The 72089-nt window shown below is 41.8% G+C and overlaps 1 protein-coding gene across 2 annotated transcripts; it reads right to left on the bottom strand.

Annotated features, from left to right (window-relative positions):
• Positions 1 to 18863: 18863 nt before the first annotated feature.
• Positions 18864 to 70097, bottom strand: PDCD6IP (programmed cell death 6 interacting protein). Of its 2 annotated transcripts, none has more exons than XM_034761077.1 (18): positions 69796 to 70097; positions 62388 to 62442; positions 59912 to 59981; positions 57112 to 57239; positions 53724 to 53877; positions 51620 to 51720; positions 50525 to 50656; positions 46437 to 46659; positions 42102 to 42225; positions 40327 to 40504; positions 34333 to 34444; positions 33202 to 33371; positions 32186 to 32434; positions 30310 to 30444; positions 29035 to 29129; positions 22694 to 22829; positions 21560 to 21741; positions 18864 to 19510 (listed from the first exon to the last, which is right to left on the bottom strand). In XM_034761077.1, the coding sequence occupies exons 1-18, from the start codon at positions 69999 to 70001 to the stop codon at positions 19345 to 19347; spliced, it is 2616 nt and encodes an 871-aa protein (XP_034616968.1). In that variant the 5' UTR covers positions 70002 to 70097; the 3' UTR covers positions 18864 to 19344. The 2 variants fall into 2 exon arrangements, with proteins under 2 accessions (XP_034616968.1, XP_034616969.1); XM_034761078.1 differs by having other exon boundaries at positions 50525 to 50641.
• Positions 70098 to 72089: the final 1992 nt, after the last annotated feature.

The following is a 72089-nucleotide window of genomic DNA, read 5'->3' as shown; positions in this document are numbered from 1 at the left end:
GTAGCTGCTAACAATCCTGTGGTGTGGTACCACGTATTTAAAATAGCCAGAGGCAAAAAGTAAAGCAATTGCCAAAACCCAAATATCTCATTCTGCAAAACTAGCTTCTATAGATTTACAGGTGCTGTCCAGGTTTTGCTAATATGTTCCCAACAATCTTCTTTTATAGCCTTTATTTTTCTTCCTTAAGCCTATATCATTTCATCTTGACCCTTAACAACACTGTTCAAATTTTTCCACACAACTGATGATGCTACCGAAATAGAGGTTTAACAGCAGTGCAGTATGTGCTGGACAACTCAGCATAATAATCAGCCCATTTCTGTCCATATAATGCCACCTAGTGTTAGCAAATTACCAATTGCTCATAGGAATGAAAAGGCTCTTCCCTATGTATATAAAAACAGGGGCTCGGGCACTGAAAAAAGTTGTTTTTATTTTACTGTACTGAAAAAAATTGGTTAAAGTTGCCGATATGCACACACTGGAAATCAGCACAGCAGTCTGGCAGCTCAGTCACCGTGTTCTCATCTGCTAAAGAAAACCTTGAATAGATCCATTTCCCTTTCTGCTTAGGGAACTAAACAATTGCAGGCATCTGCAGACTAATGGAGAATTAATTGACAGATGATGCTGAAGCAGCATTCTGTGCATTATCAAAAATACAATTAGTAACAATTGCTACTGTGCATAAAGAAAAAAAATGTGAAGAAAAATCTCCATCAGACTCTTCTTCATGTTGTTGTCATCTACCACCAGCCCCTACTCTCCCCCATTATCACCTGGCTTTCAGATTTTGATATCTGGACACATACACCTCTTTCCCTCTCCTCACAGAATTAAAATTTCATATTGCTCCTAGTCCCTAGCCTCCTTGCCCCCAACTTTACTTACTGTTGACGTTCAAGACTGGGTCAGTTTCCCCACTCACCGTGGTGGCTTACTCTTTGGACATTCCCATTCCTTATTTTCAAACTCTGATTCCCTCCTAAAACCCACCTCCATGCCATTTGTTTCAAATAGAAACTGATGTGATCTGTTGTGATCATCTTTCCTTCCAAGACCATTCCTCCTTTGCCTGTCACTAGCTCCAAGGTTTCTTACCTACCCATTTGATCCTACCCCTTCAGCTACTAACTTCTTTTAAACTTCCTCAATTTCACCCCCCCTCCCTCCCCAGTAGCCTCACTCTCTTCTGACTCTTTCACATAAAAATAAAACCATGTACCCATTTTCCCTCACCCTCAATGAGCTACCTGTGAGCGCCTACCTCTCCAGCTACCGCCCCATTTCCCTGCTTCCCTGCACCCCTAATTTCACTGAAAGAGCCATTTACAACCATTGCCTCAAATTTCTCTCCTCCAAGTCCATCCTTAAACTGTTTGAACCTCAATTCTACCCTCCTCACACCACTGGAAACTTTCCCAACATGGTTTCTTATTATGTATTACTATTAGAGAATAGGTTTGAAATCAGCAAAATGAAATTCAATGAAGAAAGACAGGTGCAATGTATTTCACTTAGGAAGGAAAAATCAAATGCACAACTACAAAAAGGGGAATAACAGGCTGGGGATAGACTGCTGAAAAGGATCTGGGGGATTATACTGGATCACAAATTAAATGAGAGTCAAAAATGTGATGCAGTTGCAAAAAGGTTGATATCATTCTGGGGTTATCAACTGAAGTGTCATATGTAAGACATGGGAAATAATTGTCCTGCTTTACTTGGCACTGGTGAGACCTCAGCTGGAGTACTGTGTCCAATTCTAGAAGGTGCCACACTTCTAGAAAGATGTGGACAAACTGGAGAGAGTCCTAGAGGAGAGCTACATACATGATAAAATGTTTAGAAAACCTGACCTCGGAGGAAAGGTTAAAAAAAACTTGTCATGTTTAGTCTTGAGAAAAGAAGACGGGGGAGAGAGGGGGGCGGACTTGATAACAGTCTTCAAATATGTTAATAAGGGCTGCTATAAAGAGGACTGTAATCAATTGTTCTCCATGTTCACTGCAGGTTGGACAAGAAGTAATGGGCTTCATCTGCAGCAAGGAAGATTTAGGTTAAATATTAGGGGGGAAAACATTATAAGGATAGCTAAGCTCTGGAATAGGCTTCCAAGGAGATCGTGGAATCCCCATCATTGTAGGTTTTTAAAAACAGGTTGGACAAACACCTCTCAGGGATGGTCTAGGTTTACCTCTGTGCCTCATCACAGGAAGCTGAACTTCATGACCTCTCAAAGTCCCTTCTAACCCTATATTTCTCTGATTCTCCTTGGCCAAATCTCAGGATCCCTACTCCATCCTACTCCACCTCTTTGCTACTTCCACACTGTTGATCACACCCTTAACATCCTGTCCTCCCTCAGCTTTCATGCCATCGACCTCTCCTGGTTCTCCTCCTATCTCTCTAACCATTCATTCCTTCATTGGGTCTTCCTCTCCCCGGTCTCTGTCCTTAGTCCCCTCCTTCTCTCTCTCTCTTCACCCTTTCCCTGTATTGTATCATCTGCTCAAATGGTTTGAACTGCCATTTCTACTCTGATACACTCTTTACTTCTGACAGTCCCATATCTCTGCCGGTCTGCCATCTCCTCCTGGATGGCTCACTAGCAACCCAAACATGGCCAAAACTGACCTCCATATCTTTCCTCTGACACACTCTCCTTTCCCCTCCCTGCTACTGTCAACATTACCACTACTGCATTTCCCATTTTAGCAGTCTCCAGCTTTTCGAGCACTTCAGATCCATCAAGTGTTTTGCAAAAGCCTCTTGGTAATGGGATACAGAGCTTGTCAAAAGGTTAAAGGTGAGCACGAAGACAGATCATTCCTCTTGTCTACACAGGATGATGCTCCAAGTCAGGCTTCCAGTGCACTGGCACAGTGGAGCTGGGAAGTTTACACTGTTTCCTGTGCTGTACCTGTTCTGTGGCTAAATAGGCAATTCTCCAGGGCCATCAATCTGGCAGCTTCCCTGAGCACGACACATTCATTTAAAGAAAACTTGGCATTGCTTAATTGAAGGTGATAGTCCCTCCTTTAAATTCCACCTCTTTAAATTATACATAGCTGCCCCTTTTATGTATACATCAAGCCAAAAAGACCAGTTGATAATGTGCAGCAGTTTTCATTGTTCAATGATACCAGACTGCCCTCTACTGTAGATACAGCACTTAGCATCTTTCCAAGTGAAAAAGTTCTGTCGTCGTTCATTATCTGTTAACACCAAGCAATTGAACATGTTTTGTAGCTATCAAGACTAGCTCTCATCTAACATGTATAAATATGACCCTTCTTCACAGATTTCCAGGCAGAAACATTTGTGGTCAGTATAATTGGAAGATATAATACAGAAATACATTTCTGTTAGTGAGATGGTCTGGTTGCAGACTAAGAAAAACTCCAAAATAGGTTAATTTACACAGATAAAAAAGGTCCTGCATGGCCTGACAACACTGAGACTTAGAAATCTTTTGGGAACACATAACAGAACAACAAATGGAAGCTGTAATGACCCGTAGCCACATCCATAGACTGATAACGCAGTCATTAGCTGCCAGGTTATAATAGCATCTTCCTTTTATATAGTACTTTCCATCCAAACAGCTTGTATTAGCTTTCAAGGCCCTTTACAATCTATCCCCACCCTATCATCTCTCGTTCACTACTGATGCTCACCTCCAATCAGGCCACCATGCCAACCTCCACTGCCCACTTTTAAAATTTTCAAATAAGCACCATCATTCTTTCTCCTATGCTGCCTCACACACTTGAAGGCTCTCCCTGTAAAAATCCACAAAGCTAACTCATTACCTACTTTCAAATCCCTCCTCAAAACTCTTCTTTGCTGTGATGCGTACAAAACACTTGTCTTGTAGGCTGCTGATGTGCAGATACCACTGTGTATCACAGATACACAGCATGATTGATTGTTTTCTTGTACTTTTCTGTTTGTATCTGTCTGTGCCCCTTGTTTTATAGTTAGACTGTAAGCTCCTTGGGGCAGGGACTGTCTTTTTGTTCTGTATTTGTACAGCACCTAGCACAATGGCGTCCTGCTCCATAACTAGGGCTCCCAGGTGCTATTGTAATACAAATAAACTGTGGCTTTTTTAATTTAAATTGAATTTAGTAATTTTGTATTAAACTACTATGGGCTCAGCTCCTGTTGCTACAGTTTTAAGCTTAACAGAGTGAAAATCACCTCTGGTGCTTTTTTCAAATTTGGAGACTCCAGGAACATATGAAGAGCAAAGTTAGCCACCCCAGACACAATCACAAGTGCAAAGTCTTATTTGTACTACAAGTTTTATTAAAGCAATAAGTTACAATTACCCATGCATATATAAATCCTACAAAAATCCATGCTATGACTAAGACTGTAGTCATACTCACATCCTCAAAGATATTCTAGGGTCTGATGGATCTCTCAACATATGATCAATAGAGGGATGGTTCCTGCTGGGGTTTCCAGTGGGGTTATTTCTTGGGGTCTTTCCACATTTACCCAATCAGGGAACCTCTTTTATATAGTTGTTCTAACCACACCTAACACCTTATGCATATGCATGAGGTTTTCAACCCTCTTTTCCTTATCTGTACTTCCACACCCCATGAATATTGGGATACCCCATTTTTATAGCTTGTTTCTTAGTTCCTCTTATTCTCATTAGCATCTACGCACAACATGTAACCTGCGGTCAGGACAGGACAACATTCCATGATGTTACAAATAGGTGTCTTGTGATCTTGGACAATATATTACCATCTATTGCAATCTAGTGTCTCTTAACATCACCTAAGATGTGACTTTACTGGCATAGGGTTATTCCTAGGTCACCCACTCAGATCAAGTGTTCTTAAGCCTATGGCTTAATATGGCTAAGCTAAAATCTTATAGGCCACAGCCTGTAGACTGCATTCCAGCCATGCTTTACTTATATACCTAAAACACACTCATCACTCCTAAATACTTCTCAATCTTATACTGCTATAATCCTACAATTTAAATCTATTGAGCTTACATTAAATATATATAAAATAGCATATGAATTGACCATAACACCAAATAACACAATGATAAATGGATGATAAAATGAACTAATTGACTACAAATCAAAAAAACAACTAAGAACATCAGATCACTTTATTATTGGAATGCAGGCACTTAGCAGAAAATAGCATTTTATTAAAACAAAATAAAAAATATTTAGCACTTTTTTCCCTTCATTTCAAAGTACTTTTCAAAGGTGCGTATGCCTTATCCCCATTTTACAGGTGGGGAAACTGAGGCAGATAGAGAGGTTGATTGATCTTCCCAAGGTCACATCAAAACTCAAATTTACTTACATATTTTCCTGCCATTAAATTAACCAAGAGAGTATAGTGATCACATTAGTATGTAGATTCAGCACATTCATTTCAAAAGGCGCTGTGAATAAGAATTGGGTGTGCTATATAAGAGATCTGGTTTCGAGTACCAGTTCCACTAGGGATGATCTTGTGCAACCTCTGTTAAAATTATTTTTTTAAATAAGTGAATGGTGCTTGCTTCCTAGGATAGCAGTGTGACACCTTGCTAAGTAAGGGCTATGAAGTCCATAGTCAGTAGAAGAGCTGAGATTAGACTTCATTGTTACCAATCCAACACACATTTTTTCTAAATCAAAGGGGGTAGAGATGACTACTGCTATGTACTTCCAGTCTAGAGTTCTAGTTTTGGGCCGGTCAAGCATGAGATTCAGTGGGGGTTGAAAGACCATGCACCGCTGTTGACTCATAAGAAGCACTTGGAGGCTGGAGAATACTCAGTGCAGATGGAATGTTCAGATATTTTAACAGAAAGCCTTTAACCAACTACTGAGCATGTACAAATGACAATTTTCAGAGGCTTATGAATCAACAAAATCTGAGCAGATTTTCACTGGGACAAGCAAATGTACCCTCCTGTTCACCCCGCCCTATCCCTCTACCAAATTTCATGTTCTTGCTTCGAAGTATGGAGGTGCTAGAGCTCTCCAATGAAACGAGTAGGAAAAAAATGTTAACATTGGGAAAAAATCTATTTTTCCTTAACCTCATTCTTGGAATCGGCTTAACGATTTTGCTGATGAAGAGGCATGGAAAACAGCTAAAGTCTGGCAAAGTTATTAGCCATTGAAAACAGGGGCTTATAATGAAAATTGTTAAGCAACTTTTACAATGGGTATAACTATCTTGCTCTGCCCATAATGCTGATTTAAATAGTTTTTAAGAAAGTTTCCCAAATCAGTTATTTCATATCCACAGGAACAGAAGTCTGTAAGCAGTCAATGTGTGATCTCACAGCACCAGAATTCCATAAGAACTTTACTTGGGGAAAAGGCCTTAACATTCAAATCTAATGTAATGATTATTGTAAGACTGTTTATTTGTAAAAATATATGTGTGTATGTCACACTATAGTAACAGCAGTATCAAATCTTTGTATTTTATGTTCAGAGAAATTCTTTACTAACAGAAATACTAGTTTCCCTTAATTTAGCAATAATACTTCACTCAATAAACAGCAGTGACTAAATGGAAATACTACACAGAAACATTAGCAATAAATGAACAACATGACTTACTCGTGGAGTTCTTGTTAAGACTATGAAAAAAATCAATTGCAGTCATACTAGACAGCGGTGACCAATATATAATAGCTTTGTTTCAGAAGCCTTTTCTAGTTGTACTCTTGTTTGATTCAATGCCATTTTGGGAGGTGAGGGAGAATTCTATGGAAAATAAGTGTGTAAAGAAGTATTTTAAGTGACAGTAAGGCAAAACAACCAATGTTAATTATATGGAAAGTAACTTACATTTGCATATACAGTGTTTGTAGACATACCTTTTTCCTGGTTTTATGAGTGACAGACTGTAAGGTGTTAGGACAAGGACCATGTTATCCTATATATTTGTACAAAAGGCTCCATAGCTGACTGGGGCCCCTGGACACTACCACTATAACAAACTGAACAGTTTATAACCCAGAATTAAGTTAATTTCACTGAGTTTATGGATTAAGACAATTATATGATGCTGCCTTTCAAAATATTTACCATTAACAAATGTTAAGTATGTAAGTATAAAGTTAATATCATAACGTAAGAATTGAGATAGATGCTGAATTTGAGCATCTATTACTCTTGGTAAAAAAATAATTTCTTTCTCGTGACAAACTGTGCTGTCAGGCTTCTCAGCAGGAAAACTGAAATGAATGAGACCAAGATATTAATCGTTTCCCCCATGATAGCTTGAGATAACTGTAAATGATAGCTGTGTTGATTAAATTTGTACCCGCAGAATGAACTAAAAGATCACAGAATAAATACTGCAAGTGTTTAGTCTCAGCCAACCTTGTATTGACTCTGCTACCGGCAGTAAAGTCTCATCTCTTTCCTTTTACCTTTGAAACTGCCAATAAAAGTAACTAACTATTGCAGACATTTTTCTGACCTCCTAGTGACTACTGAACCGTGGAGCAACTTCACTCCCATGAGATTGTTAGGAAATGTTCTCCCTCTAATCTTCTTACAAGGACTTAAAAACACAATTCCCTTTTTAATCACTTTTCTCCACTGTCATAGCACTGGCTAACAATGAAAAACTATTAGGTGTAGCAATGGGGTCATAATCAGTTTGTTCCAATTCTACTGTAATAGTATAGTATTATATCCACTGATTGTAAGAACAAGGTAAACATTTGTGGTGTTTAGATGCTGCATGTGATTATTAGACCTGGGAGCACTGGCTGTTGGGAGTCTGAAAGGACAGGAAACAGGAAGTGGGGGGGAGTTGAGGAGGCTGAGTGAGAGTTACAGAGGGTGCAGCAGCAGTTTGGTAAAGAGGTTTCCACTGTAAAAATAAAGTCCTGTTGAAGTTTGTTAGTACCTTGCCTGGTCGATACAACATTTTGGCGACGAGGATGGATCTTCTGCCTCTGAACCCACCTGCACCCTTTCTGCAAAACCCAGGTGAGCCTCCAATTGCTTTTACTGTCTGGATCCATATGTTTGAGACTTATCTGCTTGCAATCAGTGCTACAGAGATTTCTGAAGTAAGAAAGCGTGCTCTGCTAATCCACTGCCTTGGAGCAGAAGGGAAGTGTATATTTTACACTTTTCCCCTTGCAGATGATAAATATGAGACTGCATTCACTGTATTAAAGAACTTTTTTGTGCCAAAAGTGAATGTACTAGCTAATCGCTACAGATTTCGCCAGCGTGAGCAGAAACCAGGGGAGACTCTAATGCAGTATATGGCTTCCCTGAGGAGTCTGATTGTAACTTGTGACTTTGAGAATATGGCAGATGAGATGATTAGAGACCAGCTCATTGAGAAAACAACCATGCTTCGCGTAAGAGAACGCTTACTTCTAGAACCACAACTTACACTAGAAAAAGCAATAACCATTGCTACTCAGATTGAGTCAGCTACAGCTGAAGCCAAAATAATGAGCAAGGGTACAGGAGGCCCAGTCCAGGCTGTGACTCCTTTGCAGAAAAGTTCACTATCACTGCAGACAAACAATTGCAAAAGGAAAACTAATGAAAAGCCATTGAATCAGCAAATGCAAAATACAGTAAAAGCATGCTTTCGCTGTGGATCCCCACAACATCTTGCAAGCTACACAGGATGCCCAGCAAAAGTAGCTCAGTGCAATCATTGCAAAAAGATTGGGCATTTTGCTAAAGTATGTCGCAGTAGCCAGTTCAATCAACAGGTGCATGCAGTTACAATACCAGATGTTACTGTGCTGAGTGTGGACAAAATCACTACTGCACATATTCCAGAACAGATAAAGTGCACTGTAAATGTTTCTGCCATACCCTCAGGCAAATCACACTCTATTCAGCTAACGTTGGACGCTGGCTCAACAGTATCTATACTATCTGATTCCATCTATTTGCGTTACTTTAAAGATGTGCCTCTTACTGAACCCAAACTTCACTTGGTGTGCTATTTGAAAAACCATATTCCAGTACATGGCTGCCTGCCAGCAATAGTTACTTTTGGTGATTGCTGTGTAACTGCGGAGTTCTACATTGTCCACAAAGGCACTGCTATCCTTGGCAGAGATTTATTAGCTGCTTTAAATCTCAGGGTAGTTAATGGACGAATTGATCTTCCTCAGCAAAGCACTCTTGCGGTACACACACCAGTTTCAGCTGGGACCCAACTCCAGGTTGAGGAGAAACTCGGCTGTGCTTATGGGTTTCTGCATAAAGTTAAAATGCGGAATAATGTGATGTCTGTACAACAGAAATTACGGCACTTACCATTTTCAGTCAGGGAAGCTGTTTCAGAGGAACTTAGAAAACTTGTTCAAAAGGACATTATTGAAGAGATTAACTCCTCGGAATGGGTTTCACCTATAGTAGTGACGCAGAAGAAGGGTGGAGACATTCGCCTTTGTGTGGACTTAAGGGAGCCAAATAAAGCTATTGTGATTGACAGCCATCCTCTTCCTCACATAGAAGAAGTATTTGCAGAACTCCTTGGAGCAAAGATGTTTTCTACTCTTGATTTGCAGAGCGCATACCACCAGGTTATGTTGCATGAAGATAGCAGAGACCTCCCAGCATTTATTACACATGAGGGACTATTTCGTTTTAAACGTGTTCCATACGGTCTCGCATCAGCCCCAAGTGCCTTCCAAAAAATGATGTCATTGATTCTGAAGAATCAACATGGAGTTCAGTGCTATTTGGATGATATTATCGTGTTTGGAAATACTACTGAGGAGCATGACAATAACATGCAGTCTGTACTAAACTGCATCAGCAAAGCAGGCCTCAAGCTCAATAGGTCCAAATGCAAATTTAGACAAACTGAACTCTCCTTTCTGGAGCATACAATTTCACAGGCTGGACTAAAACCTGATCCAGATCATATCCTGGCAATTTCAAATGCTCCTCCTCCAACAGATTTGCAAACCTTACGTTCCTTCTTGGGTCTTACCTCCTGGTATGCAAAATTCATTCCCAATTATGCTTCTGTCATTGAACCGTTACGAGAATTACTACGGAGAAGTTCAACCGTAGTGTGGACAACGGATGCACAAGCTAGTTTCGAAAGGGTGAAAGACTTGATTATACATAGTCCAGTACTTGCACTATTCAGTCCCGCATTGCCCACAATTGTAACTACTGATGCTTCTGATTATGGACTTGGGGCTGTCCTCACACAACTTCATGAGGACAACACAGAGAGGATTGTTGCATTTGCTTCAAGGACACTAAGTAATGCTGAGAGAAAATATTCTACAGTTGAAAAAGAAGCACTTGCTTGTGTCTGGGCTACTGAAAAATGGAGAACTTACCTGTGGGGCCGCACGTTCAAGTTGCGCACAGACCACAGCCCTTTGACGACATTGCTCACCTCAAAAGGACTGGGAAGAGCCGGATATCGTATTGCTAGATGGTCTGCAAGACTACTCTCTTTCAATTATGAACTGGAATATAAGCCTGGAAACGAAAATGTGATAGCTGATTGCCTTTCTCGCCTGCCTTTGCCTTCACCAGGTGGTCCACCAGAGGATGAGAATGTAGTAGTTGCGCTTATTACAAGCACTCTTATTGCAGTTACAAGAGAACAATTTCAAGCTGCTTGTTCAGCATGTCCAATTCAACAAAAACTATGGGAATTTCTGACAAAGAGATGGCCCAGTAACCCCAAAAACCTTGACCCAGTTTTGCTGCCTTATTTTAGAGTTCGGGATGAACTTTCTTTGCTCGATGGCTGTGTGCTACGAGGTACACACCGGCTACTTGTGCCAGAAGAATTATAGTCAAAACTCATACACCTGGCACATGATACTCATCAAGGAATTGTCAGAACCAAACGACAACTACAGGATCTGTATTGGTGGCCAGGAATGGACTCTCAAACTGAAGCACTCATAAAATCCTGTGTCACTTGCCAAATGCATGATAAGACAGCAGTGACATGTAACCCTCCATTACAGCCTGTTCCTCTTCCTGAATCTGCATGGGAAAAAGTGGCAATTGACATTGTAGGAGCCTTTGACACAGCTCCAATTGACTGTCGTTATGCCATCACTTTAATAGACTATTTCAGCAAATGGCCTGAGGTAGTGTTTACATCGCAAATTTCTTCTGCTACAGTAATTAAGTTTCTCTCTTCAGTTTTTAGCTGGGAAGGTAACCCCAAAGAACTGGTTTCAGATAATGGTAGTCAATCTACTTCCCTGGAGTTTGAAACTTTTCTAGCAGAGAGGAACATTTTACACAGGAGGTCATCCCTATATTACCCTCAAGCCAATGGAGAAATCGAACAGTTTAACAGAAGTTTGAAAGAGAGTTTGCAAACAGCTAAACTGGAAGGGCGATTGTGGATACCCTTCACTACTGATTTCTTGCAAAGCATACCTGGCTACACGACATGCCACAACGCAAAGATCACCCGCAGAGTTACTGCATGGGAAACAGCTGACTACTAAACTGAACATTGCTGGATTGTTAAAGGCACGACCTGATGCCCCAAACGAGGATGATGTGAGAAAGACAGTTGAACAGAACCAAGCAAAGTCTAAGGCTTTCACAGACAAGCGGCGGAGTGCTAAGGAACCAAAGTTTGAGTGTGGTTCCTTCGTTAGAATACGAAAACCTGGAATCTTACACAAAGGGGACCATAAATTCACAGCTCCTCTTAAAATCATAGAGAAGAAGGGACCTTACACCTATCGACTTTTTGATGAGCAGGTATGGAATGCTTCTTATCTTGCACCTGCCTATGCACCAAGAGGAGATTATGCCAACACCCAGTCTGCATTGGAAGACTTCACCGTAGAACCAACACAACAAGACATTGCACTGGAACCGGGGCTTGAGAGACGGCCTGTCGGACTCAGACGACCACCTGCCTGGATTAAAGACTATGTTATGTAGTATCTACAGTGTTTTCAGTGTAATATTCCTGCCAACAGTATAGTGTCTTGTTTCATATTTGTTCCTGTGGTTAGAACAACAATGTTTAGTTTAATTTAGAAAGTTTCTTAAGAGAGGAGGGAATGTGGTGTTTAGATGCTGCATGTGATTATTAGAACTGGGAGCACTGGCTATTGGGAGTCTGAAAGGACAGGAAACAGGAAGGAGGGGGGAGGAGTTGAGGAGGCTGAGTGAGAGCTACAGAGTGTGCAGTTACAGCTTGACAAAGAGATTTCCACTGTAAATAAAGTTCTGTTCAAGTTTGTTAATACCTTGCCTGGGTGATACAACAACTTTAGGAGCCAAGACCTATCCTGGGAAGCCTGCATGCAACCACTGATGCTAATAGTAGGCACAAACTTGTATCAAACAGTATAATTTGGCCTATAAATAAACTACACCAAGGCACAAAATGAACCATTTAACACAAGTCTGCTTAAAAACGTAAGAAACTACTATCACAGTTCAAGGCAACGGCACCTGTATTCCCCATCTATGGTATAACCAGGGGACAGTCAGGTCTCTGGCTCCCCAGTCGTCACCTCTCTTGGGTGGAGACATGTGTCTCTCTCTCCCTTCTGATTGGGCTGCACAGTTCCCTGTCTTCACTGTTATCCCCAGCAGAGACAGGCCTGCTTGCTTTCTCTTCAGAGGGATGGTTAACAGTGTGATTGCCCACCGTTATAATTACCTATTTTATTTGTAAGGCAAAAGCACTACAGAGAAAACATAAAAAAATAATAAAAACCTATGCGCATGCTAATAGGCGTCCTAGACATCACCCCAATCCTAACATGGGCTCTGGCAGGAGCAGTTCTTCAACACCCGACCCCAGGGGTTTCCTTGTAGCTTCAAGTTCATCACAGCTTCAACTCAGAACAAGCACACCAGTTTTATGGGACTCAGTAGGCCCAGTCCTTCAAACCCTTCCCTAAGGATTGGGGCCCTCTGTGGACCACAGGTCCTGTTCGATTGCTGGATGAGGAAAAAGGCCCTGAGCCAGTTTAAAACCAGGCTATTTATTCAAAATCCTTTCTTTGTCTATGGGTACCTGAAGAATCCAGTCTGAACTAGTATATGCAGACCTCACCACGAGTGGCGGCGGGGTGGCTTGAAAGAGACTGATATCCAGAGGAATTACATTAGCATTCCCCTCCTCCATCTCCCTTACCACTGCCACATCAGCCTGGTTCAATGTGTGCTCTGAAGCTTAGTATCTGTTGTGATAAGAAAATTCCAGTCTCCCTGTCAATTCAAGTCTTTGCCCTTTTGCCCAGTTTAACAACATTTCCACTATTTACGTCAACACCTGCCCACCAAGAGCTAATGAAACAACTTCATTTTGATAGGACACTTCTACTGGCAATAGAAGGGCCTTACTGGATTTACAAGGAGGAGTACTTCACAAAACAGCTGAGGGAAGATATTCCAAATCAACTACTTTGAACTGCAGCAAAATAGCTCTAGGCTGAAGCACAAGTACAGATGATAAAAGTATTGTTTTGTTTTGTTTTGTTTTTTAAATAAACTACACCGGAACAAAGTAACATTTAGCCAACAGTTAGAACACACAACTTTGTGCTTAAAAGCAGATACATACATGAAAAGAATGAATGGAGTTTTCTATTTTTTTCCCAGAAAAATGTCAAGAACATTGAAGCGAAAGCTGAATGTAGAACCCAAACTTTCTAATTACATACAAATGCAAGAATAAGCTAGAAAGGGAAATTTCTTAGTATCGGGAATTTAAATTCTAAGGACTATTTATCCAGAAGTTTAATTTTTGTACCACCGTAAAACAAGATTTATAAATTGAGGCACGAAAACCATTTATTTATACATTAGTTTATATATACTTAATTTAATAATTTGAGCACTAGGGCCAGTTGTAACATACAACTTTAGAATTTAATCTGAAAAATATTGCATTAGGCCCATGTACCACTGAAGTCAATGGAAGCTTTCCACTAGTTTCTAGTGGAACCAGAATTAGGCCCTAATTGTTGGTTTAAAAATTCAGTTATCTACTCTACTTTTTTCTGGTCTATAAAGAGTTCATGCTAACCAGATACGAGACATTGCCCTCCCTTGCACCTTACACTGTATATTCATTAGAAAAACGAAATTCAGGAATCATGTTCCTCTCCATTCAGATGTGTTTGTGGGAAAAAAACACAAAGTGCCCATCTTAAACTCAGCTGTGTGGAAAGTGTGATATTAACCCATATTCTACTTTTCCTGTTGCCCATTAGCGTCTGAGCATCTGCAAGCGGTGCTTCCTGTAGTTGGGACCCGATTCACATTTAACTTTTACACTTTGCCTTGATAATAGCTAGGCAAAAAGGACACTGAGATTCAGATTTTCTAAATAGACTCATAGACTTTAAGGCCAGAAGTGACCATCATGATCATCTAGTCTGACCTCCTGCACATCAGAGGCCACAGAACCTCACCCACCCACACTGGAATAGGCTCATAACCTCTGACTAAGTTACTAAAATCCTCAAATCTTGATTTAAAGCCTTCAAGTTACAAAGAATCACCATTTACTCTAGTTCAAACCAGCAAGTTGCCCGTTCCCCATGCTGCAGAGGAAGGCAAAAAACCCCAGGGGGTCCCAGCCAATCTGACCTGTGGGAAAATTCCTTCCCAACTCCAAATATAGCGATCGGTTAGACCCTGAGCCAGGTCAGACCCACCAGCCAGAAACCTGGAAAAATCCTTGAAGTCCTCCCCATCTAGCGTCCCATTTCCAGCAGCTAGAGCAGGGATTGGCAACCTTTCAGAAGTGGTGTGCCGATCTTCATTTATTCACTCTAATTTAAGGTTTTGCGTGCCAGTAATACATTTTAACGTTTTTAGAAGGTCTCTTTCTATAAGTCTATAATATATAACTAAACTATTGTTGTATGTAAAGTAAATAAGATTTTTTAAATGTTTAAGAAGCTTCATTTAAAATTAAATTAAAATGCAGAGCCCCCCCAGATGGGTGGCCAGGACCCGGGCAGTGTGGGTGCCACTGAAAATCAGCTTGTGTGCCGCCGTCGGCACATGTGCCATAGGTTGCCTACCCCTGAGCTAGAGATATTTGCTAATAGCAGTCATGAAACAGACCATATGTCATTGTAGGCAATAGCATCATACCATTCCCTCCATAAACTTATCAAGTTCAGTATTGAAACAAGTTAGGTTTTTTACCCCCACTACACCCCTTGGAAGGCTGTTCCAGAATTTCACTCCTTTGATGGTTAGAAACCTTTGTCTAATTTCTAGCCTAAACTTGTTGATGGCCCTTTTAAATCCATTTGTTCTTGTATCCTCTCTCTAATGGAAATACTTCACAGGATTGTATTAGCCTTTTTCACAGCCGCACCACATTGGCAGCTCATAGTCATCCCATGATCAACCAATACACACAGCTGTTTCTCCTGTCGCTTCCAAATGATATGTCCCCCATTTATAGCAAAAATTCTTGTTGTGAGTCCCTAAATGTATGACCTTAACTATTAAATTTCATCCCATTTCTATTACTATTACTCCAATTTTCAAGGCCATTCAAATATTCTTGTATGATATTCATGTCTTCTTCTGTCCTGGCAAATTTTGTCATCTGCAAATTTTATTAGCACACTTCCACTTTTTGTACCAAGGTAACTAATGAAAATGATAAATACTGGTCCCCAGACCAATGCCTGAAGAACTCCACTAGTAACCTCCCTACAGACTGTGAGCTCACCTTTCAGCATGATCTATTATCCCCCTCTTGTCCAATTTAACTAATAACTTCCCATGTGGAACAGTATCCGATGCCTTACTGAAATCCAGATAGATAAGAGCTGCTGTGTTTAGTTTGTCTAGAAAAATCACTTATTTTCTCAAAGAAAGATCAGGGTGATCTGGCAAGATTATTTTGTAAAACCATGTTGTATTTTATCCCAATTACTGTTTACCTCTATGTCCTTAATTACTTTCTCTTTCAAAATTTGTTCTAAGATCTTGCATATGATTGAGGTGAAACTAATGGGACTGTAGTTTCCCAGATCACTTTCCCCCCACGTTTCTTAAATATAAATAGTGATACTCCATTTGCAATTTTCCTGTTATAAGGTACGACCGCTGAGTTTAGGAATTCGTTAAAAATTCTTGCTATTGGGCTTGCCATTTCATGTGCCATCTCCTAGGATGGAGATTATCCAACGCCTTCCCTGCTAATTTGGTACCATTAAGGTGTTCGAGTTTCCCTTTCACTTCTTATGTGATCGTTTCTACTTTCATATCCTCATTTCTATTGGCTGCTCTGCCATATCCCCAAGCCCCTAATTACTCTTATTAAAAACTGAGTGAGGCAAAGTATTCATTTAGGTGCTAGGCCATGCCTAGATTATCTTATCTCCAAACCATCGTTAGTACTTCGCGCTCCTACTTCTTCTTTCCTCTTTTTCTTTATATGACTAAAGAACCTTTTACTACTGGTTTTAATTTCTTTTGCAAGGTCCAACTGTGGTTGGCTTTTGGCAGTTCTCACTTTTTCCTTACAATTTCTGACCACCAAGAAATAGCTTTCCTTCCTGATCCAACCCTTCTACTTTCTCTTAATAACCTATTTGAGATACTTGTTCATTCAGTTTGATATGTAGCCCTTCCCTATGAATTTTCTCCTCTTGCTTGGGATGCAGGTTTCAGATCTTTCTGGATCTTTGACTTAAAAGTAATTCCAATCCTCCTGCAAATTCAGATCCCTGAGTTCTTTAGTCCAGGCCACTTCCCTAATCGCCTTAGCTTTGTAAAGTTTGACCTTTTAAAATCAAGGACCCTAGTTACAGACTTATATTTTCTATCCTTCCATTTAGTTTAAACTTAATTAACTTATGATCACTCAAACTAAGCTTGTCCTCTACAACTAGTTTCTTTATGAGGTCCTCACTACTTACCAATACTAAATCTAAAATGGCATCCCCTTTTGTTGGTTCAGTGCCTATTTGGTGAGGAAATGTCAGCTATTACATCCAGAAATAGCTGGGCCCTACTATTATTAGTAGCATTTGTTCTCTAATCTATATGTGGAAAATTAAAGTCTCCCATAATCACACAATACCCCATAGACCACTTCAATGAAATAAATACTCTCTGTAAATCAGATCCTGGGGTTCTGTAGGCAACCCCAGTAAAACCAATTCCGTTTTATCCATTCCATCACTTCTAACTTTTTTACACTCTACTACCTAGTCATTAATATACTATACCTATTCCCCAACCTTTACTTCTTTCCTGAACAGCTCGTATCCTTCAGTACCTGTACTCTTGTCATGACTACTATTCCACCAGGTTTCCATTATCCCTGTAATATGTGATTTCACTTCTTGCACCACTAATTTTAATTCACCCTTTTTATTATCCAGGCTCCTTGCATTGGTGTGCAGACATCTTAGTGGTTTCTGATTGGCTTTGCAGATTCCTTGATGCAGCATAATGGGAGTGATTGCATGCAATATGCAAACCTTTTTTTTGGGGGGGGGGGAAGGACGGACACATATGCACATAATAGGGGTGTCCAAACTTAGTTACCATCTGAGCCACATACAACAATCTTCAGAAGTTCAAGAGCCAGGGTGTGCCTGCCAAGGCTTCAGCCCTGTTGCTGCTGAAGTCCCAAGACCACAGGCACTGACTTTTGTTTTTGCCGGTGGGTGCTTTCCACTTCTGGTTTCACTGTGCACCATGTACGTGCTCCTGCGACCTAGCGATGGTTCATTGGTGCTGAGCACCCCCAATTTTTTTCAGTGAGTGCTTGAGCCCCCAAGCACCCACAAAGTCAGCACCTATGCCCAAGACCCCCCCTTCCCATTGGGCAGAAGGCAGAGACGATACGTAGGGGGGCATGTGGTTCATATCCCCCTCCCCCCCAGATTTTTGCCATGGTTTGCTAGTCCTGCTTGGTCATGTGGTGCCGCCAGGCCCCCTCCCTGCATAGGCGCTGCTGGAGCTGGCAAGCTTGGGAGAGGCAACTGCAAACAGTTGAGAGCTAGAGGAAGAGGCACTGCCTCTCCCCATGGAACTAAAGCTATAGCCCCTCCCTGCAGCTTCCAGCTGTTAGCTCTGGGCAGAGAATCAGTGTCAAACACTTGGGAATTGCAGGGAGAGGCTACTGAGAGTAAGAGGGAAACATGATTCAGGCTGTTGCATGGGATGAACATTTAATTTGTGTCCTCCTACTCTCAGCAGGCATCAGTCATCTCTGGCATTGCATTGATGACAAGCTTCCATAGGGAACTGTTTAGCCTTTTTCTTTGCTGAGAGACCTCAAAATGTAAATGGTGGAGTCTTTCTTAAATATGGAAGATGCAGTCTACAGTAGTCATCAGATCCCTATTTTAAGCCTGGAGTAGATGAGCCAGAAAACATTGACTATCTTGTTTTGAGAAGTTGAGTTTGATCAGCCCATCTTTGGTCCTATGCCCATGCCCCTAACCTTGAATAGGTGAATGCAGTGAGCAGCTAGCTCTCCCGACTTTCTGGAGGTTTGGGAGATGGGGAAGGGTGGCAGGAGGGAAGTGAGGAGGCCATGAAGTGGCAAAAACTTTTAGATAGTTGTTCAGTTCAAAGAGTATTTTTAGTGTGTCCTAACTCAAATCCCTTGCCAATTTCACTTCAAATTTGGTAGACAAATTCTACCAGACTTGTTCTAACCAATGCTGAGCTAGTTGTTCCTTGGTTTGCAGATTTGCAGGTGGAATAAATGGAAACTCAGTTGCAATCTTAACTATGGAACAGCTGCTTCTGTTTCCTTAACCAGCAGAAGTCAAAGGACAAATCCACAATAACAGTCACACAAAACATCTTTTTTTATGGTAATGAGAATAGCAAATGTTTAAAAAAATTTAAACTATTCTTACATCATTTATTTTTTATTTACTTATATGATTTACAAGGCCTTGATTAGACAAAATAATAACTAAACTCAAACAAAAAGAGATACAAACCAACAGAATATAGAAGGAAACCCTATGTAGTTCTGTAAAATATATCACACCCAGTGCACGCACTGTTCAAATATCCCCATTACTATTGAAATGGAAGATTTTTGTAAAGAAACATTTTGGTTTAGTTTAAGTGCAGTTACAGTTTTCAAACAGTTGAATTATGCTGTAATTTAATTCTGATCACATCGTGCCTAGTGTTTGGACTGCAGCAGCAGCAAATCTCTCAAGAGGTTTAGTGCAATCAGAAACTGGAATACAGCTTTGAGTATTTAACAGACAGGAGCTATAGACTGCATTCAGTAGAGTATGATACATTAATTGGAGCTAAAGTTTTAGTATGCTTATTGCAAGTTTCTCATTTTTAACAAGCAGAACTTCTTTGCAGACACGTTACTGCTGTGGGTAATAAGGCTGTTGAGGGTAAGGGTATCCAGGTTGTTGAGGTCCTGGGTATGGTGCTTGTCCAGGATTTTGATACATTTGTGGTGCATATGGCAGATTATACTGGCCATAGGTGTAAGGATTGTAGCCCATTGGCATTGGCATCTGGCAATACCTGTGGAAAACAACATCCATTAATTGCAAAAATTACAAGTTAAATACTGAGGCAGCAATAGGATTCAGCGTTAGAGAGAAAGCTAAAAAGGCAAGAAACCCACAGGAGACAGTTTCAACTTGTTTCCCGCTTTATAGCATTTACTACTGCACATAACCTTTATGAAGCAGGTATTAAATGCAACACAATACCTTGAAGTGAAATTCAGCTAAAGGAAAAAAAACAGCAGCTTTTCATAACTAGAAAGACCATGACCCTGCTCTAAACCAATTCTCCTCTCCCCCCCAACCCCTTAAAAACAGTTTTGAATGTAATTGTATTTATTTAGTATTTTCAGACCATTCCAACTCACTGGTTAAGATAAGGTCTGCCTGGACAGCACTGTGTTCAATCAGGGGCCGTACTCACTGCAACAACAAAGTGACTAATAGGAAGAGTGTCTGCCTCAGAAAGGGAGATATCCCATTTGCTCTACCGGCTACAACAAGGTGGAAGAGAGAGGAGTGCGAAAAGTCCACAGGGAGATAAGCAGGCATTAGCAGGAGCTGCAGCTGACAGATGACTCCTAATTCTGGGCATGCTCCTAGGCAACAGGAAAAGAAGTCTCATCTCGTGAGGTCATCCAGATGTTTGTACAGGATTCCCTTACTAGCCTCTTCTTCCCAGTATCGCCTCTAGTTGCTACTTAATTCTCCATTCTTCCTTTCACATTTGTGTCTGAGGCAGTTAGAGGATATACACAGCAGCAGGTACCAGAGGAAAGGGAGACAAGAGGTCATATGTGTACTGCTGGTGGTGACCACAGGAAGAATAAGGGGTTCTCAGGTGATGAAGACTCCTTCCCTTTGCTTTCCTGGCAGCTTTGCAGAGTGCCAGAGCAAGCTATCAAAGGCTCCCTCCTGCCCTTGCTAGAGTCTTCACAGTTCTCCCCAACAAGACTCAGTCCCCACCCTGAGAGATGTCACATGCTGTCTTTAACAAGGATCACAAAGAAAGATTCTTCCTGTCAGTTGACCCAGAACTGCTAGTGCTGCACTCTAAAGGCAGATCCCCGTGTCAACTAAGAAGCCAAGATAGAATCTGAAAAAGCTAAATACAATTGCAAAATTAAAATAGGCTCTTAAAAAAAAAAGGGGGGGGGGGGGATTTTAAGAGTGTAGGGTGTTGCCAATTATATAAGTGTGCTGTCACTAAGAGAGTGGCAATACCAATTCTTTAGTTCTTACACAAAATGCACTACTTGCCAGAGCTAAATGAAGAGCTGATTTCTACTTCACGAATCTTCCCTCAGCACGTAGCAATATAAAACTCACTACAATGGTAGGTACATACATACATAGCTCTTACATCACCAAGACAGAATTGAAGGCTATAAGCTACATTTATCCATCCTGCACTCAAATCAAGTAAGGGTATTTCAGGAGGTTCCCACAGTCTAGCTACTAGTCTCAAAGAGAGAAGGGACATAAGATATAAAAATGAATACCCAATACTAGTTCTAGAACAAGAAGCCAATATTGCAAACAGAAGAGAGGTCCGTAAAATTCTATTTATAATGCTTCTTCACATAAGACAATTAAAGACAAAGCCCTTTTACAAGAGAATCTCAAACTCTTCCCCTCCTGCCTACCCATCCTTCCCCGAAAAAGTGCACTAATCATGTCTAAAGCAGTATCGTGGACCATCATGAGTCCTCACGTTTGCAACTACATTACATTGCTCTAGCAATCATTATATGTTTTAGCTGTCTTTAATATGATGTAAGAACTAGAGACAAGGAGAGCCAGCACTTTGTGACTAGTCAGTTAAGCAAGGACCCCTATAGCAGTCCACAGACCAGTTTAAGAATTGCTGTCCTACACTAACATGTATCTCAACTGTAGACATGACAAATCAAAGAAACATCAGATCTTAACACAGAAGACAAAACCCCAGTATCCACTAAAAACAGCTTATTTAAATTCAATTCACATTTAACAAAATAATCTAATTTACAGCACCAAAAAATGATTATCTATGAACTACTTATGCATTCTTATAAAAGTTTACCCTGGGTATCCTGGATAGGTTGGGTAAGGTGGTCCCTGTGCCTGTGATGGTGCAGTGCTAGCTGCAGATGAACCAGGTAGAGGAGCTGGAGAAGCAGTAGCTCCAGTGGCTGTCGATACAGGAGTATTTGCTGTAGAAATCACTGGTGGTGGAGGGCGTGCTGGTGGTTGTGGTTTACTAGACTAAAAAGAAAAGAAAAGAAAAAAAAAAGTCAATTAGACCAAGTTTTTCAAGGCAAGCACCTGGTTCAATTCTATAAAGGTTTTTTTGGTTTTACACAATGTTATACATTTATAAGCTGTATAATTGCTTAATTCAAACTTTCTAGAAAGTTATGAGACAAATGAAAGATGATAAAATGGAAACTGAAACAAAGTTAACTATAAACCTTATTAATTGCAACCACTGTGACAATTGCAACCACTGAATGCTTTCCCACCCACCCACCCCCCTTGATTTGGCAATAGATGTTAAAATAGAATACAATAGAACCTCAGAGTTACAGACACCTCGAGAATGGAAGTTGTCAGTAACTCTGAAATGTTCATAACTCTGCACAGTTCAGGCTCCAGATCCAGCAGCTGACACACCAGGCCAGGTTTCAACAGCAGCTGAGCTCCCTAGTCAGGTCTGAATGTGTTTGCCAGCTTGCCCCCCTCCCAGCCTGCAGAGGTGTGCTGTGTGTGTAAAAACAGCATGTCTCCCTCCCAGCCGGAGGGTGGTGGGGGGTAAAAATAGTGTGTCCCCCTCCTGACAGGCTGTGTGTGAGAGAAAGCAGTGCAGACCTCAGAGCTGCTCCTGCTCTGGCTGCCTTGGGCTGTCAGCCCCAGCGTCTTGCTGTAAGTGAGTGCCCCATGCACGAGGGGACAGGGAGACCGGATGTGCCTACCTTTAGATGCAATTCAGGTACAGTACAGTATTTGCTATTTTTTTTTCCTGCCTGATTGGTTACTTCCGGTTTCATTTTATGTCCAGTTGACTGGGCAGTCTAACTCTGATGTTTGTATCTTTAAGGTTTTACTGTACCCCAACACATTAAAGAGGCTGATATGCTAAAAGTTATTATAATCAAATACTGTTACAAAGCACGGCCCATCTGTTATCAACTTGTATACAACACAAGCCTTTACTTACCACCATGGTTCTGGGTGCTGGAGTTGGAGTAGTTGATGCAGCAGGTTTACTTCCTCCGGCTGCTGCGGTTTGGTATGCAGGCTGTGAAGGAATAGAGGGAGCACTGGGTTCTCTAGCAATGCTTTGTTGTAAGTCTCTATTAAAAAGAGTAAAAGTATGGTTTAGATTTTAGATGGATTTTATATTTCTGTTCACTAACAACCTGAGGCAAGACAAGTCAGGATCTGGCTGTGCCAATCTTATTTTAAAGTGTAACACTGAATATTGGACCCACTTTTGACTGGAGAATGATCTCACCTTGTTCAGTCCTTCCTCCAGCCAATCCTTTTAACAATTTGCACAGCTATTTCCTATTTGGGCTCCAAATCCACCCAGAATATAGCTTATGAAGTGAGCCAAGCTTTAGGAAAAAAATATACTCCTAGAAAAATCAGGAACATTTCAGCAACTTTGAGTGTCTCTGAAGGTATGTCTACAGCGTATCTCCTAGCCCAGGCAGACAGACTCAAGCTACCTTGGCTCAAGGTAGCACATTAAAAACAGTAGTGTGGATGTTACAGCAGCGGCTAAGGCTCCGGCTAGTCACTCAAGCTCAGACACCACCACTCCCCACCATCCTCCGTCCAAGCTTGGGTAGCTAGCCCACAAAGTCCAAACTGCTATTTTTAAACACACTAGTTCAAGCCAAGCTAGTGAGAATCTCTCTACTAGTGTAGACGTACTCTTAGGTTACAAAAGGTACCGCTAGAGGACATACTAATAAAAAAATCTTAAGCTCTTTACTCTGCAAAGTGATTGTGTTTCACATACAAAGGACAAATAATTTCACATTACATACATTTTTATTTAATTTAGAGCAAGACCGACCATGTTTCAGGGTAGGATGGAAAAGTTAGTCTCCTAATAGTCCAGCGGATATGATCTTCTGGACTAAAATGAACAGTCTAAGGGCTTGTCTACACTGGCAATTTACAGGGCTGCAACTTTCTCACTCAGGGGTGTGAAAAAAACATCCCCCTGACCGCAGCAAGTTTCAGCGCTGTAAAGCGCCAGTGTAGACAGTGGACCAGCGATGGGAGCTACACTCCTTCTGGAGGTGGTTTTTTTAAGAGCACTGGGAGAACTCTCTCCCAGCGCTCTGCCGTGACCACACAAGCCACGTTTGCCAGTATAGACTAGCCCTAAGAAAACTGGGGCAGAGGGGAAAACATTTGAATATGCAAACTGCCAGAAACCTGCAGCTCTCAGAACACTTGTTCTCACGTTCTTCAGCATGCAATCTCTATTTCCTTTAGTTAAACTTTATTAAGCAAGCATCTTATAAGATACATAGAGAGTTCAGATAGTATAAGATACTAAAAGTAACACCAAACAACTATCCTTTTCTTATGATATTACAGTTCCATGGGAATTCCAAGCCAGAAGTTTGGAGATTTAAGTCAGACATTCTGAGAAATGTAGCGTATTCAAAGATGTTGGGATAAAGTTAAATATTTGAGATTTGGCCAATTCTACTGAGACTCTCTGGGAACCATTTAACATTTAAAGGAAGTCTATTTCATATAAAAGTATGATAAATTAGATAAAATCAGAAAGTGTCGCAGCTAGAAATTTATATATGGCATTTTGAAATAGAAAACTGAAAGATAAAAATGTATCCTTCTCGCCAATCTCGCTAATAATTAACTAGAGTTTCATACTATGACAAATATGAAGGTTAACTCAGAAGAGGGAGACAAAACTGGACAACTATTGGTCTGGCTGGTTAAGCGAGAAAGAAAATTGTCATTGCAGTTAAGGGAATGAGAGATCTCTTATGAAGAAGAGATCAATACTGTCTTGGTGGGTTTTTATAAAAAAGGTTATATGAACAGCCAAACTCAATTTGCTGCAGACAGTGGAACTACTATTTATTAAATACCACATCCCAAAAGTGTCACAAACAAAATGCAACATCTTAGGTGAAGGGATTTCTAGGAGAGAGATTCAACTAACTGGCACGTCTTCTCTAAAGTTAAGCCCTGAGTCTCTGAAGCTTAACTTTATGCTTAAAAACAAAAACAAAAACAAAAAAAACCACCACACACTTAGGATACTTTAGCCAGCTTAAAAACAATTTAAAGTCTAAAAACAAGCCTTTCAAACTACAAAGCTTTTACAACAATGCTAGAAGTAAAATCCATTTTAATGTTCCTCCTATACCTTGATTAACATTAAAAAGCTGTCATATTATGGCTCCAAAGGTTCCAATGCCAAACAAGAAGCTACCTGGGGGATGGGAGGTGTTTTACTGACTAATGTTTTAGTAGGATTTTAGATTTTGCATAATGCAGAAGAGTTTTTAGTAGAGATGTACTACAAATATCCTGAAGAGTCTGTCTTATCATCTTACCCTGTCCTACAACAACTTTCTGGTGGCGATCAATTCTTAGTACAAGCAGTAACAGTGCTAGTGACACTAACCAACTACTGACAGATGATGATAATATTTTGTTTGCACTAATTTTATAGTGAGCCTGAGACTGTCAGGCTTAAAAGTGAATTTGGGAATCCTCACCTCAAATATACCACAATGGAGAAACTTTAGGTTTCTCTTTGTTGGCCTGATGATGTGGCAGGCCAGCGAACAACACTATTAAATGTTAAGATTTACTTTACAAGCACAATTTTCATATAAAGCACTTCTAAAAAAAAAAAAGGATAGGACAGGATTTGGGGATTAAGTGTCAATAGGGCATGTGATTAAAGAAACATTCCCCAAGTAGTTTCAGTAACAAGCAGCCTTCATCAATGCTTTGGTGAATAAGATGATCTGGTTAGAAAGACTGAACATATGTAGCTTTGATAAACTTTCTTAAGCAAGAAAAAGGCCAAGTGGTTGACCCTCAAAAAGCATATTACTGTACTAACCTTATCCATGTACATATCACTGTTGCAGCAGGATACTGTTACCCTACATGTGAAGGCTGAAAAGCTGTGCTATTGCCAACTGTTTGTAGTGTGCTTGACTAATCTACATGACAACATAACTGTCACACAAGATCAAACGGCAGTCCTCTCTGGTACTCAGGTCTCAAGCACTTGACAATGCTGGCTTATTCACTGGAAGACGTAAGAATCAGTCATGGATTCTGTGATTTTTAGGAGACCTCTACAATTTCCTCAAAATTCCATTAAATTCAGACCCAGGGGGCAGGGGCACACTTTAGTTTCTGCCCTGGATCCCAGTCAGCCTAATACTGGCCCTAGTTCTTGCTTAGCCAATAAGGTTTTTGTAACTGAGCAGTCAATCATGAGGAGCACATGCGGGAGCTTTAGTTGCTCTAGAGAAAAAATGGCAACGCCAAAGTACACTGAGGAGCAAAATGGCAAATACAACTGCTAAGCAGAGAAATAGTAAAATACCCAAATGGAAAAAAATCTCATGAAAGTGGTGGATTGATGTTTTGTACAGCATGTAACGCTCCTGTAGATTACACAGGAAAAGCAAGCTGTGACAAACATACAGAAAGTGCTTTGCATAAATGTAAGGCACAAGGCCTTGAATCGGGTCTGGCCAAGAAAGCTAAACTATACAAAATGGTGAGTGACCTGTTTACTGTAAAGACCGAAGAACAGATGCATCACAGGACAGATGTTTACAGAGGCTTTCTGCACTGCTAACATTCTACTACATGTCTTAGAGTTGTCTATCTGGAAAGCTCCATGTAGAACATCGATGTTATACGTACCTTGGATCATCTCCAAAAAACATACTTGCCAAAGCTTTTTGAAAGACATGTAAATGACCTGAAAGAACTGCTGAATCAATGTTTTGGAATTAGTCTCATAGCAGGTGAAACTACTGATGTTGAAGGGTGCTACATAGCAAATATCCCTGTTTGTCTTTTGCAGACACTTCAAGCAGACAAGGGGAAGGTAGTCTGGAATTGAAGTCTTTGCTAATAGTGTGTGTATATGTTTGAAGACTGTTAACTTTAAAATTGAGTCATGCAGAGGTGGAAACAGTTCAGAAATACGGAATTTTTTGAAAAAGTCACTGCTTTTGTCACTGACAATGCTACATATATGAAGAAAACCTGGGAGCAGAGTCTCAAAGCACTTTTTCTAAATGCAGTGCACGTAACATGCACGGCACATCTTCTCAACTTAGTAGGCAAAACCTGGAGAACAACAACATTTGGAAAAGTAAATGAAATTGTTATTGCCATAAAAAGTGCATTTACTGCTTGCCCTGCCCACAAAACACGGTTCAATCATTGCAGCAAAAGGAAGTGCCTGCAATTCCACCTTCACTGGTAAACATATGGTGAAACAGCTGGTTTGAAGCCACCTGCAGGATTATGTGGATTTTTTTTGAGGAGTGGGAGCGAAGCTGTAATTCATCTGTTGAAGGTGTGGTCACTCAGTAAATCAATGGAAATAAAAGCAGATATTGCAGCATTAGAACTATTTGCACCAAGAATAATGGCAACTCTCACTGCTTATGAAAAACCAGAAATCAGATCACATAAGGTGGCAAATGACTTGGCTGATCTTGCAGTTGCAAAGTCCTTCAGTGACACGACTGACAATCTGTTAGCTAAGAAAGCCTACATGACTGGTTCTGAATGGTTTTGTCAACCAGCTGCCAGCTTTTTTAAAGCCTGCTGAGTGTTTGAACCCCATCAGCCCACACTTCTTGACCTTGCATCACTAAATGTATTTGGTTCTATTCCCATGTTTGAAGATGAGTTGGCAAAAGCAGAGTTTTGTAGCTACTGCAGTGCAGTTTCTGAAATGAAGTGCCCTGACATTGTAAAATTTTGGTGCAACTTAAGATCGCATTCCAAGTCCAGCCATAATAGCTCTGAGAAGTTTGTTGGTGCCCGATAACAGTGCGGACTGCTAAAGATCATTTTTGCCTTACAAAGGTATCTTGCGAGATGACGGACACCCAAAGATGACAACCTGGCAAAATACAACAAGCTGTTTCAGAAACGTGGAAAGCTCTAACTGTTAGTAAATGACCATTTTACACTAACAATCTTGTCAGTAGTCAAAGTTATATAAGGTTTAACAGGAAATTTAAAAGCTTCTGTATTGGTGTAGTGAAAACTGCATTACTGTGTGTACATTTGTTTATGGCCTGCATCCTGTCCATGACTTTTAATAAAAATACCCATGACAAAATCTTAGCCTTATGTTAGATCACCACAATGAATTAGACTGAATGGGCAGCATTAGGTTTATGTTACTGGGCACACAGGGGACAGGATGATTTCCTGATGCCAGCTGATGATCACCTTATGACCTGAAGCATTCAGCTTGAATACTTCCCTTCAGAAGCATAGCAGAAATAAAAAGATCCAGAGAAAGGTGAGAAAAAAACACTAAGAGCAACAGAGGGGTTGTGGAAGAAGCAGCGTTCTGAAAGTGAACAGACTTAGTTTAAGAGTATATGGAAAAGCAGTATATCAAGTGACTAGTACAGAGAAGTCCAATTGGGTTATCATAGAACAAAGGTCACTTGAAGTTAAAAGGCAACAAGACAGTTTTCTCAGAGGCTGGTCCAAGATTGTGGCATGAGCTCCCTCATCACCTTTTACCCCAAGCAGAAGGGGCATTTCTTTGACCTTGCCTTCTCTGACATAAATACATAGCAACATGCATATTAAGAAACATCTGTCTAAACAAGACACTCCATTGCACATGCTTCTCACCCTGGGGAGAGGATGAGAGCACAAAGATATGACAGAAAGGTAGTCAACGTTTAATGCGCTACTGGAATGTGCACAGACACTATGATAATGAGGATGGTAAAAAAAAAAAATCTATACAAAAGTAGAGTACGAAATAGATTATAGGAAATACTTTTTCATTTTACCAAGTACCACTTGAGAATTCCCTACTACAGGATACATTGAGGAAAACTGTTTAGTACAAGTGAACTCCAAATATCTGTCAGAGGACATCCAAAGTATTAGAACAACTGTAATTTCTGACAAACAAATAATGAATTCTGGGGCAATGATCTTCAGCTTTAAATGGTATTAATTTGAAAAATTGTAAGAGGGTAGATACTAGTATGAATAAGGCTAAATTATGCAGACACTAGCTAGGATAAAAATGATAAACAGCATCTTGTGAAGAGATTTCTGGAAGTTTAATAATTTGTTCAACTGCTCCCTTTACCACTGTTTTGATAATCCTTTCAAATAATTTTAATGTGTTAGAAAGGCACAATTTATTCTTATGAGAGCTGTACTTTATCCAGAGAGCCATCCTTCCTCCTCTCAGTTAAGTACCATAGTAAGCACAACCATTTTCGTTAGCGCTTAAACAAAATACTAGATTCTTACTTTAGAAGTTCATCTCTTTCAGTCTTACGGGCAAAAACGATGTCACTGCATTTGTTTTGGAATTTCAGCAAGATTTCTGTTAATTCATTGTAAAACTATCAAAGAAAAAGTGAACATATTGCAATGAATACAGTCTTAAGATCCGCATAAGCATAATTCACACCCCATTTAAAAAACAAGCTAATGTTTAACTCAACATTATACATGTTTTTATAAATTGACTCAGTTATGAAGAGACATTTCATGGCCCAAAACTTCTGATTCTAGTAAAACACATAGATACATTTGCTCTTTGTTTGAAAAGTACTAGATCAGTGGTTCTCAAAACTATGAGAACCCCTGCACTCCCTGCCCCAAGACCCCTATGCCCAGCGCCCACCCCGAGACCCCTCCACAGAATGGGGCCAGGAGCGGACCCGGCTGCGCTGGGCGGGGCATGGCAGCCAGGGCATGGGCTGCGCCAGGGGCCCCAGACCCCGCTGCACCAGTGGGGCAGCCTGGCAGCCCGGACCCCAGCCACGCAGGCCCTGCAGGCTTTAGCACACAGCTGGGCCACAGCTGTATGCTAATTGGGCCGCATGTTGAGAACCGCTGCACTAGATTAATCAACTAGTCTTGGCAACTGTAAATATATTATAAATGGAAGACAAGTTTGTTTCAGCTCAAACAGAGATCAGAATATTTAAACAGGAGATACTAGTTTAATAAAATTTAAAAATCAGACTATTACATAACACTAGTAGTCAGTACTATAGTGTTAGTGTTAATCTCTTGCTGATAAACAAGCAAGACAAATTGTCCAGAGACAACTTTCCAGTATCAAGAGTCATCAAAAATAAAGACAATTAAGTATGGCCTTCCTGATCTCTCTCCAGAGCACACAAACAGCAATGCATACAAATACAAGTTTTATGAAGTTACCGGATATCACTGTAGATGGAGGGGGAAAATGCCTCAAATACTACAGCTGGTCTACACAGTCTTGCACTGAAATAACTAAATCTAACTAAAAAAATTTAATTCACACCTTTTGTTATTCTGGCACAAGTCTGTGTGTGTAAGGGAGAGCCTTAAGTCTTTATACAAACATGACAAAAAAAGTTTTAAAACTGCAGCAATTCAGAGTTATACAGATACACATTTTAGAGAAAAAGGAGTAAAAACAGTAAGTCAAAGAAAGGAATGCATTGACATAACTGCAGTTTGCTGTTGCTTACATATAGTTTTGCATGTACACAGCAATGTACCCTTTCTGTCTCCCTACGTTTACTATACCTTTGTGCCTTCTTTTAAATTGGCTACAAGTTCCACAAAGTTGTCATTTGCTACAGCTAAATTCTTCAGAACTTCTTCTCTTAAATTAGATTCACTGTTTGATTGTTTCATCTTTGAAAATTCCTGATGTGCATTCTGCAAAAAAAGAACGAACAGTTTTGGTCCCAAGGGATGTCTAAAATTCCTGAAATTTAAAATCCAAGGCATTCAAACATAAACAGCAATATCTCCAAAGATTAAGGCAATTACATGTAGTGTATTTAAGTGACTTTTGCATTTAAAATATTGGATGTAAACATGAATGACGTATTGTCATTCAGAAACAGTTTCCTCCTCCAGGAAGTAAGGAACATCTCAAATAACCCCTGCAGAGGCAGAAGTTGTAACCTAGTAAACGTTTCTACAAACAATAATTTCATGTTTAAACAGTTATTCAGAAACTTCTGGACACTTACTCAACATCTATTGCATCATTATTTTGTACTCGTACAGAAACATTTTTGAAGTAGTAAATAAAGACCAACAATATGATTTTACCTTTTCAAATTCAAGCTTCTCTTTCTTGAGAAATAACTAAAAAACTGTCATTAGAATGCTCTAACCACTCTGAGTATTTACTAGTTGCACACCAGAAGAGAGATTTCAACAAGCATGAAAAAGTTAAGCTTGTGACCAAGTGAAACGTTGTGGAATTTTGAAGATCAAACATCCCACACATCTTCCATATGCAAAGTACGAGAGGGCACATAAAAGGAAGTAATTACAAGGATGCTTGGCAGGACCTGCATTAGGTACAGAAATGAGAGTTTCCCAGCTTTATATCTCAATTATCTAGAGAGTTTCCCTTTTTTTCTTTAAAAGGTTCCTATCTCCAAGTACAGGTTTCAGACAAAAGAGCAAAAAGAACTCCAACAATTTCCCTCTCCCGCTCCTCACCCAAGACTGACCATGGGCCAGTCACCAACCACTCAATTCCTTGTTAAAGGCAGGGGCTGTAGCATTGTTCTAATACCAGAAGAGAGCAGACAGGCAACTGTAAGGCAGAGACTGTGGACCCTTGTTCCAAGACTCCCACCAACTGGCTTTTAGAAAAAGAATGTTTGTATCCTTCCTAAAAACTGTAGCTCTACAATGAGCTTTTCCAGTTTGTAGTAATGACCTGCGATACTGGCCACTGACAGGGCCTAAGCTCCACCAATCAGAATGGAAAGAGTTTGAATGCTCATTTCCCCAGCATTTTTTGCCTGTGATTTCCTGCTACATTTTTCTGTAAGAAGGTAACTGATTTATACACTAAACAGTGAAACTGGAAATTGCATTATCTACAAAGGAAGTAGAGACTCCTATGTATGAGCCTACATGTCTCAATTTAATTGACAGCATTTCAACTGCCCGTAAATCTGAAGGACACGTGATGCAACTAAACAGCATGCGCTTCTTGTGGCCTGATTTTTAAATGGTATTCATCTAGAAAGGCCTACAGAAGGATATGTCTTTGAAGCAGAGATCTCGAAACCCTTGTTTTTCAAACAGGAAAGAAAAAACAAAAAACCCCAAAACTAAATGCCACAGTAGGATTTGAAGGTACTGTAATTGGTTTTCCAGATGTGAAGGAAAATCAGCTGTCTGAGAGGCTGACCCAAGTCTTAGATGCTTTCACAACCCATTCTCATTGGGAACTATTTATCTGTCAAGGATCACTTGGATCAGCTATTATTTCAGCATAGTGGGAGTCCTGAGCAGGAAAGAGTAAAGACTAAAAGGCTAAGTAAGGTATCTGCAGTCCTGCTATCCGAGTAGGCCCCATGGGTCTGGAAAATTACTGCCAAGTTTATAAAAAAGTCACATGGAGAAACCTACTGTTAATGTTTTATACCTGAATGTTTTTGAGAAGTTCATCCTGCTTTTTCAGGGTCTCTTGCACCTTGTGTGTTAAACTTCCATATATCCGGTCCAATTCAGTGACAGAGATGGCTTCCTCATTTATAGCACCATCCTGTGCAAGTGCAGTCAGAAATTTGCTGGTCATGTCAAAATTTACAGATTTTAGGTCATTCTCAAGTTGTTCTCTCTCCTTCTTCACCTCATCCAGGCTAGCTAGTAGAGATCTTAAGACACTAACAACCTACGAAAAAATTAAGTAAGTCAATATTTGAACTTAGTTTGAAGACTTTAAAGACTTAACGCCACCACTGCAACATTAAATATCAAAGTACTAGGAAGGATTTTTAAGGATCCATGAAATAGCTGCAAACATTTGACATGCTGTCAAACATACTGCATTCAAACTGCTCCACAGAAGGCAACTAATCATACTGACAGTTTAAATATGGCTACTCTGGAAATAGAATTAATCCAATTGCTTAATACTTTAGGTAGGGGCTCTCAAATGTTTCCATACCATCGTCATCTTAACATCCTGTGGATCACCTCTGTCAACCAGATCAATTTTGGAATCTTTTATTTTAGGTAAATGAACAGAAGAGCGAGCAAAATAAAAATGAGATCCGCAGGTTACTAGAAGATAATTTCTGTAGTCCTTTCTGGGAGCAAAACTTCCCTTGATTTTAGTACCAGCTGTTTAACTCCCTTTTATACTCTAGAGAGGAATTAGTTTGGGAAGGAAGTAGGTCAGTTCTAGCACTCCCTTTTCCTAACCCTTAAGGGGAACCCCAAATACTGTAAAAGAGTGCAGTTTCATATACCGTGCCAGTGTTATCCTGTGCAAGACAACTCATTCTAAATGTCGTCCAGATAATTGCCCATTTAATTTCATATAGATCCATTGTTTTTTTTTTTCCTTTAAGAAACTCTAGACAAACTAAGTAACTGTTGTCTCAATGCATTGCCATTCAGCGTAGCCACTAATATGCAATCTTCATCTTGCCTTACCTCACTTCCCTGCATGGTTTTTGCTGGATTGGCAGAAGGAATGGCTGCATTCAATTCTGGCTCTGGTTTACACAGAAGTGAAATTGTATCCCGATGAGTCTGATAGCGCTCTTTAACATGTCCATCTGCCTGTATAGCTTTATCCAAAATATTACTGACATTGGCTCCCTCTGGCAATAAAACAGAGGTAATATTTAGACTACTACAAAGCCGTGATTTAATCCAAGTCTTACACTACAGCAACATTTGTACCTTTCAGCAATTCGTTATAAGTTTTCAAACACAAGAACATTCAAACAGAAGTCCTGTTCACGCAATGAACGTTTAAAATGTCTAAATTAAAATCCCTATTTGTTGATTATTCAAGGAATTAAGAAAGTACATTAAAAAAATTCTGTGGTGTGAATTGCACATCAAATTTTAAAGCTTGCATGTCAGTTCAAAATTTCAAAATAATACAAATCAGAAGTCAAAGAACATGATGGTGGGTGATAAGTGCAGTGTAAGGAACAGCTGTTTAAAAATTGAATTTTTACAGACAAAATTCCTTCAGAAAAGGGCAAGTGACTTTTTCTAATCCATCCAAAACTTAATGAAAAGCAGCATACAGTTCTTAAAACCTGAAACATGAAGTCCATTATACCGTAAAGTACAGACTATTTAAGTGACACAATAAGCCAGATATTCTGTTATAGGATCAACCTCTTTTCACACCACTAATGGGATCTGTCTGTACAACTAGTATATACAAATGATAATTAATGGAGCCTTGTGTGGATACAAATCTGTATCTGAATCCGATCCACAATCCGCAAAAATGGTCCGGATATAAAGTGGATACACGCAGATTTGCAGGGCTCTATGAATTAACTTTGTACAAAAAGGGGGGGGGGGGGTAAATTGATCCTCTGATGGCACAGAACCACCAAAGAGACTCCTATGGCAATACCCCCAATCTTGGTTCTAGTGGCATAATGAGAGTACAGACAGATCTTTCTTCAACTGAATTGATCTTGTTCAAACTAATACCAGAGGACTCAAAGCTACTTTAATTTACGTTAAATTTAAATTTAAGAATGGCCTTTCATGCAGCAGTCCCCAGGCTCTGAGAAGTGAAAAGGTGAGATTTACCTGCCCTCAAAGGTTTGTAGAGTTCACTGGATGGTGTTCTTTGCCAACGCTCTTTGAATTTTGCTCTTAGATCATTGTCTGTGGCTTCCTCTTCACTCAATAATCTTAGTGACTTAAAGAATTAAAAAACAGTGTTACACGCAATATAAGTTTTCCTTACTATGAAATGGCTTTACAACTATAAATTGTAAAGATAAACTTTAGAACATAGTAATAAAGCTGAAAAAAAGACTTACTAAACCTAACGGTCCATCAGTTCTTACAGTGAATAAAAGCCCAAAGAAAATAAAAACCCTGTGCAGTAACTGTGGTTCTTCGAGATGTATCCCCCTCTGGGTGCTCCACTCAAGATGTACTTCCGCTCCACGTACCTCAGATCAGAGATGTTAGGTAGCAGCGTCTGTTCAGCCTGAACATACACCCCCGCAGCTTCGTGGCCTGCACCAAGGCTATATGGAGCTGCACAGGCAAACTGCCCTTGGTTCCTTTGCTACTATGGAGCTCATTGAAGAACTCTGAAGCAGAGGGGAAAAGGACGGGCAGTGGAGTATCCATCTCAAATAACTAGTTACTGCACAGAGTGAGTAACCTTTTCTTCTTCGAGTAGTGTCCCTATGGGTGCTCCACTCTAGGCGACTATGGAGCAGTACCCTCTGTGGAGGGGTGGGGCTTTGGAGTCGAGTCTAGGATTGAAGATAGAATAGTAGAGCCAAATACGGCATCAGAGGCTGAGTGACTGCACAGTATTCAGCAAATGTATGAATGAATGTACAACTCGCAGCTCTACATATTTCTGTGATGGGAACATTCTCAAGAACAGCTATTGAAGTAGAGAGGGATCTTGTGGAGTGAGTTAATACTCTAAAGGTTGAAGATCCTAAGACAGGTAGCAAAAAGTAATGCAACCAGATATCCATCTAAAGTGTCTTTGCTTGGAACTTGGAGATCCTTTAGTTCCATCCGCAATGGAGAGAAATCTGGGAAATTTCCTAAAGAGCTTAATCCTGTCTAAGTAAAAGGCTGATACCTTCCTGACAGAGTGTATGTAATGTCACATCTCCTTTATACTGGTGTGGCTTAGGGAAGAAAACTGGAAGGTGAACAGTTGATTTATGTGGAAGGCCCAAGATCCCTTTATCAGGAACTTGGGATGCGGTTGCAGTGTGACCTTATTCTGTTGCTCGGGGGGAAAAAATGCCATGAGAGCTCCATCTCATCCACTCTTCAGAAGTCATGGCTACTAGAAACGCATTTTTCATAGAGGTGTAAAAGTGAGCAGGTGACCATAAGTTCAAAGGAAAGCCTCATAAGACAGAGTACGAAGTTAGGTCCCATTCCAGTATAGGGCATCTGATTCATAGGAAGAGATTGTCCAGTCCCTTGAGAAACCTTGTTGAAGGATAAGCGAAGACTGAAAAAAAATACCATATGTTGGAAAGTCATAACAGCTGCCAAATGCTCTTTTTCAGAGCTTAAAGATAATCCTATCACTTTTAGCTCTAAAATGTAAATTATTACAAAACAATAATGCAAAGAACGCAGTTGAAACACCAGTGTTTGAATATAATCCACTTTTGGTATACATGTCACGTGTAGATTGTATCCTGTTATGTAGCAGCACTCTCTTTACACCCTCAAAACAGTTTGTTTCTAACCCTGCAACCCATCCATAAACCATGCCTTGAGCTGAAGAACTGCGATACTGATTTGATTGGCATCCTGAGAGAGGAGATGGGGGACAGTCTAGAGAGCGATCAGTTGACAAACAACAACAAGCTGAGCGAGGTAAGGAAAACACTTGTGTCTTGGCCATGTTGGAACTACGAGAATAACCTTGGCTTTGTTTTTCTTTATCTTGAACAGCATGGGAAATGCAAACAGAAGACCTGTACTCCAATGAAGACGACAGACATCTCCCAGGAAGTGGTGACCCAGACCACTTCTCAAGCAGAACTGAGAGTACTTCTTGGTTGCCGTGAACAGCTCTGTAGGACACCCCAACATTGAAATATACAGTGGAGTATAGTGGGATCCATCTCCCACTTGTAAACTTGCAAGAAGCATCTGCCGAGGGCATCTGCTGTGGTGTTTTGTATGCCCAGTATGTAAGCTATTGATATTGATCTGGTTTCATATGCACCAATTCCAAAGTCTCACTGTTTCAGTGCAAGGGAAAGTGATCTTATTCCTCCTTGGCAGTTTACATAAAACATGCATGACATGTCTGTCGTTATCTTTATGTATTTGCCCCAGATAAGTGTAAGGGAATGGATACAGGCCTGCTCTAAGTTCAAGCAAGTTGATATGCAAGGTGGACTCCAGAGAAGACCACCTGCCTTGAACAGCAAGTGTCTAGATGAGCTCCCCCGCCCCCCACATCCATCCCAGGAGGGATGCATCTGTTATTACTGACTGAGATGGTTGAGCAAAGGGCACCCCTGTGCAAATATTGTTTTCTTCCACCAGAAGCAAGATTTCCTTCCCCCCCACCCTACCAAAGGCAAGGACAGTAGTTTGTTTAAACTTTGTTTGCTTGGTGAGTAAACAGTTCTGAGCCTCCCTTGGAGGCAGCACATGTGAAGTTTTGCATGATTTATTACTAAGGTGCCAGTTGCTATTTGTCCCAATAATTGAAGACAATTTCTGGCCAATATTTGAGGGCTAACTTGGACTATAGTGACTAAATTGGGTAGGGTTATGAACCTGCATGAAGGGACCAATGCTTCAGCCATTACTGTATCGAGGTCAACTCCTATGAACTCCAGACTTTGTACTAGAGTTAAGGTGGACTTTCAGATGTTTAATTGTAGTCTCGGTCTGAGAAATAGATATACTGCCCTCTGAATGGCAACTGAAGCTTTGTCAAAGGACCATCCTTTGAGCAAGCAATTGTCAAGGTATGGGAAAAAGTTTCTTGTTTGTGAAGATGAGCCACAACCACAGAAAACTTTGGAGAACACTTTGGGTGCAGACGAGAGACTGAATGGGAGCATCGTGTATTTAAAGTGCTCTTGACCCAGAGTGAAGTGTAGGAACCTTCTGTGGGAGGGGTGGATTGCTATATGGAAGTAAACATCTTGAAGGTCAAGGGCTGAGAACCAGTCCCATTCGGTCCAATGATGACACTGCTGCAAGAGTTACCATTTTGAACCTCTGAATCTTTATAAATCTGTTGAATAACCTTAGATCTAGAATAGTTCAACTACCATTCTTTTTTGGAACCAGGAAGTACCTGGAGTAAAATCCCCTACCTCTCTGTTGGACGGGAATTGGGTCTTTGGCACCCATATGCAGTAGAGTTGAATTCCTTTTGCAAAAGGTGTTCGTGAGAGGGCTCCCCTGAAGAGTGATGGGAAAGAAGGGAGGTAAGGTGAATGGAGTATCCTGTTGAAATGATCTCCAACACCCACTTATCCATAGTGATATGTTCCCAGTTCTGACAGAAATGAGAAAGGCGGTCTCTCCAAAGCAAGGGGGAGACAGATTGTTGCAGCAGATAAGAATGGGGATGGTAACTCAGTACCTCGCCTAACCCATCCAAATTGGTGTTTCGAAGTTGTGGGTTGTGAGGTTGATGTTTGACAAGTAGCTGGTCTCTTCTTCTGGATCATTGTAGTTTACACTGGGGTTTGTAATGTCTCTGGGAGGCAGGAAATTGGGTGGGATGAGACCTCTGTGCAGTCTGGGATTCACTGAAATTTTTTTATGCAAGGGTGTAAATTCCCAAAGAGCACAAGGTGGCTCTAGAGTCAAAGTATGCAGGGATTCATCCATTTTTTCTGCAAACAACTCTGAACCATCAAAAGAAAGATCCTCAACTGCATGACTTTCCTTAAAAAACCCGAGAGCTGAAGCCAGAAGGCCTTCCTTGTGACTACTGCTGTGGAGATAGAACGAGCAGCTCTACCCGTGGAGTCCAAAGAGGCATGCAGAGACGTTCTTGCGAGCACAATTGGCCTGCAGCAATGATCACCCGAATTACTCCATCTGCCTGTTGGAAGATGCTCAATAAAGGTATTCAACTTCGAATAGTTAGTATGGCTGTATTTCACCATGAGGGCTTGATAATTGACAATTCTAAGTTGTTAGATTGCCTATGAGCATGACTTATGGCCAAAAAAAAATCAAGATGCTTTAAAATCTTTGTCCTATGAAATCGATTTAATGTGGTGCTGTCTGCCATGTTCGTGCACAACGTCAACCAGAAGGGAGTTGGGGGATGGATGCAAAAATAAAAATTCAGAGTCCTTGGAGGGGATGTAATATTTTGTGTCCGTCTCTTACAGGTCCCCCCTCACTTGGTAGAGATGGAGCAGTCAGAGATAGACGGAGACTCTGTCATAACCAGGCAAATCTCCAGGGAACAAGAGATGGTCAGTACCGAGAACTCATCAGAAGAGATTCAGGCTTTTCTGTTACTGCTAAGTCCAAGGAAATGAAAACTGTTGCATATTGAAACAGTGGGTGGTACTGATGAAGCAAGGCGAGTAGAGGTAATGGTGGAATAAGGCACCTACGGTACCGAATGACCAGTAGGTGTCAGTTTGGTCTTTTGCAGAAGCAAAGTGCTGGGTACTGAGGTCCTAGTAGACTCTGTCGGTACAGATTTAGAAGAGCTGGTCTTTGCTCTTCTGCTCTGACTTGATAGTACTGATTTTCAAGAGTCAGAACCCTTAGTCCCTTAGGTTTGCCGATGGTCATGGTACTTGAGGAACCTGCAGACTCATGGGTACTAAGTTGGATATTGGTAGGTGCCGAAACAGGTGTTTGAATTGGATACCGTCTTTGAGGTAGATTCTCTACCATACGACTGGAAGATTGCTTTCTAGGGTCTTTTTGAGAGGATTCCGGAGACTTCCTCTTTGATGCTCAGGGGGAGTGCTGCATCAAGGTCAAAGCAGATGACCTGTTCTCAGACCGTTCTACAGGCGGGGCTGCTGGCCGGAGTCAGAAGCTAGTCGGCGCAAACCCTTCATCATAAGAAGATGTAGTTTAAGTTCCCAGTTCTTTCTTGCCCTCAACTTTAATTTCAGGCAGAAATTACATTTTGTGGGGAAGTGCAACTCCATAAGGCAGCGGACACACTAGGAGTATCCATCATTGACCAGGATAGCCTCTTGGCACGAAAGGCAAAGTTTAAACCTGGGAAGACCCTCCCAGGATTTCAGTTCCCCTGAAGGGAAGAAACACAGAAAAATAGGGGGAGGGACAATGGTCCTGGTCCTTATGCTAAAAGTGTAAGTAAAAAAAAAAATTAAGATTTTTTTTTTTTTAAACTATAAGAATTACTATAGCTAAGTAACAAAGGAAACTAAGAGCTCACGCTTTAAGAATCAGGAAAAATACAGTTGAGGTATACTCAACTTGGACTCTGAGGCTCTGTCTCAGGCTGAGGCAGCTGAGAAGGAATGAGGGTGGTTCGCCCTCGCAGCTCTATATACCCTTGGTGCAGGGCATGAGGCTCCAGGGCACGCATGTGCAGGGTTGAACAGACACGACTACCTAAAATCTCTGATCTGAGGCACACTCGGTGCAAGAGCACCTAGAATGGAGCACTCAGAGACACTACTTGAAGTAGTAGTGACTATAATAGGAATCATGTTCTTACTTTTACCAGTTTCCCTCCCCCCATAATCTCAAACTGGAAGAAAAAAAAAATCTGTCAAAACAATACCACATGTGACACAGGACAATTGTAGATAAATTGTCTACCAACCTCCATGCATATCCTTGGACATCACACTTAAAAGCTAAAACCTTCACACAATCAAGCACTTTTATTCATGTCACTAAAGTGACAAAATTATTTTAGATAAATCCAATTAATTTTTTTTAAATATTAAACTGATAAGGATAGTAGATAATGTTTTCACCCCTCAGCTCACAGAGAGCCGAGAAGCGATTATAACAAGTATGCTTTACTATTTAAAGAAGCGGAGTTAGATTCTTAAAGTTGCACATTTTAAAGATTATTTCAGTTGTTTCTAAGCTTACTTCATCTAAGATCTCTCTGTTTCTCTGTAGCAGTTCTGGTAGATCTTTGATCAGCTGATCAATGGTCTGGATGCCTCCCTGTTCAATAACAGACTTAGACTTCTGCAGAATAGACTGAGGAACACTATCACCAGACACATCTTCAATGGCAGCAGGCAGGTTGAGAGAAGCCAATACTCTGAGAAGGTCAATGTATTGCATTACAATTCGTACACCACAAAAATCACAGCATCAAAAGAATCATTTTGGTATCCAAATTAAACAGGCCGTAAGAACAAGAAAAAAAAAAGGGAAACAAACAGGAGCATAATGAAATCTTGGATAACAATTTAAAAACTGGAAAATTTTAAAGATTATTCAAAGGACATACTTAACCAAAAAAGCAATAGTTTAAACATTTTTAAAAAGGTAACTTAACTTGTCTATCATTTTTCCTTTGTATTTTAGTGTTTATAAAGCAAAGCAGTAGACTTGTAGACAATTTTAAGCAATATATGACAGTTTTGAACACAACTGTTATCTACTTTCATCCAAAACCCTGGCTTTATATTTAACTTGTATTTACTTTTTAAGTCAAATTCTTGTTTCAAGACATTGAAACAATATTCAACGGCTTGAAATATTCATTCATGCAGGGGAATAGTAGGGATTTTTCCTGAGCAAGCAACATCAGCCTCTACAGAACCTAAGTTTAATTTAAAAAAATGAAATCTCTAGCTTCATGCTTTGTTCATGAGGAAAGCCTTTAAAACCATGAGTTAAATGTAAAACTGCTGTTTTCTTATGTCTGCAGAGAAGAAACTCTAATGGCCCTGATGCTTCTCATAGTTTTGCCAAACTACTGCAGAGTGCTAGCCAATCACTACTGTGATTCAGATGCCTGCAGGAAGTAGGGAGACTAAAAAGAATTAGGTCCATTTCACTTCAACTTTGCTCTGGAAAACGAAGCAGACGCATACTGGAACCATTTAATGGGGAGGTTGACCAAACAGATTTGGAAAAAGGGATAATGTATTGGGACTCCCTCCTTGGAGCCACCAGAAGAAGTGATTCTCTGGCTAAAGCAAAAATTACTTGTCCGTACTGCTATATCCCTCTTCAGCCAAGCCATATACCATAGGGCAGCCACCAGGAGTCTTTGCGGTCAGAGGGATGAGAAGAGAGAATGTTCCTCCTAACAGCCACAGGTGGGGGCTTCAGTTTATAAGACACCTACTAACTGAAGATAAATAAAAAAATCAACGACACTCACAGGCAGACTGTAAGGACAGCACTGTGGCAGACAACTCAGTAACCTTCCATTTCCCAGAAGCTTAGGAGGGGAAGGAAATGGCTTCACATCTGGATGTTGCCCCTAAACGGTGCAGCCCTCAATCTTTTGTATCCATATGTGGCTAATCTAATTTAGACTAATTTAGTCCTCTGACTATTAGGTATCTGGTAAAATTTCCAAACCCTATTGAGTGGCAACCTGGTTTACCTCCTACAACAGAAGAAGTCTAATTATTACAGTATTTACTGGCCCAGTCCTGCAAGACCCTTATTGAGAAGTGCTGAGCCAATGGAAATTAGAAGTGATTTATCACTTTGCATGACTGGGACTTTATTTTAAATTAGTATTCACATTCTCCCCTCCAGAGATTTAAAAAAATCTGAACAAAATATTTAAATAAGTCTTCACTGAAGTGGATAAAAGTAAGGTTTTGATTATTCTGGACACACAATTAAAAAATGTGTTTTGAAAAAGATCAGAAGTCTGAATAACCACCACTCACCCATTTGCCAGATTGGTGGCTTCTCTCATCTGGGCTATTGATCTATTTACCAAGTCTGCCTTTCTCTGGTTGTAGAGGCTCAGAGACTGCTGCACTGCCAGAGGAACCATCTTCTCAAACAGATCTGTGATTGAGGCAGTATAATTATTTTAATGCAACTATAAAGGTGACCAAAAAAACATGGAGCTTCCTTATATCCTTTTGCTAAATCCTTAGAGATTCATCTAGACAATTACTGATAAAGAAATTTCACAAATCCAAGTTTCTAAACTGAGTGGGAAATACCACTGAGGAAAGTCAACATCTCTTTAGGCCTGGTACCAACATTCAAAACTTGCAACTTCAGATTTATCATAGAAGACTCATGGTAGAGGATACGTATAGGATTTTAACATATTGCATTAGGCAAGTTGTCGGATAAGAGCTCTTCAACAAAACTCCTTCAGAGGCCAGATTATTGTGCTTAATCCAAGCATTTTGAGATAGGACTAGTTCAGATTTGAATAAACTAACTTGAAATTGCAGATTTACCCTTTGCAGGAGCCTGTCAGTAATCTTTCTGACACTAAAACCAATGGCTTAATGCACAATACAACCTTTTCTTAACTGTTGTTCTTAGAGATGTGTTGCTCATGTCCATTCCATTCTAGGTGCGCGCGCCCACGTACGCAGTCGGAGATTTTTGCCTGAACAGTATCCATAGGGTCGGCTGTAGTGCCTTTGAGTGCCACGCTCATGCGTTGGTATATTAAGCACTGCCGATCCTACTCCCTCTTAGTTCCTTCTTTCCGGCAACTCAGACAGAGAGATAGGAGGGCAGGTAATGGAATGGACATGACCAACGAATCTTGAACAGTTACAAAAAAGGTAGGTAACCATTTCTTCGAGTGCTTGTTCATTCCATTCTAGGAGACTCACAAGGAGTATCCTCAGAGGTGGGCTCAGAATTCACAGTCTACCGGCTTGCAGTACTGCTCTACTGAAGCCAGAATCGTCCCGGGCCTGTTGAGTAAGTGCGCAATGGGACGTGAACGTGTGGATGGACGACCAGGTGGCCGCCCTACAGACATCCTGGATAGGCACTTGGGCTAGGAAAGCTACTGATGAGGCTTGCGTCCTGGTTGAACGCGTAGTTACAATCGCCAGAGGTGGCATCTTTGCCTGATCGTAACAGTGGCGAATGCAGGCAGTGATCCAAGAAGAAATTCTTTGAGCGGACACTGGACAACTTTTCATCCTGTCAGCCACCACAACGAACAATTGCGTCAACTTGCCTTCATAGAGGACTGTATAGGGCGGTTCCGAGGTAAATGCCCTGATCTCTGAAACCCAGTGGGCGGATGTTATCGCAACAAGGAACGTGACTTTACAGGACAGGAGAGAAAGCAGGAAGCCAGAGGCTCAAAGGGGGGTACCGTGAGCTGTGACAGCACTAAGATTCAGGTCCCATGGCAGAATGGGGTCCCTGATGTGCAGGTAATGGGGGGTGGGAGGGAGAGTTGGCCACGAACTGCAGGGTGTAGCCTGAAGATATTATGTCAACCACCCAAGGGTCTGAGGTCAGCTGCGACCAGGCTGACTGGAAGGGGCACAGGCAGTTGAGGAAAGAGCAGGAAGGTGGATCCTGGGGCACCGTCCTTGGGCGCATCCTCAAAATCCTATTTCTGGCTTCCTTGGCCTCTGGAAGAACCAGGCTAGGTTGAGGAACGGGAAGATGAAGGGTGACGCAGTTTAAATCCTTTGTTTCTGTCCTTCTTTCTGTAGGAGCTGGACTGGGGGACAACCCAGGGCCTCGACAGAGATGGACAGAAAGGCTTTCTAGCCTGCTGAGGGGTGTGAAGGCCCAAGGAATTGAGGAGGTACAGGAATCTTTAAGGTCATGGAGCTGTGCATCGGTCAGCTCCAAGAAGATCCCTGCTCCCTCAAACGGAAGGTCCTGAAGGGTAGTCTGCATCTCCTGGGACAGCCCAAAGGACTGTAACCAGGAGCTCCGCCTCATGACCACCACGAAGGCGACTATCCTGGCCGCCAAGTCCGTAGCATCCAAGGCCATCTGGAGGGTGTCAGCACCATTAGACATCCAAAATTGCAGGCTGTCCGTCAAATAAATTTTCCTGCCAAACAAGTCCAGCCTCTTGGCGTCTATTTTTCGGTGTGCTGCTTGCCTAGCCCTTTCACTGACGGCGGACACGACCACAGATCCCGCTGGAGGGTGACAAGTATTCAAACCCCTTTGCAGAGACACAGTACTTCTCTTCTGCCTTCTTGGAGTAGGCAGAATGGAAGAGGGGGTTTGCTACACAGACTTGGCAATTTTAAGGACCCCTGGTTGGACGGGCTGTGCAACCCAGGCCGGGGTAGAGGAAGGTATAACATTAAAGATTCCTCCGCTAGCTCCTTGACCTCCAAGTTCAGGTTTCAGCCATCCTTTTGAGCCTGGCCTGGCGCTCCTTGAAGTCGTCAGGGGAGCTGCTCGTTTGCAAGGGGCCTGCTACCACTTTGTCCAGAGACAACCAAGATATTGTACAGCAGAGGGAGGGGCGGCTTCCCCTTTCTCGTCCGGGAACAGCTCCTTTGGCATCGGGGCCTGCTGTGTCGCCCGTGTGGGATTTGGCACTGTGCTCCGACTCGGGTGCCAGCAGTGCTGGGGGCAGCTTGTCCGATCTGGCCTGGGAGGAACGGTGGGAGTATGGTACTTGTTATGCCGGTCCACCCCACAGGTTCCAGTACTGCCACTGAGCGGGCCATTGACCCTGCCTCCACACCACTGCCGCAGAAGCCAGGCCAGTCTTGCGAGCTGGTGGCGATTTGCCTTTTATAGGCGAAGGGCTGAACTCCCCTTCAGGCTTGGACCATTGCCTTTCCGGTGACCAGGGCGGAGCCATAGATATCAGAGTCTGCTGACTGACCCTTGTCAGCGACCAGTAAGGAGAGGGAAAGGACAGGTACCTGCCTGAAGAGTGTTCCAGGGAATCAGACCCGTGCTGCAACCAGGAATGATCCCGCACCAGGGCAGAATCAATGCCTGGGAGACCACCTAGGAGGTGGTGATCTGCACCGTGGCGAACTCTGGCGGGAGGCTCAACGGTACTATGGGTATAGGGATCGGCGTCGCGACTCATGTGTCGCGTGCCTTGTAGGTGGAGACCTTGGTGTCAGGGACCTGTCTCTTCTAATTGGGGACCGAGACTGCAGTCCGGGGATTAGGTACACTCTGCTGTTTTAGGGGCGGTCCCATAACCGGCTTGCCCATAGATGCTGGGGCCTTGGCCGGGTCTGTCGCTTGGCTTTGTGTCTGCGGTGCCCGGTTGGCCTGCTTGGCCACCAGGCCCACTTTGGGCATAGATGACCCCACTAGGGGCCAGTACACCCTGCCGCTCCCAGGAGTCGGGTCCCTGGCTGGACTAGGGGGTCTGACCGCAGCGGTACACCCGAGCAGCTCTGGAGCAGGCACGTGGCCTGACAGAGGTCCTTTACCCGAATCACCCTTTTTCTGCAGTGCCAGAGGGCCTGTTGACTTTGACAGTTTCTTCAGCACTGGGAGGTGGAACGGTTCCAGGAGGGTTTTGGTGCCGGTGGTGTGCTGCACGGAGCGCCGACATACTGGGTCGGGAGTCCAATCGAGAGGTCTCCGAGATGGGACGAAGCACAGCCTCCATGAGGAGGGCCCTCAAGCTGATATCTCGCTCCTTCCGAGTTCAAGGACAAAAGTTTTTGCAGACCTTGCACTTATCCTTTCGATGGGATTCCCACAAACACTTTAAACAGCTCTCATGGAGGTCACTAATGGGCATCAACCAGCTGCACGATCAACATGGCTTAAAGCCTAAGGAACGAGGCACGCCCCGCTCCGAGGTGAAGTCCCAGCCGGGACTCTAACTCCTAAAAACAACTACTCTAAGGTCTAACTAAGTACCTATCAACTAACAACAAAGGAGACAGAACAATGGCCTATAAGAACCCCTAACGTTCTAGTGATGCAAGACAAGGCGCTCTGACCAACCATCACGGGCAGTAAGAAGGAACTGGTAGGGCATAGAGTCAGCAGCGCCTAATATACCAATGCACGAACGTAGCACTCAAGAGGGCACTACAGCCGACCCTATGGATACCGCTAAGGCAAAAATCTCCGACGACTGTGCACATGGGCGTGCGCACACACCTAGAATGGAATCAACATGAGCAAGCACTTGAAGAAGAATACACTATTGGAAATTGAACTTTAATATTGTACATCTAAATCACAGAGCTACGATTGAACTTGGAGCACATAGTAATCTCATATACAGGTAAGATACATTTCACCTCTAAATCTGCTCTGAATATTTTGCTTACCAGTGAACTTCTGGCTGATAGGGACAACAACTGAGGTAGATTTCACAAGACTGGCTTTGCCAATGGGATCTAGATCTTTCAAGTCAGGAACCCGGTCATGATAAATGAAGTCATTGTCCTTCTTGGCAGCTGTAAGGGCGCGGTTGATTTTGTCAGCCAAATCTTTTACATTTACGTATTCATCATAACGAGACGCCACTGTTTTTACCAAGTCTGATGCGTGCTAAAAATCAAAATACGCACAATTACAATTCAAATAGTCTCTCCACCCAATCCTTTTCCCAGCAGCATTCCATCTCTAACACAAACAATATACAGTAAAACAGCTGATCTTAGTTAGCCAACTACAGTTATTGCAAAGGCATAAGATTCAGCATTAGCTGCTCCCTGCCTACTAAGGGAATATCCCCATCTAAGGATTTTGAGAAGAATTAGCAAAATTACTTCTTGCAATACAGTCACTGACTTTATATACAGTTCTGTCATTAATGGGATCAAGAGTCCTCTGCAGTTCATACTGAGGCCTTGTCTACACTACCACTTTACAGCGCTGCAACTTTCTCGCTCAAGGGTGTGTTTGAGTGCTGCACCTTGTGGAGGTGGGGGTTTTTAGCTCTCTCCCAGCGCTGTGGCAGCACTTTAACATTGCTAGTGAAGACATACCCTAAGTAATCTCACCAATAGTCTCCAAAATCCACAGAATTCAGTTATAATTTGGGGTAAAATTATTTCACAAGACCACTCAAAAAAGCTAACGCTATCTCAGCTCCAAGGACTAGGACTGAGTTGATTGTTCCTAGTTCAAGGAGCCTTGTGGCAGACGCTACAATATGTAGTTTCCTTTGTGTCCCCTTCCCATGTGCTGCTAAAGGTTCATGGGAGACACGGTGTACTTCCACCCCTGTTCTCCAGTTCTTGCCTGTTTCTCAAACAATGTGCAATAAAGAAAGGTTAAGAAACAGCTGCACACCTAGAGTTGGAGTTCTACAGCCATCTCCCTGCTACCACTGTCTGTCTACTAAGCCCCAGCTCAGACTCCGAAAAGTTGAGAATAAGGAACCTGAAACCCGCCTCCTCCACCCTGACCTGCCATCTACACCCGAGGAAAACACTGTTCACTCCCATTACTAACCAAAGGACACCTATTTCCCCTCCTTCCACCCCACCAACACCAGCCACAGGAGACCCATTCTCCCACTTTAACCCGCCTCTAGTAGCGCAGACCTCCCATTTCAAAAACCAAAGAAAATCATTTCCCTATTTGAACAACCAAATATCACACAGCCAGAGGCCAGAGAGCTGTCCAACCAAACAACGGTATTTATAAAACCCTTTCTACTTATGTCTAACATACTTACAACATTAATCAACCATTTAACAAGTATTTTACCTTAAGGGCACTTTTACAGTTTATAAAATAAACCATTTATAAATGGGAAGTGTGTTTCTTAAGCCATGCCTTGTGATTTTTAAACTGAAATATTTGAAGCAGGCCCGAAACAGTGGGTGGTGTTATATATTTAATCTAAATTAATACATGCCAAAGGTATTAACATAACTTAGTCACTATCCAACTTTGAATGGTTTTAAACAAGGTTTGAGATTTGGCATACAGAGACCTCAGTCTGTTTAGTACCATTGTAAACATCATTAAACATCCTTTTGAACCTTTTATTACAGCAATGGTTTTCAACCTGCGACCCGAGGACTGCTGGGGGTCCGTTGATTATGTTTAAGGAGTCCACGAAAGGGGACTATGAAAATAAAGTTTCAGATCCCAAAAAAGGCATTCAATTTTTCTGATCAATCAACAGTTTGTGTATACCCTCATTTATGGGTCAAAACCCAGAAGTATGGTTATCTTAGAAGCCCACAGTTTAGCGCCCTCTCTCATGCTGCATCACATGCCATGCTGAACAGAAGAAACATTCATAGTTGAATTCTGTTCAGTCAGTTTTCAGTCTAGGACTTCTATGGTAGTGGTCCAAAGACCATAAGCTGAATTTCCAAAGTGATCCATATCTCCATTCAAACTTTTTTAGGGGACCACAAATGGGGGGAGGAGGGGAGGTTGAAAGCCACTGTATTAAAAGATACAGAAAAACAAATTAAAGAATTTGAAGCATAAAGTATTAAGTGAGGCTTCCACTTTAACTACATCATTTGTTCCCTTTAGCTGGAAAGAGATTTTAGAAGGAAAAACCCCCTTGTGCAAAAAAGTATTTTAGATGGCATTAAAGATGGTAATAACTGTCCTTTTAGGGAAGAGAGAATAAGTTATTTGAGATGGACTGGAGTTGTGATTGTTAAAGTCCAATCCCATTTCCTAGAAGACAAAAACTAAATGGGGAAAGAAAAGAATAGCAAAGATAGAAAATGCAGGCTGTGTCTCTGGTCTTGACTCTCACTTGCAACCTCACTGCTGGAAAAACAGGTACAGCACACAGTATTATCAGCCACTCAAAAACTTGGCAAGCTTGTACGGCATCAGGCTGTTTAGGGCACTGCTTTTAGCTGCCTTGCTGGTCACAGGCTTACAGCAGTGAGGAAGGCTGCTAAGATTGGCTAAATCTCTGCTCTAGGTTTAAGGAATAACAATTGTTAAATGGTCACCACCTTATTAATAAGGAGAACAGACTGACAGTATTTTACCCTCCTCCAACTATTTGCTAATTGCTCATGATCCAGTGTAAAAAGAGAGTGAAGATACCATGTTTCCCTCAAATTTAGGTAGTTCTACACTTAAACAAAATATTTGCAAATACTACAAGAAGTCATCTCCCATAGCTAGAATCTAACAAACATGGACATAAAATTATATTTAATCCACAAAGTAACAAAGACCGCCAGATGTTTTTTCCTTATAGCTTATAAAGTTATGTTCTATGTCATTTATTACTGTGTGTGTAAATATACTAACTACATCATAGTTTCTTCCATTTCCCATGAATGTAGAAAGGAACCTTTCAAGCCCTGTCAATTACCAGATAAAGTATGCACAGCCATAACAGTCACAATAAATGTCATGTGACATATTTAATCTCCCATCCCACCAATGTGTATATCACAATGTGGTTCCCCCACCTCCCCACCAATAGAGCAAATAGAAGTTCATGGATAATGTAGACCTTAAAACAAAAACAAAAAACAACTCAGATTAATATTCCACTCTTAGCATCTTAAACACATGGGTATACTGAGGAACACAGTTACAGAGCCAAATTCTTCTCTCTACCACACTTCGAAGACCGGTGGACCTTATGGTTTGAAAAAGCCTTTGCTGTGACACTGACTGTATGTCACAACAGAGAACTCCCAGCCACGGAAGTAGATGCAGTGGCTAGAGAAAACATTTAAAAAAAAAAAATCAATTTGCATATTAAAAACAAGATAGTGGGTTTATCAGTAGAGCCAATATTTCAGTAAGTCCCAGATTGCACCATCCATCCTATAAAATTTGTTTCTTGTTTGCAATTATTGTCAAATGTATTAGTATAAGCTATTTTGGCAGAGGCAGGATCTTTAATTGTGAAGACGTGGGTGTCTAAGCATTTGTAATGCTACGAACCAGTCGGTTCAAAATAGAACTAAATGAGTTCATGGAGGATAGGTTCATTAATGGCTATTAGCCAGGATGCAAAACCATGCTCTAATGTTCCTAGGCTCTGTTTGCTAGAAGCTGGGAATGGGCGACAGGGGATGGATCACTTAATTCCTGTTCTGTTCATTCCCTCTGAAGCACCAGGCATTGGCCACTGTCGGAAGATAGGATACTTGGTCTGACCAGTATGGGCTTTCTTATGTTTTATATGTTCTTGTGGTGTCATACTTCCAAAGATCTGACTGAAATATATACTTCAGAATCCAGACATTTCTCACCATTCCAGTATGAAAAGTTCTTGGAACTTCCAAGAAGTATACAATGTGTGTATGGGGTGGGGATGGGGGGAGAGGGGGTTATTTTATTTTTTTAGGAAACTTGTCAATCTTAACGATCTGAGTTTTGCAACTAAAAGTATATAAGATGTGTCATAGGTAGAAATTAAAAAGGTCTTCCTACATTTCTTAAGAGTTCTGCCCCAACCCACCTGTAGTCTCCCGATTTCTTCACCAAATTTCTTCTGCTGCTTTGCCAGGATAGACTGGTGATACTCTGCATTGGCCTGCATAATGCAGTGCTTCGCAGCCAGAACAGGAAACACCTCCTGGAAATAAAAATACTGACCAGGGGAAAGTCCAACCACATAAACCACCACAGACAACATGGGATGCAGGAAGAAAAAGGAAGAAGAAAAGGAAATTAGAATCACCCAATTAATGGTTTAGATAGGTTAAAACATTAGAAGTAAATGTTAGAGATATGTGACTGCATGGATTGAATTCAGTCAAAATAAAAATATTGCTCTGGTAAAATTATTTCTATTATTTTATGTTGATTTGGGGATTGCATTTCATTTAATTAAAGCCATGAAGTCGCAACATTTACTTTACAAAGATTAGAAATCCAAACATGCATTAGAAAGAATAGTAGAGAGGACATCAAAGATCCCAAAGAACTTTCAAAAAGTATGAAATAATGTTTAGCCCTCTTCATTAATCAAGTCATCATACTTTAGAGGCTGACGTGATAGTTCTACATCTACTTTTTCCCCACATGACCATTAATAAGGATAATAAAACCATTATCCAGCAGAAACCACTGCAATAAGTTTTCATTTACAGTGAACCAAGATTTAAATAATTATCAGTAGACCTACAATAATAATAGTTCTACGGTCACACCAACAAAATAAAGTATATGTAAACCCCATTAGAAAGCGTTAGTTTGAAAAACAATTTTAGTAAGGAGTTAAATAAGCCATCCCTAAATATACTGTCACAAGTTAACCCAAAGTAACAGTTTTAAAAAAAACTGTATTTCAATATAGTATTTTAATACTAAAGTGAGTAGCTTTCAAAGAAAACTGAAGTGCGCTTCTGACAGCTGACAATACTTGAACTGGAAGGTTTTTTCTGGATTCTTACAGTTACTCAAGAATTCCCAGGTTTTCCCCCCCACCCTCCCATTGCTACAAAAGTGTGATCATAAAAATGCTTGAGAAACCATCTTAAAGATAATTTATAGAATGTAACACTCAACTAGAGTTATGTTAGTGTATTTTTTTTTTATTAGCATTACTAACCTTGGGCAAAGTGTCCTTATATTGACATTGTTTGAAAGCATCACCATAATAATCTGCAGCTTGATTAGCCAGTTTAGCTATGATAGCATCTTTCATTTTATCTGGAATTAAAAAATAACAAAAACAAAAAACATTAATACAAATGTTTCCATGAAAAGAAAGGTTACTCACTTGTAACGAGCTCAGGAGGGACTCTGCACATTCACACACAAGATGTGGTGGCAGTGCAGCTCTGACAATACAATGCTTTATAGCAGTATCCACTGGGGACAGAAGGGGCACTGCTATGAATACGATTAGGTAGACATGCTCTGGACCAAGTTTTCAAGTTCAGAATATTCAAGTAAGTTTAAAATCTCAATTGAAAGTTGCTATATTGCTAGTTTAAATTCCATTTACTGCTGTGTTGGGATGAAATGCCACACAGAGGTCTTCTAATAAGATTATTTAGCTAGAATGTCTATTTGAATCAATGTTGTATGCAGTGCAGTTATAGCTTTATCAGTCCCAGAATATTAGAGACACAAGGTGGGTGAGGTAATATCTTTTACTGGACCAACTTGTCTCTCTCACCAACAGAAGAGGGTCCAATAAAAAGCTGCTACCTCACCCACCTTGTCTCTCTGCTTGAGCCAAAGCACATAATAGATTGCTTAAATTATAATGATGCATCTGGGATACTTTTCAGACAGTTCTTTGTCAATATCTCCTTTATGTAGGAGATTGCCAACAAACGCTGTAACTACCATGAAAGACAACCTCTTTACTGTACGGAGGTCGGAAAGGGATCCATGCCTGTAAACCAGATTTCTCAGGAAGAAGGAAAGTGTCAACAAGACCTACAAATCCTAATGTGACTTGTCGCTGCCTGTGATTAGGAGGAAGATTTTACATGAACATTTTGGTTCAAAAGTGGGCCAGGAATATAGGTGGGCCAAATTTTACTGAAAAATATTAAATTGCACAAAAATATGCATGTTTTCACAGGCTGTATTTGGCCAAGAGACCATTCTGCAACAGCATTTTATTTCAACTTTTACTTTTGAAATGCATTTTGCTTTGAAATTTAGCACACCAAAAAAAGATTTAACACCTGATGATGTCCCAAAACTAAAAAGATTTTTTTTTTTTTTTTGTTTCCAAATGTTTTGTTTGACTCAAAACTTGTTTTTTGTTTCGACAAGAGGAAACCCAAAAAAATCAGTTTTGGTTCAAAGCAATTATTCTCTTTCCCTCATGTTCACCTTTAGCGAAGAATGTACTGGTAAGTTTTGGGGTGTATTCTACACAATGCATCCCAAGATAGTGGTCCCCCTATGTAATACTGTCAGCAGTCATGAATATAGCAAGACTGAGAGGCGTCCCTACTTATTTTTGGGAAGCTTCATTCTGGTCACCCTGCTTCTCACTGCAAGGAGGTGCTGCAGATGTAACATGAACAGGGTCTGCTCTAGCAACATACTTTAACACTGTAAATTCTTCATTTAGACATCCCTGACCGAGGTTATAAAAACTTAGTGTGCAGTTTACTAGTTGATACTTAAATTATTTTCAATCTCTCATAAGATGTTATTAGTTGATTTCCTTCAACTCTGCCTCTATGCAATATCCAAAATTTATTTTTATATTATAAAAAAATAAAAGCTAGTCCAATGCCATGAATCTACAGGAATGACATTGAAGCATTTTATCAAGGAAAATTAAATTGAAAAACAGAATTCAAGTCATTCTAGTAGTCTAGTAAATAGCGCTCTGTGCCACATGCAAGATCTGGGATAGATTTCCAACATGAACGTGGTCACTTATCAGGCAGCATGCTCAGTCCTGGTAAGAAGAGAAAGACGGGATGATGAAATGGTACATCTCACTTCTCAAAATCAAGTCACAACCTGACAACTGATATTCACTATGAGAAGAAGAGTTAAGTTTTCACACAATCAGTACTTCCATTACAATGAAAAGAACAGTTGAGGAATGAATGAGGCAGTTCTGAAAGGCCCACATGATACTAAACTTCATTTCTCAAATTAATAAGTCAAAATCAAAACATTTTGTGGAAGTTTTGAAGAACACTTAAGTACATTTGTAAAATGTAAAGTTATACCTCTTGTCGCTTTTAAGAAAAACACCTCTTGAGCTTGAGCCAACATAATAAGACTAAGGGTTCCAACTGTATCTGGAGAGATGTCCACTGTAGGATCTCTATTCAACGCAGACAAGACTGTGTCTTTAATGTGTTGGAAGGCACCACTAGCAAACTGAACCAAAGCAAAAATGAATAAATTATTCTTCCTGTATTTTAAACAAACTTTTACTTATAGAAAAGGTACAGCATAAACAGATGTCTGTGAAACAAACTTACTTTTATAGTTAACAGCAATGCAGAGACCAGAAAGGACAAAATCTAGAATATGGGCTTTGTAACTCTTAAGATCCCACCTGTTCTAAGACAGCTGAACAAGCTGACTGAGAAGCTATTAACCAAAGCTATAAAGGAGAAAAGTATATAAATATGGAAGATACCCTCAGTTGAGTGCATTGTATGTCTACATTATAAACTTAAATCGACCTACGTTAGATTGACTTACAGTCACCTCTGTAATTATTGCCGTGGTTCATGTCCATACCGCCCTCCTTCTGTCGATGGTGCGCATCTCCACTAGGAATGCTTCCACCGACTTAAGAGGTGCAGTGTGGGGGGCTGAGAGACAGGGCTCAGCTCTGTGGGCAGCTCCTCACTGGCAGTCCAGTTCCTTGCCAGCAACAGAGAAGACGCAACAGGCTTCTCGGCTCCTTGCTAGAAATGGGGCAGCTGACTGGACACTGGGCGCTGATATCCCTGCCAGGAGCCCAGGTACACTTCTCATCCGGAACACAGGTGCTCCCAGCAGGGACCAGAAAGCCAAGAGCCTGGGCAGCAGCTGTGAAATTGTCAAGAATGATAGCCAATAGATGTAAGTAATGCAATGTCTAAATGGACACTGCATCACCTGAACTACACAGACATAAGCCCTATGCCTCTCATGGAAGTTAAGGGCACTTACAGTGGCGGGAGCAAGTCTGTAGTGTGTACACTGCCATAATTAGGTCAACGTAAGCTGCCTTATGTCGACCGAACGCTATAGTGTAGACCAGGCCTAAGTCAAATGAAGAGGAAAGTTAGGATTAATATGAATTATATTAGAGCACTCAGATACAGGCTAAGACAAGAGCTATTAAACCCCCAAGTGCAGGTTATAAAATAAAAGTTTGTCATCGTAGTATTTTATTCCATAGTTATGGGCATTCTGTGGACATTAATAACTTCCTCTGAAGCATCTAGTCATGATCAAATACGATACTGGTGTAAAAGGACTATTGGTCTGTTCTGACACTGCAATGTCCACACTTCTAAATAAAACTATTGACATGGAATTAAGGTGGCCTTACAGCAATGCTAAAGATATATGAAATAAGCAGTAAAAAGGAAGGGTCCTCATGGTTGTGCACAATTGAGTTTGCATTACAGCAGCATGGTATAATAAACCATGATTGAAAAATACCTGGAGGGGTACCACCAGAAAGGAAAATGAGGTGATACAATAAGAGACAGATCCATGTAAATACTGAAGAGGCAGGGAAGGGAGCATGGAAATTAATGGATTAGTTCTGTTAGAAGTATCAACAACAGTCTGGGGAGAAGAGTTGCAAAATACAAATAAAGTTAAAACTGGGTAACCTAAACAGACTTTTCTGAATCTATTGTCTCTTAAAATGATTCTATGAATAAGGCAGTTTAAGACCAAGACGATGTATGCTATCCATAATCATGGTAAGAGACAAATTGAAGTTGCTGTAGTTTTTGTTGTTGTTGTTGCTGCTGAGGTGATTCAATTGTCAGGTTAACTATTTACAAACTACTGAACATGTATATATCAATTTCAGTACAAGTACAGGTTGACAAAACAATGTATACACCTTTTGTCTAATGTGTACATAATCCACAATACATGCACATCTAGAGAAAGTTTTTACCTTTTACATGAATCTCAGAGAAGCTACCTATGCTTTCCGCATTATGCTAAAGATCTTGAGAGGTACAAAATTTAGAAATACAGTTTAAGTGATATTACACAATTTTTTCCTGTATTGACGATACAGCTATGGAAGATAGGAATACTGAGTAGTTAACGTTAGAGAAGGCACGTCTCATTCTAGAGAAGGCAGTGTGGAATTCCAGATATTGGGGTTCTATCCCCAAATTTACCAGGGACCTGCTGAGTGACTTTGGACAAATCATGTCTTCATCTCTGTGCATCTCTTCCTTCTACCACCCTTAGATCTGATTTATCTTCTTAGAGAACAAGCTCTTTGGAGTAGGAACAGTCTGTTGTGTTTGCACAAATGGGGCCCCGATATCTGGCTGAGACCTTAGCAATGGTACTACAAATTAACTTCAAAATCATAGTTGCACTCCTTTGAAATACTGATGACCGTACTGTTATCACTCCATACTTCCCAAAAATGGGCTGTTCGAACTAAGAATACTGCATAACTGAAGAAACAAGTTATGAAAAATCTAAATGTTTTTCACAGCTATTATACTTCTTGGGATTTTTATTTTTTTAAATGGGCAGTAAATAAGATGTTGGAGAACATGAAACTACATTTTTCATAGCCCTTGCTTCCCACAGATATGATTTTTATGCTCAACTTTCTATCATAATTAACCACCTACAGTTCCTTACTGTGTTACAAAACATTCTAAAGCTGACCCTAGCTGGAAGCAACACTGTATTTTTGCTGAAGATATCCTTCAATATCCCAAACTTCCTTGTTTGACCCAAAACCAGGCAAAGAGTCCAATAAGGAATTCTCTTACCACAGCCAGCAAACTCAGTATTTTGAAAGAACATTTGAGATGGCCCATATATTTTCATAACAGTAAAAGCAAGTCCTCAAAAATACAACAACAGATTAAAAGTTTGGGGTGTGGTGGGGAATTAAACACTGTTGCAATGTCCAGATTTCTTTGGGCTCCTAATTTTGGAGAGGGGAGATGTGACGAACTCAACTTAAAGATTTTGAAGAACTTATTACCAAGGACATAGCCAATACAGTTCAAAGGCTTCAGCAAACACAAAAATAGTTTGCCATCTATTTAGGATTCTCAAGGAACTTGCAAACAAACATAGTATTACATCATACTTTACTGATATTTACTTTTTTTTTTTTTTTTTTTTTTTTTTAAAAAGACCAGCTGCTCAGCAGACCACTTAACCAAAGGCAGGGACTGGGGGTGAGGGAAGAGTCATGTTTACAGGTTAAAATAGAAGATGTTTATTTGGGTGTTCTGAGTTTGGCCAATTAAGAGTTCTGGTGTTCAGTCAGAGGTCAACAGTTTCAAGTTTTTCAGTAATGGGAGGTTAAGATATATTTTTTTCTTAACTGGAAATTTTTAATTTTAAGAATTAATAGTTTCAATGTTTGTCAGTACAGAGAGACTTCCACACCTGATAATGTTTAGCAGCAGTTTTCAATCCTTCATCATTATCCAGATTCTGCTCTGATGCAATCTGACTAGCTAATGCGCCACAGTTGAACAAAACGCAGGTCTTCTCATATCCCAAACTTGCCAGAGCTGAAACCAAAAAAGCCAGAGTGAGCATTCTGTGAGGAAAATAAGCTTCAGCATTTTGCCCTCCTAAAGACAAGAAGGCCAAGACCTACAGGAGAGTAAGTATCTTCTGAATTTGGAGACCACCAGTAGTTTCAAACAAGAAGCTAAGGAAGCAACTGTATGGAACTTTTAACACCCAAATCACTCTGATCCTGCATGTTAAAGAGAACTACAAAGAAAGAAGAATCCTTGTTTATCTAGAGAAGGCTGAATCTTACATCTAGCACAGCATTTCCCAAACTTTTAAAAGATAAGCCCCACATTAGGAAAATAAGTCACAAATCTTCAGTTCCAGCATGTATTATTGTTGAAGTCCTGCTCAAAGTGAGCAGAGGCTTAAGAGTAGATTGTGTAACTGTGCATGATACTTCCTCTTTGATGGCTTTAAACAATCAGTGAAACAGTCAATTATTAACATTTAAACTATCATCACTGACATTTAAGTTAGCACCTACTGAAATGAATAGTGCATTTCAGACCTGAGAGCTATTGTTTCACAATCTCTGCAAATTCTGGCAGATCTCTCTGCATTAGTTATGCTGGATTCATGTTGTCAAGATTCTCTCTGCATCCATAACAGCTAGAGATTTAGGGTATGTCTGCACTGCAGCTGAGAGGTATGATTCTCAGCAGACAGACTTGTGCTAGCTTTGCTTGAGCTAGAATGATAAAAATGGCAGTGTGGACCCTGCAGCACAGGCAGGGCCAGCTCCAGGCACCAGCTTGCCAAGCAGGTGCTTGGGGCGGCCACTCAGGAGAGGGGCGGCAGGTCCAGCTATTCGGTGGCAATTCGGTGGGCGGTCCCTCACTCCCGCTCGGATCGAAGGACCTTCCGCCGAATATCACGATTGCAGTTTTGGGGGGGGCAGGGGGAGGGGAGGAGAAGGGGGATGCTTGGGGTGGCCAAAACCCTGGATCCGGCCCTGAGCACAGGCAGAGGCTTGGGCTGGCCACCTTATCTCAGACCCAGAGGGTTGGTGGGTTTGTACTTGGGCAGTTAGCTTGAGATGCTTCCTGTGCTGCAATATCTACGCTGCCTCTTTTTAGTGCATTAGCTTGAGCAAAACTAGCATGAGGGACACCATGCGCCAGGCGTTCCTAATCGCCAACTGTCAGTGGCTGGGACTGGATGATAGGACAGATCACTCCAAATTGCCTTGTTCTATTCATTTCCTCTGAAATATCTGTCACTGGCCACTGTCAGAGGCAAGATGCTGGACTGGATGGACCATTGGTCTGACTCAGTATGGCCACTCTCATGAGTCTGTCATCGGAGTTGGGTATTGCACCTCCCAGCTGCAGGGTAGACACATCCTTATTTAAATTAAGCCTTCACTCTGGAGAACTGAGAGGCCTGTCCAACCCCCAGTAGTTCTTCACAGCCCAAGAGAATGTACCTAACCCACACATTGGGAAACACTTGGCTCTGAATATCAAGCAGCCAAGCCCATTAATAGCCTTGGAGAAGTTATTAGTCATATGCAGCTGCCATGACGTGAGATAGGGTAAACTCACTGCTGCTGGAAGTGCTTTCTCCCACCCACTTGCACTGCACCCTTCTCTGCTCTGAACAAGACTTTCCCTTCCCCACACAGTAGAGCATTTTGTAGGAAACAAACTGGGGCAGGATGGAGAAGAGAAAGGAAAGGGGAGAGAGGTCCAAAGTGATACAGTTAGAACAAAGCAGCTGCAGGAGGGAGTAAACTGTTCCTTTCTTCCCCTCCCTTCAAGTAGTGACCCAGGGATTTTAATGTTTCCTCTCCATGAGCTGGTGAAGTATGGCCTACCAGGACACCCCTCAGTGAGCAGTACTGTAATAAATGCATCTGTAGGGCTTCAGTAAGAAATCAAAAGTAACGTACTGGGGAAAGAGGAAGTCAGTCTTATTTATCCAGCTGAACACAGTGATTGCACATATTGCCAAGTGGAATGGGGGAAATTTTTATATTTTATAAAAAAAAAAAGTGTGACTTGGTTTCCCCACTCACTTTTGTATTATGACCTTCTAGGACTGAGGGGTTTAAATTCTTCTCTAAGACAGGGGAATAAGAGATGGGTGTTGGTCCTGTGCATACGTCTGGATTGGTAAGCATGGACCCCCAAGAACTGTCAACACATTGAATTACCTCAAAGAAAAAGTGGAGGACCAACCACCAGACAACTTTCAATACTACCTCCCTTGGCCAGCAGAGCATAGGAGAACAGCATGAGTAGAGCTTGAATCAAAGAACTCATGTGTCAGGAGCTGTAGTAAGTATTCTGCTGCCCATGGCAGACACACAATCCTGGATAGTGGGAGCCAGAGAGAAAGGTAGTGCTGCCAACATGGTAACATGTACAAGCTTGGCTTTTTCATTCCAAAAAAGGGACCCCAAAAATATTGTATTCCAATCGACTAATAAAAGCTGCCTTGTTTTGAAAAGGCTGTCCTGCGGCGCAGCAAACACCTGCTGATTGCATAGCTCCAAAGGGATAAAATCTCCAAGAGGAGGAGTTCTAGTGCCTGGACTCACTAGAACAGCCACAGTGAGAAACAGTGATGTTGAAAACCTGGCCACCATCAAAATACAAATATTTTCAAAATTCGTTATTAGAAGAATTACTTGCATTTTATTTTCATTAGAATTACATACCAAGTTTGACAGATCCTCCAAAAAGCGACCCTTTATCAAAGGCATCTTTCCATGTAAAGGTCACACAGATCTGAAAAAAGGGAAGGAGAATACGCTGCATTTCAGTTTAGAAAGACTTATTTTAAAAAGACATCCAGTACACAGTTTTATTCTAATTAAAGCATTATAATTCTTAGCAATGTGTAAGTAATGTTACAAAAATCCTATGAACCTTAAGACAGTCTTAAGTTTCACATATAAAATTTTGCTACTCAACTTTCTATCTGAGCTTACACAAAATGTCTTCAATAAGAAAGGTTCATAGTTTCTCACAACAGGTCTTTAATGCTCACATCTTGGAAGCAGAATTATACCTGTGAATGACAGGGCAGAACCTCCTTCCCCTGAAGAGAGTGCCAATGTGAGAAATTTCCAAAGCTACAAGGAAACTTAACCATTCTCCAAAGTAAAGTACATGAACTTTTTTTTGTTTTAAGAACTGTGATGGATTTGAAGATGCTCTACAATAATTTATGAATACCATATCTTGCCTGGATGATTGTGCTGCTTACTGCATGCATATATTGATTTAATTCAATAGCAGGATTGTTCAGAAATGCACCCAGGAAGGAATGTGTCTGTGTGGATCCTGATACACACTTCCTAGCAAAAACTTCAGAGACAACACAAGAGCCATTCACTTTGAATTTCCACTTCTGAAACTCTGCTGCACTCAAACTGGTTTGGCAAAGCAGACCCAAGCTCAAGGAAAAGCGAACAAAAACTATCTGGATTTTAAAGGACACACCTTGAACAGGAGGGGGAGCGAGAGTTAGGAGACTGAGATGCAGAAACCCAGAGGTTAGGGGTCGGGGCAAACTAGGTCTATCTAGGAGTCTGAATGAAAGAGACTTATGTTGACCTTTTGTTGTTTTAATAATCCTTTTTTCTTATGTTAATGTTTTGTTCCTACTATTAAGAACAAAAAATACTGTTATAGGAAGGCTGTTTGGATCCCTATTCACAGCTGGTCACAGACTCCACAGAGAACCACCATTGGTACCTAGGATTGCCAGCTCTGACAAGCTATTCTCAGAGATTCCCCCCCTCCCCACCCCCAACATGACGTACTGTCATTTTCTTAAAATATCCTATTAAAATCTCCTGGATTGCTTTCAATAGCCACTGGGAGATCAATGCCGATTCCAGGAGATTCCAGGCCAATCCTGGAGGGTTGGCAACCCTGAATCCAGTTGTACCTGCCAGGAAAGCATAGTCAGTACATAGGGCCTATATCTTAGGACCCAATCTAAAAGAGGGAGAACCATCGGATTCCATCCCAGGAAAGGAAAAGTAGGAAGCCTTAGTCCTAATGGAGGTGCATTCAGGGAGACCCGAGAAAGGGTCAGAGGTGTAGCTAGCCTTATAACCATGACAAGAATTACTAATACAAGAGAATTTTCCACTCTGAGCAAGTACTGCTAGCAGAAAAGGGCTGCCATATTTTATTCCCAGAGTGGGTGGGATTTGTAGACCTTACTTCTTGAAGAGAAGGTTTGAGAAACTCAGATAAGTTCTTCAATTCTTCAGCATGGCAAAGTGTGAAGATCACCACAAGAGAATTTATCATAGGAGGAAGTCCCATGCCAGAAGTTTGTGCAACTATATACAAAAATATATTTACCTCTGGGTTCTCTTTACCATCACTTCCAATTATTTCCCCTTTACTGAGCCATCCCACCTTGGAGAACCCTTTACAGACTTCAGTAGAAGCTCTCTTTGAATAAATCTTGTGGAACTTAGCATGTTTAAAAGAAGGTCTAAGTTGCTGTCATACAAATCTCTTTGTAAGAAGTGTGTCAGTCTTTCTGCCAAAGACATCACTGTCTGAAAGGAGCACGCCTTGAAAGAATAGAAATGGTGACTTCTGCCCTATAGACACTGGCACAGCCAACTCGAAACGGATGACTGATGTCTTCTTACACCTCAACAAAGATGAATATAGAACAGCTAAAAGATCTCCATTACCTCTTTGCTCATAAAGAAAGAATTGGCAACCCTTATTAAAAATAAATCAGGTTTAAATACAAAATTTAAAATAGTGTATACTAGCAAATAAGGTGACTGCAAATGAACTCTATAGCTGAATAACTGCCACTGTTACCGATGGACCAGATCACAGTGGCCTCCAGAAAAACCACATTTTTTCTGAGCCTGCATTTTGACATCTGTAAAATGAGAGCAATGATAGTTACCACAGGTGAAATCTCAAAGTATCAGGATTAAACACGTCCACAGCCATATGTAAGGAGAGAGAGAGAGAGATTAGGAAAGGAAGCTAAGAGAGATTAATGTCTTTCCTGGGAGAAGCACTGTCTTAAACATAGGCCTAGAAGAAGTAGTAGTAGAAGAAAATTTAAAAAAGACATCCTGGTTTCCATGAACTATTGTCCCAATACAGTATATGTGAAGCCAATGCAAGTCTTTTGCACCTTACCTGATTTTCAGAAAATGGAAATTTTGGCTCTATGGAACACAGCTGATCGTAGTATCTAGACCAACAGACAAAAGAGCGGAGGTAAATACCAGATTAAGAGTTGTATTGGTCTTGTTTACATTGAGGAAGGGTTGCCCTCCATACGTAAATCATGGAACTCCCCCACTAATTCTGCAACATTTTGGGAGAGATAACTAAAACATGCAATGTGCCTCCACTGTGGCAGCAATCACTGTGGATCTAGGAGGGGAGGTGGATGGAAGGCAAGGGATACTGAGGACAATGTGTCTCTTCCATCCCACTTATCACATGTGGTAGGAGGAGGAGAGATCCTTATGCAAAGGGTCCACTATATGAATACATGACAGACAAGGAAACAAATCTTCCCTTGACATTCATGATCATGTTACAGAGAATTAAATTAAATTTAAAAAATCATGACATTAACATAACATTTGCTAACCATCACTATGCTGATTCAACTTGTATGTTCTCTCTCTACCCCCCCCCCCCCCCCCCCCCCCCCCCATCCCCAACCATTTGTCTATTTTGATTGCAAGCTCTTTGGTCACTATTTTTGCCTAGCACAAGGGGGCCCCATTCTCTGCTGGCCTCCCAGAACTACTGTAATGAAAATAAACTGGAGTGTTGCACATTTCCATAGTGGAGCTCATTGCATACACCAAGGGCTCCTTGTTTCCTTCCAGTCACACCCGCAAGCTCCCTGTGTGCCACACTCCCATTCTCCTCTACTTCAGGGATTCCTTGTAAAACCCTCCACCTCCCCTTCCCTCAAGCCAAGGCCTCTCTCTCTCCGCCCTCACCCCCACCGTTTTCTTCCCATCTTTCCCTTGAACTGGAAGGGAGGCGCCCTCTCCTTCTCACCCTTCTGCCCCAACCCAACCGAGCAGGGTTTGGTGAGGCAGGGCATTAGAAAAGAAGAAATAAAGCCTCTTTTATTCTCCACTCCTGCTGCTAGCTAAGCATCCAACCCACAGCTGTGCAAGCCTCTTTTCTGGTTTACCCAATTTTCATCAAAATCTATAGGGTTCTGCCCACTGATGCATAGAACACTCCCTGAAGGAACTAATTTGAAACAGTGTTCAGAAGTTACGTTACATCCAACAAAGAGAATGTCATCACTTTTGAGTAGGGCCTCACTTAGCCAATAAATACTGGATGACAATATGAGACTTGTTTCAGACTGGTAGCCGTGTTAGTCTGTATCAGCAAAAACAACGAGGAGTCCTTGAGACTAACAAATTTATTTGGGCATAAACTTTTGTGGGCTAGAACCCACTTCATAAGATGCATGAAGTGAAAAATACAGGAGCAGGTATAAATACATGAAAGAATGGGGGTTGCTTTACCAAGTGTGAGGTCAGTCTTACGAGATAAATCAATTAACAGCAGGATACCAAGGGAGGAAAAATAACTTGAAGTGGTAAGAGAGTGGCCCATTACAGACAGTTGACAAGAAGGTGTGAGTAACAGTAGGGAGAAATTAGTATTGGGGAAATTAAGTTTAGGTTTTGTAATGACCCAACCACTCCCAGTCTTTATTCAGGCCTAATCTGATGGTATCCAGTTTGCAAATTAATTCCAGTTCTGCAGCTTCATATTGGAGTCTGTTTTTGAAGTTTTTTTGTTGAAGAATTGCCACTTTTAGGTCTGTTATTGAGTGACCAGAGAGATTGATTTCCTACTGTTTTTGAATGTTATGATTCCTGAGATCAGATTTGTGTCCATTTATTCTTTTGAGTAGAGACTGTCCAGTTTGGCCAATGTACATGGCAGAGGGGCACTGCTGGCACATGATGGCATACATCACATTGGTAGATGTGCAGGCGAATGAGCTCCAGATGGTATGGCTGATGTGGTTAGATCCTACAATGATGTCCCTTGAATAGATATGTGGGCAGAGTTGCCACCAAGGTTTGTAGCAGGGTTTGGTTCCTGGGCTTGTGTTTCTGTTGTGTGGTGTGTAGTTGCTGGTGAGTATTTGCTTCAGGTTGGGGAGCTGTCTGTAGGTGAGGACTGGCCTGTCTCCCAAGGTCTGTGAGAGTGAGGGATTATCCTTCAGGATAGGTTGTAGATCCTTATTGATGCACTGCAGAGGTTTTAGTTGGGGGCTGTAGGTGACGGCTAGTGGCATTCCGTTACTTTCTTTGTTGGGCCCGTCTTGTAGTAGGGACTTGGTATATTTAGTACTGAGCTAAAGCAAGGAAGACAATTCTAAAATGAGGGACCAACAAATTTAAGAGACTATATTTCATGATCCATGAATTCTAGAAACATACCTTACACGAGTGGAAAGGATAGAAATTAGCATTTTCTCTATATTTCACTCTTGGCAGGTGACAAAACTTAAAATCAAGTCACTCAGAACAATGGCTTCCTTTTCCTCAATAACACCTCCATTCTGATTGGAATGTAATAGGCTCTCTAAAAGTGCTAATTAGAGATTAATGCTGTATACCATTTGCAAATTGGACTTCCAAGTGGATTGCAGATAAAGCAGTTTATTTCTAGCATTTCAAGGTATCAGCTACTAAAAATCATCTTTAAGTCAAAGTAGTTAGTGAATGTATGGCACAGAGAGAGAGGAGGAAGATGAGCTGGTGAGACAGAAGTGATTTTAAAGTCCCAAAAATCACACAGCCTGCTGAAGTATTTGTACTTACTTCCTGTTCACTTCTAGGTGCAATTCAAAGTGTTAGTAATTAACTTACTTTACATCCTTAAAAAAGAATACAGGCCTAGTCTACACATAAAAATTAGATTGACCTAGCTACATTGCTCAGGGCTGTGAAAAAGTTTGCACCTTCTGCGGAGTAGTTAGGTCAACCTAAGCCCACTGCAGACTCAACTTGGCTGTCAGAAAAATTCTTCCCTAGTCCGAGCTACCACTTCTCAGAGAGGTGGATTACCCACATGGAAGGGGTTTTTCCATCTATCAATGTAGGAAGCAGCTACACTACAGTGGCATAGCTGCAGCACTGTAGCTGTGCCACTGTAGTGTACATACATCACCTAGATACCTTTAAGTCCCTAAATGGCCTACAACCTGGCAACTAAAGTCAGCTGGCCAACTCTCACCATTTTACAGTCAAATACTCTGGAAATGGCTGTGGTAGATCTCTCACTTTATGACCCTTACACTCCCTTTGGAATTTCACACATATAACCCTTTTTATGGGCTTCTAGAGCCTAACTTTAGTCAATTACAGAGTGGAGTGGGATGTGCATTTATTTGATGTAGCTTCTGTCTGATAGCCTGCTTTATTTCCCTACAAAATGTTGATAAATACAATACAAAAATAAATTCTTATATTAAAAAGGGATAGTCAACATTTTTAAAATTATTAACAAAGAAATTCCAGTTTGATATAAATAGGCATGTCCTTTTTTAAAATCCTTATTGAAAGAATTATTCTGCTTCCACGTTGACATTTATAAACATCTTTTGGAGCCAGTGAATGCTATACAGTGAAAACACTATGACTGTAGACATACACAAAGTCAACCAAAAAAAGAAAAAGAAAAAAAAAAAAAAAAGATTTCCCTCCCTTCCTAGATTCTTCAGTTGTAATAATCGTAGGTGTTACCAAAGTAGGCACAAAATTCTCAGACAAATGAGAATCTCAAATTGTTGTGTCATTGCCACAGAGCTGCTGGCTCCTTTAAGACGAGTCTAGGGCCAGGCTACCCTTACAAGGATCATTCCCCTTAAATTAGCTTATCTAGGCAGTTAATTGAAGAACAAACACCTGAGCCTGTTAAAAAGCTATCAGGGCTGAGCTGCAGGATGGTGCTCGACACACATATTGAAATGCCATACAGTATCTTTGGAGACCATAATGTATCAAGTGTGTGCATCACTGTGGGCCAGGGACTGAATGCAACTCCACCGGATCAGGTTATCACAGCTCCCCCAAGAACCAAACACAATGGGGGGGGTGATTAAGGTGAATCATTTTGATTGTAAATTCCTTCAGAGAGATGCCAACCCTTAGGGAAGCTTGCATACACTGGTTCAAACTGGGTTTTCCAGAGACAAACACAAAAAGGACTTTTGGGATAAAAACCCTGCATTGTAGAGGGTCTGGAAAAACTTTGGCCTACGAAGGCCCCATAAGACTGATGTGCAACCTCTGGAAAGCTTTTAGCATGCAAATAGGAACTTTTGTTGTTATTATGTTTTCTCTGCAACTCTTTTACCTAAAGAATAAATATGCTTTCTTAGAGAGAGTGCTCGTGGTAAGCTGTAACTGCTGACAATACACTGTTCATAGCCCTTGTAGAGAAAGCTTCCTTGGGGTGATCTTTATGGGGTCACTTACTTAGGTTTTGTGGACAAAGTTCACTGGTGGAGTGGCACTGTGCCCAAAGATCTGGCTCACAGGGTATGTAAGAAAGGTGGCACAGGGGATGAGATAATTTATATATTAAGAACTGCCTTTTCTATGGAGATTAAAATGAATGTACTACCCTCTAATATACAGGTTTGTATTAACTGATGCCACAGGAATACTGCTACAGTATATCAGTATTTCAACTTAATAATTCTTCTGCTCTTCTGTGAGAGTTGGGAAGCTATTGGGATGTTTTTTGTGGCAAAAGTTAAAGCATCACTGTAGACACTGCCATTCGTTATATCGCTAGAACTGGCCTCTCCCACTATTCCACAATGCCCACTGTAACCGCTCCTCTCTCAGTTTTGAACTCAGCTGCCCTACAGGCATGCGCTCCTCCCAGGCGACAGGAGGGAGGGGGGAAGAGGGACAGAGGGGGCAATTGCCCAGGCGATTTAAAATGGCCAGGGGGCTCCCAGACACTGCCACAATAGCAGCGGAAGGCACTTTTAAATTGCCCCGGCGGCCCACAGGACTCCTAGGCACACACGGGATGGTACCGACAGCGGTAAAGGCAGCCAAGCGCGCATGTGGAAGCCCTGGCTGTGCTGGAAGAGCTCGCTGGGCACTAGCCAGCGCAGGCAGCAGCACCGTCCAAATGTCAGGCGGACCGTTCTGCTCTGGGGCCCGAAATTGCTGTCAGCGGGCCTGGCACCTCCTCTTTCAAAGTCCCGGGAAGTCCTGACAGCTGAGCATACCATTCAGGCAGCAAAGAGCAAATCATTATCATGGAATTCTCCTGCTCTCCCCACACTAGGAACACAGCACTAGGCAGGTTCCTGGTGGGGGTGGGAGAGGAAACGGGACAGGACGCTGTGCAGAACCAAGGAGGAAGGTGGGGACTGATGAACTCAGCTGCCCTGCATCTAGCTATGTATACATGCGCCCCTCCCATTTCAAAGCTTCAGGAAGCTCTGATATTTCTCAGAGCGGAGAGCCCACAGAGCTGCTGAGGAGGTTGCTCCGAGCTGCTGAGGAGACTGTGGGAGGGCTCAGAGGGAATCACAGAACCATAGGCAGGCAAAGCAGGATGTGGGGGGGACGTCTACACACTGTTTCTGGTCTCTCCCCACACACATCAATCCCCGTCACACTCTACACACACACACTCTTCAATTGAAAAGCAGCTAGCAACCTACTAGGATGCCCATGGAAGGATGGGATTGAGAAACCTGCATCATGTGATGCTGTACCTGCCCCAGGAGGCATTGCACACCATTCCCAAAGCACCCTGCAGCCCCTTACACAATGGGATAGCTACCCACAGTGCACTACTCTCCGTGTCGATGCAAGAGCTGCTAATGGGGATGCACTCTGCAGACACAAGGAGCATAGTGTGGACATGCAACAGTGGTTTAAATAAAGCCATTTAATTAAAGCGGCATAACTTTCATCGACAAAATTCTGTAGTGTAGACAAGACCTAAAAAATTAGTGTCTTCATTCAAGTTCTGACCATGGTGTAGTATGTTTTAGTGAGTATACCTGGTTACTTTCAATATTTATTAAGTCACTATGTAGAAGGCACTGGTTTTCAAAGAATGTTTTCCATTACCACCTTCATGAGAGTCTGGTGAGTTAAAGAGTCAGGTTCTTTCATTTACTCCCCCCCGCCGAGCTTTCACTGTGTACTTTCAGAACACAAAGAACACAAAACACTCTGAAGTACTGATCTCTCCTTTACTATTTTGTAGTGCAAGCCTTAGGTTGGTCTAATTTGCATTTCAGAAGTCTGTTGCTCATCTGGGCCCTTTTACAGTACCTTTTGCCTGTGTAACTGGACAGTATAACTTGCTCTCCTAGCTGTCAAAGCAGCTTACTATTTGGGATATTTCCAAGATCTTAACAGGGATTTTGCCGCATTTACGCAGCACTGATAATTTGCCAAAGGGCTTCACACCATTCACATAAAACTTAACAGATTGCAGCCATTCCTTCAATTTAGCACTACATGTGTCACAAACTACAAGTCCCAGCATGCATCCTGTCATTTGGAAGTTAGTAGAAGTTACTCAGCAAGATGAAACCTGTAATCAGCCCCCAGATCAGTTTTTCCCAAGCAAACTGTGCCTAATCCAGTGGGGATGAAGAAAGATGGAGCGCTTCCATGGGTAAAGGAGCAGGTGGGCCGCACAGCATCTCCAACAGCTGGACACAGAAGCAGTTCAGGTGTACAGCATAGTGGGTTAGAAGCAGCACCACAGCTGCCCACGGTTCCTTTTTCTCCTATGCCACTCACCTAGAGTGCAAGAGTCCTGGCACAGCAGAGCCACAGACAGACTCCCTCATACCAAGCAGATCACAGACTTGCGCTGCTTGGGAAGCCGGGAAGGGGCGCAACCACAAGACAACAACAAGTTAAGAAGCAAGAAACAGACAGAAGCGAGGAGAAGGAAAACAGAGGAAGCGACGCGAAGACAGCTCAGCTCAGGGCACTGGGGGCAGGAGGGGAGAGCTGTAAGCCATAGGAAAGGGGCAATAAGGTCTGGAACTACCACCTATGGCAACGGGCCGGAGACAGCGGGCGGAGAGCGCCCCCCCGGGCAGCACTTCCCTGCCCCGACCCGCGGCCTCGCTCAGGCCACTGGGCTCGTGGGGGCCCGGCCGCCAGCGAGACGCGACGCGGCCTCGCATCACAGCCCGGCCCGGCCCAGGTGTCCCGGCAAGTTGAGCGGACCCCTGACGTCACGCGGGAGACGCCCAGGCGGCGCGAGCACATCCCAGGTAAGAAACCGCCGCTCTGGGAACACAGCCAGGGGGCGGGAGGAGGGGCAGAAACCCTGTTACCCCCCCAGGGGGAGGGCGGCGCGACGCTCGGGGCGCTGCAGCCCAAAGCCCGGGGCCTGGCTGGGGAACACCGGCTCCGCGCTGCAAGAACTTCCCCCAAGTAACACTACCGCCTGCCCCCCCCCCCCCCCCCTGCCCGGACGGGCCAGCCCCACGGCCCTGGCGTCGCCCCCCCCCCCCCGCCGCCCACCTATGCTCCCCCCGCACCTCATCAGCGTCTCGAGCGAGCTCTCGTGCTTGTCGAGGGGGCGGCCGACCGCGCTTTTGCGCAGCTTGTTGAGCTCCTCGGCCGCGCGGCAGTGATCGCTCTGCGCCTCCCCGGCCGGGTACGTCTGCTGGATGAACTTGCAGAGCGGCTTGGCCAAGTCCACCTCGGAGGCCTTCTTCGACTGCACCGAAATAAAAGTCGCCATGTTTCCCTCCCCCTGCCTGCGCTTGGTGGGCCTGTCCGTCCGCCCGCCCGCAGCAATACAGCGAACTGCCCGCGCCCACCCGCCGCACTTCCGGGATCTGCGCAAACTCTGACCTCAGCACGGCACGTCAGTCAGGCGCTTTCCCCCGCCCTAGCCCCGCCCCGCAACGTCATCGTCGAGCTCCCTCTCTCATAGCCCCGCCCACTTCCTCTCCTCCCTAGCCCAGGTCCGCGCCTCAAATCCTTCCCCCTCCCTCCATAGCCCCGCCTCTCTGTGCCCCCCGCCCCCACCACTCCATGGTAATCCAGCGCTAGGTGCCTGCGCAGTGACGCTTCCCTTCCGCTCAACCGGTTCTCAGTAACCAAGGGCGGGCAGGGCTGAGCGGGGCGGCGCAGGCTGCCTTGTAGCTCTCGTGTGAACCAAACGCAAGCTGGTCCCTGACATTCTTACACGGTTCTTGTCCTGCCCTCCCCACGCCCCCGTGTTGTTTGTTTCATCTCCTTTTATGTTTCTTAAATACGATTGCAAGCTGAGTGTTTCTTACTAGATAGGCCTTGTCTGCTAAGACTGCTGAGTGCTAGTGTGATGCAAATAATAAAACTGAACGATTTTTATTTTAATATTTGTTTTTCTACATTGATATTTACTATATTATAGAAGGAGCCGGTAATGACTGTTATATTTAGATTGCCTAATACTTTTCATTAAAAATATTCTTGCAGTCTTTTTTTGAGATGCTCTAACAACCTCCATTGTTTGCACTTGGCTTCAAAATTCAGCAGGGAAACAAAGCCTCAAGTTAGAAAAGTGCCTTCCCACTAACCCCCTCCCTTTGAAATTTCATTCAGGTTTGGCTGAGTTATAAACTTCTGAAAATCACCATTTCACTTCTGTCACTTGTGTCTTTCAGAACATTTTGGCAGAATACTAAAATAACAACAGAAACATTTCACCCTGTCTACGCAGCACACTACACTGTGAATACCTGGAAGCTGCTGGAGCAGCAAACGGTGGGAGAAAGAACCTGAATGGACTCTCAAAACCCAGCCCCAGCCTATGATTCCAGCATCCCATCACATTCCATCCCCTCCGCTTGAGGCACCACATGAGTCAGAATGTCCTTCAACTCCCATCAGGAGAGACAGCTGGACCAGGCTCCCCTCACGGAACCCCCAGGACCTAGCATATGATCCCACCAGCTTGTCTGCATTCAGGGAACACCACATGGATCAGGATGTCTCCCATGATCTAGTTGAAGGGAAGGGAAATACTTAGCCAGGTTGGGCTTCCCTTGACCACTCCCTGAATGGAGTATATGGCACCAGTAGCTCACCCCCAGCCCCCACTGGGATAGTAGTCTTTTTCTGCTACCAACTAATAGTCTTGTAGCTTGAGTAGTAGCTATCTGTGCTGAAGGTTCATGGTTCAAATGCTGTTGATAGGGGAAGGGGGAGATTGTTACAGTGGTATGTAACATAATTTGTTGTTATATTTTTTTCCCTTTTAAAAAAACTATAAAATTGCATGCAAAATTTAAAAGTTATTTAAAGCTGCAAAGTCAAGCATTCAAAAGATAGGAAATATCAGACTTCCAGTTGCTCATGCAACTTTAATTTGCTCTCCTTGTGCATATGCACTATTATGCAATCTTTAACTACATGATCACATGCAATTTTTTCCACAGGACTCCTGCCTAATTCAGTGCAAAGGTTGGACACATGATGAGGCAGAATTAAGTATGCACAAGCAATCAGAAATCTGGCATTTCCTAACTTAACATTACTTGACTTTACAACCTAAATAACTTTATTTTAACATTTGTTTTGCATACAATTATTATTTATTTATCCAGCACCATAAGTGGGCAAGATGCTTTCTTTACAGACAAGTAAAAGACAATGGACCCAATCCTGCATCTACTGAATTCAGTGTGAGCTGTGATACTTATGTGATGCTGGCAACTGATGCTAAGGTCCAGGCATGACAAATGCATAACTGGACAGTCTGGTTTACGTGTGGGTTAGTATTAGGGCTGTCAAGCGATTAAAAAAAGTAATTGTGATTAATCCCACAATTAATCGCACTGTT

Source organism: Trachemys scripta, chromosome 2 (genome assembly GCF_013100865.1).
Source record: "Trachemys scripta elegans isolate TJP31775 chromosome 2, CAS_Tse_1.0, whole genome shotgun sequence".
In the NCBI taxonomy this organism is placed as follows: domain Eukaryota; kingdom Metazoa; phylum Chordata; order Testudines; family Emydidae; genus Trachemys; species Trachemys scripta.
The sequence above is the reverse complement of the archived record's forward strand: the minus strand, read 5'-3'. Positions and strand labels throughout refer to the sequence as shown.

Excerpts from the sequence above, each read along its gene's own strand:
- PDCD6IP (XM_034761077.1), bottom strand. The coding sequence starts at position 70,001 with ATGGCGACTTTTATTTCGGTGCAGTCGAAGAAGGCCTCCGAGGTGGAC. Across the intron at positions 53,878-57,111 it reads CTGCTGCTAAACATTATCAG|TTTGCTAGTGGTGCCTTCCA; the intron begins GTGTGGAAGTCT and ends GCTTTGGTTCAG. Across the intron at positions 33,372-34,332 it reads CTACAAACCTTTGAGGGCAG|AGGGAGCCAATGTCAGTAAT; the intron begins GTAAATCTCACC and ends TTTTATTGCCAG.